At 44.0% G+C, this 71,743-nt stretch overlaps 3 protein-coding genes, 1 long non-coding RNA gene and 1 other non-coding gene across 22 annotated transcripts; 4 read left to right on the top strand and 1 right to left on the bottom strand.

Moving 5' to 3' along the window:
• The first annotated feature begins 2,061 nt into the window (after positions 1-2,061).
• On the top strand, positions 2,062-9,440 carry LOC127306722 (uncharacterized). 18 transcript variants are annotated; one of them, XR_007854829.2, is made up of 12 exons: positions 2,064-2,886; positions 3,009-3,170; positions 3,350-3,897; positions 4,534-4,682; positions 5,048-5,122; positions 5,580-6,377; positions 6,542-6,598; positions 6,784-6,859; positions 6,956-7,486; positions 7,677-8,092; positions 8,881-8,966; positions 9,172-9,440. It is a non-coding gene; the product is annotated as an uncharacterized lncRNA (long non-coding RNA). The 18 variants fall into 18 exon arrangements; XR_007854836.2 differs by having other exon boundaries at positions 7,957-8,092; XR_007854833.2 differs by having other exon boundaries at positions 3,350-3,691; positions 3,826-3,897; positions 6,956-8,092.
• A 28,798-nt stretch (positions 9,441-38,238) lies between these two features.
• LOC127306720 (uncharacterized) lies at positions 38,239-42,430 on the top strand. Its single transcript, XM_051337414.1, has 4 exons — positions 38,239-39,693; positions 39,872-40,032; positions 40,932-41,155; positions 41,449-42,430. The coding sequence occupies exons 1-4, from the start codon at positions 38,517-38,519 to the stop codon at positions 42,176-42,178; spliced, it is 2,292 nt and encodes a 763-aa protein (XP_051193374.1). The 5' UTR covers positions 38,239-38,516; the 3' UTR covers positions 42,179-42,430.
• Positions 42,431-43,696: 1,266 nt separating this feature from the next.
• Positions 43,697-46,131, bottom strand: LOC127306721 (probable serine/threonine-protein kinase PIX13). Its single transcript, XM_051337415.2, has 6 exons — positions 45,981-46,131; positions 45,375-45,802; positions 44,954-45,101; positions 44,688-44,833; positions 44,473-44,596; positions 43,697-44,407 (listed from the first exon to the last, which is right to left on the bottom strand). The coding sequence occupies exons 1-6, from the start codon at positions 46,054-46,056 to the stop codon at positions 43,938-43,940; spliced, it is 1,392 nt and encodes a 463-aa protein (XP_051193375.1). The 5' UTR covers positions 46,057-46,131; the 3' UTR covers positions 43,697-43,937.
• A 19,344-nt stretch (positions 46,132-65,475) lies between these two features.
• Positions 65,476-67,268, top strand: LOC127306718 (HMG1/2-like protein). The gene is made up of 7 exons (XM_051337413.2): positions 65,476-65,633; positions 65,737-65,829; positions 65,952-66,009; positions 66,108-66,152; positions 66,594-66,671; positions 66,753-66,851; positions 66,952-67,268. The coding sequence occupies exons 1-7, from the start codon at positions 65,593-65,595 to the stop codon at positions 66,967-66,969; spliced, it is 432 nt and encodes a 143-aa protein (XP_051193373.1). The 5' UTR covers positions 65,476-65,592; the 3' UTR covers positions 66,970-67,268.
• A 2,383-nt stretch (positions 67,269-69,651) lies between these two features.
• On the top strand, positions 69,652-69,723 carry TRNAT-CGU (transfer RNA threonine (anticodon CGU)). The gene has a single exon. It is a non-coding gene; the product is annotated as a tRNA-Thr (tRNA).
• The last annotated feature ends 2,020 nt before the right edge of the window (positions 69,724-71,743 follow it).

Below are 71,743 nucleotides of genomic sequence, written 5' to 3' on the forward strand. Positions count from 1 at the left end.
TTCTACAGACTGTTTAAGGATTTTCAAGAAGGCGCCATCTCCTAGCAATGTCTCAATGACTCGATTATAACTCTCATTCCCAAAATATCTTCTCCTGAGACACCTAATGATTACCGGCCGATTTCCCTTTTGAACTCCTGTTTAAAGCTGCTCACGAAACTCTTGGCTAACAGATTTCAGTCAAGAATTCTAGACGTGGTTCACAAATATCAGTACGGCTTTATCAAGACGCGCACGATACAAGATTGTTTAGCTTGGCCCTTTGAATATCTCCATCACTGCAAATCTGCTCCCAATGGCGCCATTGTCATGAAACTGGATTTTGAAAAAGCGTTCGACCTCATTGAACATTCAGCCATTCTTCATGTTCTCAAACAGAAAGGGTTTGATGACATTTGGATATCATGGATAGATAATATTTTAAAGACAGGTTCTTTGGGTGTTCTGTTAAATGGCATTCCTGGTAAAAAGTTTGCTTGCAAGCGTGGAGTACGCCAAGGTGATCCGCTTTCGCCACTTCTGTTTGCGTCTACTGCAGATCTTCTTCCGACTATCATCAATTCTCTCTGTGATAGTGGACATATTGATCCGCCGGTGAAATTTGAGGGGCAGGATTTTCCCATTGTGCAGTACGCCGATGATACACTGCTTTTTATGGAAGCTCGATCTGATCATCTTGATGTTCTAAAACGGGCTTTGAACAATTTCCAATTAGCCACAGGCTTGGAGGTGAACTTTCAGAAATCTTGCCTAGTAGCCGTTGACATTGATGAGACCCATGCTACTACACTTGCACATTATTTTGGGTGCTCGGTGGGCAAAATGCTTTTCACATACTTAGGTTTACTCCTGGGAACTACTCGATGGATCTTGCTCCTCTTGCAGACAGTGTCGAGAGAAGATTGAATGCATGCTCACGGTTTTTAAACTATGGAGGGAATTAAACTTCGTAAATTCACTTCTGTCAGGCGCTTCCTACTTTCTACATGTGCATGCTTAAGCTAAATAAGACAATTATTAAAACCATTGATCGAGGGAGAAGGCATTGTCTTTGGGCTAAGAAGGACAAGGAACGTCACAACTCTTTGGCGGCGTGGTAGATGGTGTGCAAGCCCAAAGACAAAGGAGGTCTAGGCGTTATCAATCTAGAAATTCAAAATGATGCTCTGCTTCTGAAACATCTTTTCAAAATTTTCAATCATGATGAAACACCGTGGGCTCAGATGACTTGGCAAGCCTATTATCAGAACATATCGCCACAGTCTGCTGGCAAGGTTGGTTCGTTTTGGTTGCGTGACGTGTGCGGACTGATCACAAACTTCCGTACTATCATGAGTTGTACCCCTGGAGCTGGGAATATTGTTCGTTTTGTGGTACCATCGAATGAATAGCAGCCATCAACTTTGGTGAATCCAAAGGACCAAAACAATTCATACTGGTGCTAGAAACGTTATCTGAAGGTATAATAGCTGCCCCCCCATGGGGGCTTCACAGCGATTTCAGCTTCTCAGCCGTCGGATCAATCCATCTGGGAAATCTCAGCCGTTTACTTTGGTCCTCCTCTCACTAGCTAACCCCATGCAATGGTGGTTTTTTACCCGCCACCGACTGCAAGTGGGTCCCACCTTCATTCGGGCCCGCATGTCAGTCACTGCGGGTAGGATTTGGTCGTCTGCCTCCCCAATCCCCACTCGCGAGCGAGTCCTCACCCAATCCCTATCCCTGCCCGTTCTCCCCCAATCCCCTCACTCTCCTTTCCAAACCCTAGCAACCACGATCCCTCACACCCATCTTCTCCCCAATCCTCTCTCGTTCTCTGGCACGGCAGCGGCGGCGGCACCGAGCACGCGTCTGAGCAACGGGGCCGAGCGCGCGGCTAAAGATGGCGGCGGCGGCGAAGGCGCGCCTGGCAACAGCGGCGGCGAGCGCCGCGCCTGGCGATGACGGCGGCGCGAGCGCGCGATTGGGCGAAGGCGACGTCGGCGCCCGCAGCGTTGCTCCATGGCGGCGCTTCTGCCCGTGAGCTTGTTTGAGGTGACCTTCTTCCCTTTTCTCCTTCCCCTCCTACAGCGAGACCTCCGTCCCTTTTCCCCTTCCCCTCAGCGAGCGGTTTGCCTGATCTCCGTGCGGGCGAATCGGTTGGCCCTCAGTTGATTTCCTGCCACATGATTCGGCCTCTTCTTGCGATTTCTTTTCCCCAAGATTTGGTTTTCTTTCCTTCTTGAGATTGCTCTTTTCTGCTCGTCCGTGGTTCCGTGGGAGGTAGCTCCCGGCGGCCAAGGTTCAGGGCGCCAGCGACTCTCCACCCTCGTCCTCTGCCAAGCAAGATGCCACCTCGTCCCTCTCACCCCTGGTGGAATTTCCATTTAAGCTCTGCCTTCTGGTTTCTTCCTACCCCTACCCTAGCTCGCTTGGCATGGTTCCTTACTTCTGCGTGAGCAATTTTACTCCATGGTGTTTGCACATCCATGGATCTAGAAATACTGGATTCTGTAGGTTGCTGCAAAAAGTTGATTGTCTCTTTTTACCAAGAAAGATGGAGAAATAGTTAGTAATAGGTTGTACGTGTTTCTGTGGCATATGCATCAGTTTTCTTTGTAATTGATTTATGTAGAAAAAGTGATTTTTTTTTGTGTGGTCTAGATCTGGTAAGGTAAGTAGGGGATATTTTCAGCTCCTGCAATTTTCTTGTGCCTTTTGGGGCCGATCAATAGCTTGGCCAGCAAGGGCAGCAATAAGAATTTTGAGCAGTGTAATACAGCTAGAATTATTTTTGCTAGGTTCTTTGAGAGGTGTGATGGGCAGAATACTTCAGCTGGCAACGCGTTTGCCCGGGGTCGGCGAGAAAATATGGGTTGGGTGCCGCAAGATATGATGTTGAATGTGGTGAGCTTCTGATAGATTGCGCTTCTCAGTTACGGATGTCCAATTCGTCATGTTTTCTTGACTTCTCACTTTTGTATTTTCTTGACAGTTTATTCAGTGACCTTGCTGTGTTCTTGCTGTAGGTGTTGCTCTGTCCGTTGGTTGCATATACAACATGCATGTTCAAGTGCTGGTGTATATACCTCAAGAGATGCTATGTGGATGGTTTCCTCATTTTCAATGGTTGGATGGCTTGAAAGGAGAGACCTAGAGCAACATCAGCGACCACATTAAACCTTACTCTGGTATATAACTATTAGCACTATGTTTATTTTTCTTTGAAAAGATCCTCAGTGTAAAATATTTGAGCTAAAAGGTATTTGATATTGGTAGTGCAACTTCAAGTGCATCTGATGCTTTAATTTGGTCTTATGTACATAACCTGCTATGAAATGGCTAAAGAAAAACATTTCGCATCTTGTAGGAATTACTGCAGGTGATGGAAGAGGAGATCGACTAGGAAGGAAATGAGCAATTATTACCACATCTCTTATTTGATGTATGGTTTTGATTTCTGAATACAGAGTAATTTGAGTGTATTTCCAGTATTTCAAGTTTTAACACTAAACATTCCATAGTAATTGTTGGCATTGTTTCTGTATTCAGGTGGCTTGAGTATTTATTGAATAGCGTTTCCAAAAATTCTCCTCTTTTGTCTACTTCACTTTTTGACTGAATAGATGGAGGTTTAAGACAGCTACTATATGTACACGTCAAGTTGTGGCTGTTTTATTTTTCTTCATTATGGTTTTGGATTTGTACAGATGTATGTACACGTTAACACATCTACCATTGGTTATTGGACTAACTTTTGTTGATTTTTACTTTCCATCTTATTCATAGGGTTCATTTCTAGACTAATTTTTAAGATTTGAAGTCAACTTTCTAAAATCTGTTTAGATTCACAGAAGACAGGCAAGCAAATAATGCCTAGGAGAGAAGCCATTGATTCATACCGTATTCTGTTTGAGGGTAAGCATCTGCTCTTGAATTAGATGTTCTGAAGGTTGTGGCCTTAACAATGCTTGGCGCAGGAGGATTCAAAGCGTGTTTTCCCCCACTTTCGTGCATACAGCAGAGCAACCTAATAATGGAATTGAGCTATAAAACATGTTGGGATTGACAATATAGTACGTAGAGGTGTTTTGTTCTTATAGCTTTCTTATGTGACTATATAGTATAAAAAGTAGCACTTCAGGTTGCGGTGTGCTTCAGGCATGTCACTTCTACTGGCATATGGATATAGACAAATTTCTGTTTTGCTTCTGAATCACGGGCTATTTAGAAAAATCAGACAATATATTTTCCAGTAGGCTGGTTTCTTTTACTAATAACAATTTTTTAGAAGGTACTGATAATTGATTTCTTCTTTATTAGTTCATATATTTATTTTCAAATGCTTTAGACTTCTTACTTCTACCTGCGTACATATAAATTTCAGTATGCTCATAAATCGTCTGCCATTATTTTTGGTAACAAAGAAGTCATCTCATATATATTTCTTATTTTATAGAATTGGTTTGCACACTGTGTTTAGTAGAAGATTTCAGGGGTTTTGGTGTACGAGCTGTGATTATTTCAAATCTTTGCACACTGGTTTTATTGCAGTGCTGAAGAGAATGGCAGATCAGGGAGGATGCATATCGATGTGGTGAGGACTGACGGTTGCGGGGCGGCGGTAGTGCAACCATAAGGATCAGCGGACGTGTGTCGCTGATTTAGTGAAGAAGATTCTGGAAAGTTTCTAACTCTTTCTGGTAAAGTTCATGTGCGAAGTTAGCTTACTAATTAATAATTTCTAACCGTTTGTGCATAAGAGCTATGTTTCTGGAAAGTTTAACATGGTGATTTGACCTGCCAATGATCTGTGTTAGCTACCAATAAACGGTCACCATTCATTTCCTTATAACTGTAAGGCCAATGATTTGTGTTAGCTACCAGTAAATATTCGTAGATTTGTTTTCATGTATGGTTGATAGTGTGTTGATTTCCTAGATTTGCTCCTTCTGTTTTCTGAATTTTCTTCTTTGCCCTGGGTACTTCTTTTTGTTCTTCCCTACGTTTTTACCTTCGCATCTTAGGCCTGATGTGGTTTTCTTTCACCTTTTTTCTTCCTTTGCAGGTCGTCGTCTAGCTGGGAGTGCCGCCTGTGGTCGAGGCGGCTGCTTCTGTTTGGTCCCTCCTCGCCTCTACTGCGGTGAGTGCCCTCTGTTCCATCCTCCTCTGTACGGTTCTTTGAGGTCGGCCGCGTACGGTTGCATCGGTAGATCCAATGAACCATGCGTGTGTGTGCTTGGTCAGATGAAAACGAAACCTCCATAATACATTGTACCAATGCTTGGTCATGCTGCGTGGAGGATACAAAGTACTATAGGGAGAGAGGGCTCGTCTCCTCTCCTTCTAGCTGGGTTTAGTTCTGTTCCGGTTGAACAAGCTGCACAGAAAATCCACACATTTAGACAATAGAAGAACCCAGCCTGTAAAAAATACCTTTATTCCTTCTTTTCCTACATTTACTAAGGCTCTTTCTCAGCATGGAGATGGCTAACCACGCATAGTATCTTATATGGTTACTGGTTTTGTAATTGTTCACCATTTAGTGTTTTCAGTACTTGGATGGTTAATGAAAGATTTTCATGCATCTGTTGTTGCAGGGATGAAGCAGGCTAACAAATGAAAAGTTCAAAGGAACTTGATTATGCCGACGAATCCAATGGCTGAATGTCCGATCTGTGGACTTTTAGATTCTTTGTTATTTGATTAAATTATCAGTATTATCTTTCTGTGCTCTTTTTGTTTTGTCCGATTATTTTGTGGGAAGACCTTAGATTTTCTTTATGATGGCACGATGTTTCGAATACTACTATTTGATCTATCTCATGTATCTGAACTCTTGAGCTATTGATTTGTTTGTATCATTATCCTAATTTACTATTGTCAACTTCAGTTATTTCACATTCTGGTGATCGGCTTGAACATACTATTATTTTTATCAGCTGGTGGATTAGACTGTAGAATGAAATATGTTCTTTGTCTTAAGAAATTATGTATGATTTTGATGTTGTTTCTTGGGCCATGATCTGGAATAAGTTCTGGTTTCATTCTCCATTTTCCTGTTTTGTTGTGACACTCAAACTACAATAATGGTCAGGCTTCCAATCTGATTTATTTTCCTTGACTTTTTTTCTCAATTTCTTGGTGTACTAATTGCACAGATGCTGGTAGAGAATTTTTCGTCGGTCTTTACCTTGATGGCCTCATATACCTAACAATGTTTATTTTGTATTTAACCCTATTTTGTAGCATTCACATGATATGTACTAATTACCTTTTTTCTATTTATGTTCCCTACTCACAGATTTCACTGGAAGCATGTATGTTTGCTGATGCTGAGCACTTTCAGGCTGCAGCCAGGTGTTGTTATAATATATTAAGAGTTTTGGAAAAATTTGGTAAGCTTGTGAAAATTTCTTAGTAGTCAGTATGGTTCAGAGGCATTGTCATATAGGTTTTATTTCATTTTCGTTGCGAATTTTATTAGTAACCAGTATGATCTCACTAGAAGGCAATTTTTGTAAACTTCAATTATTTTATTTTTGTCCCGTGCTCCTAACAGATGTCCTCCAATCAGGAATGAAAACTTTCAGCATATGTGCCTGCATCTAGGTGGCAAGTGAGTTTTCTTTCTTCATTAGCTTTTCCCCTTTGTTTCACCTACTTTATGCGAGATATGTTATAACAATATTAGCCCTTCTACTTTTCTCTTTACTTCTGCCATTTTTTGCTTCTCTGCGTACTCCTTTGCTGTTCAAGTTAAAATAGATTTGATTGAACTTCTAATATCATTCATGATCCCAGAACTATTCATACCAATCTGGGGCATCCCCTCTATTTCCCTGGAATTTACAGTGGTCACGGCAATAAGACTTCCAAAGTGAGTCTCTCAAGAACTGCGCTCATTTCTAATTAGATTTCACATCTTTGCTTCACCGCGTAGTAATTTTTTGATTTTCTTAAATCCTCTCTGCAGAAATATGCAGCCACTGCTATTTTGGTTTTTTTAGAGTGTGACAACAATACATCGCATGGTTGATGTAATCTTGTTGCAGGGAGCAATATTGTTGTGGCAATCCTTTGGAAGGCACCAATTTCATCGACTAGGCAGAAAGTATGTTTGGTATTACATTTTGCCCTTCTCTTCACAAATATGTACTATGTTATTTTTGATGTTCAATTTTGGCTTCAGTAACAAGCTCATGGGATATACTCTGTTTGTATTATATACTCATTTTGCCCTTCTCTTCACAAATATGTTTGGTATTATATACTCTGTTTGCCCTTCTCTTCACAAATAGGTGCTAGCTTGCTCTGTATACTCATTTTCTGCCTTGTAGTAGTCCGCAAGAAGGAGCAGCAGTGATGGCGAGAAATCCAAGAGATGAACCCAAATATTCGTCCACTCTGCCTTGCTTGCTATTTGCCTTCTCATGTGATTATTTTAATAAAAAGATGAGCTTTACAACATACCTGTTCGTCCATGTTTTATTATTCATCATTCCAGGTAAATTTACATTTCGACGGTATTCTGTTAAGATTGTTATTATTACACTCGAGTTTTAGTATGCTGGAAGAAAAAAATGATTTCTTTGATTTCCTGTTTATCAAGACAGTTTCCTCATTATATGCAGTCATTATTATTATTATTATTGTTGGGTTTCCTAACTTTGATACTAAAACGGCTTATATTGTAGAACAACTGAGTGATATCATTTTGGAATACTAAATATACCACACTGGAATTTTTAATCAAGCAATAATTGCTGGTGTGAGTCCACCGCCATTTATTTATTTCCTCTACCCAAAATCTTTCCCGCAGAATTCATATGCGAGAAAGTAAATTTGTGAGTCTTTTCTTTGTTCCAGTTACACGCAATATATGTCATATTTACTATATATTTTGAAGGATAAAAATCACTTGACTGCAGATTTTTTATTTTTGCACGAAAGTGGTTGATGCCATTGTTGACTCAGGATTTGTAGCTTCTGTCATTAGCGAGAGAGGATAGCTGATAATGTTGGGGTTCTATGGTGTTGCATACTGGGACAACCATCTAATTGTGGATGACAAATGAAGCATCGGGAAAATTTGTCTGCCACACAATAGAAGGTGAGTACTACATGATTTGTTGAGCGCTAAGTTTTCTATATAGTATTGAATGAGCATATGACCAATTAAGTGTAAATTATAACGTGATACTTTTAATTTCCCCTGTAGCCTCGAATGGGCATATGATCAGTTAAGTATAAATTATTAGACATCTTCTTTTCCTTTGCAGTAGTAACTCATGAATATTATTTTATCTACAACCGGTAATTCTAATAGGGGATTAGGTGGTGATGCCTTCTTCGTCTCAGGAAATGCTGGGCCTACTTTTTGATCATGAAGAAAAAAGATAAATATGTATTTTCCACTTTACTAGGTTAGATAATGTTTTCTATTTCACATAACGATGTTTTGCTTCTATAAGAAAAAAAACAGGGGTAAAGGGTAGTCATGTATTGTGATTCAGTGATGCAACACTAGAGGCTTAATTCTCCTGGCCTTTGCACTTTAGTTCAAAGCATTCGGCCGGGCAACTAGGCGACCAACTATTTCTTCAAGTTCTAAAGTTGTGCTTGAAACACTTCTTCGGGAACTTCAATTTGTCATTTTTTGCTTATTATCTTCCTTTACTCCATAACTTCAGAAAGTATAAAAGACACATGTAGCTGCCATTTGGATTTCTTTGTTCAGGGAAAGAAAGACTTCCATTTAGTTTCAGATAGCACATTTTAGAATGCCGCAAGTTGGCATTTGAGTTTTTTTGTATGGTTTGTACCAATGATGTAATGAAGCACCTATTTCACTGGATTCTTAGCTGCATAACACCTTCTGTTTTATACAAGAAAATGTAGATTTTCTCAAGAAAGGAGATGAACGCATCTTGAATTCCATCCGTTGTTCTCTATTTCTAGAGTAGCAGGATATTCGATTCCTTTCGGTAAGTACTTTGGGTTTGTTATTTCCAATATAAAATTTACGAATGCTTCAATTTTTGATATCTTCTTTTGAACCAATAAGAAAAGAGGATGTCGAGACTTTCTTTCCGTTTTGAGATAGTTCCATAGTTCCTTGATTTTTTGGCTATACAGATTTGTGGGTACATATTTAACTTCGTTAACATTTGGCTTTATGCTTCGTTGCAGCAGGTGATTTAGACGGAAAAGGATTGGGTCTAGAGGGTGTGTTTCCATAACGCTCAACTTAAAGAGCTAGAAGATAAAAACGAATACCTGATAGAACCAAGGTTGTATCTCTAAAATTGTTGTGCATTCTGTAGTACCTGTATGGTTGTTTATAGCCTATTCGATTTTGTTGTTTGATCTCTTTTGCAACACCAAGTGTTATCTGGTTGGTTGGACTAATATGTGCTATTTTGTGCTGGTCCCGGTAATCAGGTTAACGCCACTGCCTCTGTTGTTCTCTAAGAGTATTATAAAGCGTTTTACAAAATATTTATCAATGCGAAAGATGGGCTGCTATGTTTGTAATTTAATTCTACTAAAAATATTTTTATAAAACCTAAAAAATGTATTATTATATTAGCAGTTAATTTTATCATTGTTATAAAAAATACATATTTGCACGAGATCCACGGGATCGTGCGCCAAGGTGCACATCTAAATGCGCCGACCCCTCCGCTCCCTCGCCACGTCACGTGAACGAACCCTCTGTTTTCTGCGTCTGCTTTAAAAAAAACGTCGGCCTAAATGTTTTTTTTGCTTTAATTCCTCCCATCGAACCTACATAGGAACGACACAAGACAAATTATTTCAAACTTACTAAAACGCTGTGCATAAATACAGTTAAACATTACGATCACAGATAGATGTGCAAGTAACGAAATAAGAAAATCGAGAAGATATCTTTGTATAGACAATTCATACGGGGCCGTGCGCCAAGGCGCACATCAAAATCTAGTAGGTATGATTCATACCGCTCGTGTAAATCGGCACCGAAAGAAAAAATCTCGTAGACAGGCTGTAGAAGGGCCTTGACGCAAAAGGCCTCCCTGGCCCATGACAGTCTGACTAATGGTTAATGCCCACCTGCTAGCTGATAGACGGCCGGAGCCTGCCGCCACTAGAGAAGAGCTGCCTGGGCACCGTGTCCTACGCCGACATGCTCGCCTTGGCCGCACGTGACAGCATAAACCCACCGGCAGCAACATCGTCTACCAGGTCCCGGCCGACCGCCATGACGAGCGTCTGTAATGGGACCACACGTGCTTACGCCGCCAGACACGAACCTGACGGCGAACATCCTCATCAAGGAGTTCGCGGACGGCGGACAGGAACCTGAACGCTGAAGAGATGGTGGTCCTATCCGACGCCCCTTTCGGAACCGGGAGACGTTGGCGAGCGACATCATCAGCCCGGCGTACCAAACGTTGCTGGAGGCGTTGTGCCCGGCCAACACAGGCCAGCTCAGATCGACCTCAGCACGCCCATGGTGCTCGACAAAAACTACAAGCTAGTGTCGCTCAACCTGGGCCTGCACTTCTCCGACGACCAGCTCGTCCGCAACCTCGTGTTCACCGGATCGGCCAATGGGACCATCAAGGTGCGGTGGCGGCAGATGTCCGCGAAGGGCGGCGCGACCAAGCACATGTAGACGGTGCTCAAGGAGGGCGACAGCGCGGTGACCGCGATCACCGTGTCACCTGAAGGCCTCGTCGTGTACGTCGGCTCGTCAGACGGGATGGTCACCTACTGGCACTAGATATGTACATCGGTGTCCTCAAGGGCCAAAAAATGACGGTGATGTGCCTCGCGGTAGCCGGAAACTTGATCGCCAGCGGCTCAGCCGACCGGACACTCTGCATCTAGCAGCGCGACGGGAGATAGCACGTCAGTTTCGGCGCTCTTGACAGGCACACCGGACCGGTGAAGTGCACCGCTAGGGACGAGGAGGAGCCAGCCAGTTCAAGCGGCGATTCGCATTTCGTGGTATACAACGGAAGCCTCGAATCCTCGACGGGTCGGTCAAGGTGTGGCGCATGCCATACGTGGACATGCACGAGCCAACAACAGCGCTGGTGCCAGAGCAAGCCCCAGCAACACCGCCACACCGTCGGACATGTAGGGAACCCGGCCGGCAGCAATGCTACATATTGCTACATCTACGGGCATATTGCTACGGGATGCATCGTACGGGATTACGTGGAGAGTGGAGAGAAACTGCAATCCCTAGATTCACGGGAGACAAACAGATTAGCACCAACCAAATTCCTCCAGCTAATCCCGTAAGTCTTTTTCGTAAGAATCCTTCCGTAGCTCTAGGATTATTGAAAAACAATAGACCTCGAACCTTGAAATGGACGTGATAGAGGTATCTAGTATCTACGTGAAACATTCCGTGACATCTCAGGCAATTTGTGCGTGGCAATACAAATCTTTGACCGAGAGAGAGAATTTGTCCTCTGAAGAAGCTCGGCGGCAGGGGCAGGCTCCGCATTTGTTTGAGCCGTTTCCTTTCAGATGGGGCGATCGCGGGAGGCGGCACAGTTTTTCGCCGGACAAGATGTTCTGTACGCCTGATGCTCCAGTCGGATAAAACAGAATCTCCGGGAGGCCGTCGGTCAGCCACCAAAGGCTCCCCCATCATGATCTGCAGATCGGAGGAGACAAGACGGGGTGGCGGCGTCCGATTTCTGTAGGTTGTTCCATTCCAATGTGTGCCTATCTAGTTCTACAAGTGGCCTGTGGATATGGTGCAGGCCCCCCATAGATGACCAAGGAAATGCTGTCTTCGAGTTGCCTACAATGCCTACATCGGCATGGCAGGTTGGCATTTCAGCAAACGGCGCACAGCCTGCAGCCCTGCTGCCCATGATAAGACTGGCTGCCATGTCCACGACCCTGATTACATGGCTATTCCGGTGCAATGTAACCGAAGCAACAATAAAAGGGCAATTCAAAAGATTCGAGATCAAACCCCACGCTTAGAAGTCGTTTGGTATCCATCGCCCTGAAATCCTGGAATTCATTTTAAAATTCTATGGGTGGGCTGTTTGGTTGCCACAGAATTGGACCGTCATTTCATTTAGAAAATCCAGCAAAATGATGCCATGGGTAAACACAATTCTAAGCTGAGACCTGTCATTTGTGTTTCTCTATGGAAGCCATTTACAAATTCAATATTGAATTCTGCTGTCATTTGCAATTCCTGTGGCAACCAAACAAGTGTTCATTTATGGAATTACAATGTAAATGTATTCATTTCAAAATGGTACAAACGAAATGAAAGCCTGGCTTCCAAACGACTTCGTTATATATTTTGCATACTCTAGAATTTACTTTTTGGAAAATTATTCTATTTAATCATACACAATATAAAGAATCAAACACGAACATTTGTTAGCGTTAAAGATATCTGTTATAATCTCTAAGCGATATAAAGTAATCAATCATGATATGTGCATTTTGTTGTTTGTTTTTCTCTGATTTAGAATAATTGGCTCAACCAAAGATTTGGAAGAGCATCTAAAATGAAAACAAAACGCAAATTCTCTCTCAAAATATGCTATAAGTATAGTGCAAGTGCATTTCCACCATTGGCGGTAAATTAAATGAAAAAATGGTGTAACTTAATATTTAGTCCCATACATATTGTATTGTTAGTTTAGCTATGTACTACATTAGCTTCTACTAATTAAGATTATATAGTTAGAGACTAAGTTACTAAAAATTAAGAAAAATCAGTATAATTAAATTATAGTTTTGCCGTCTAATAGAGGAGCACATACTTAGTTTTCCGCGGTTCAAAAGATACAAAAGATACCGCAAGCGACAAAAGGTTGGTGAGAGGGGGTTTATTTGCAGGAAAAAAAATTGGGAGAGACCGGTCAGAGCTAACTGTCCTGTTTTGCAAGTGAAACAGGATAAAACACGTACGATGGAAGCAAACCGTGGTCAAGAGAAATGTAATTGGAAATTGCTGATTTTTTTTCCACGACTTGCCCCACACAATAAGGTTTTGACTGCACTGGGTCGATATATGATTGATTTTGTCTTGGCCAGTTTTTCTATTTATTTTTCGATCCCAAACAATTACTTCATCACATACGGGTTTGAAACTTGTATCATAATCAAGTATTAAGCGTGACATTCGCGATATTTAGATGCTACTGCCTTGAATAGTCGTTCAAAAATTCTGCGGAGCACCTAATTGACGATGAAGGAGCAGATATATTGAAACTAATCTTGACTTACATGACATAAATAGGCAAATTTGTTAAATAACTAAATGGGGAGCAGTTGTGTTGGAAGCAAACTAGTTGTTGCAAGGATTCCGGAAAATTATTTCAAATGATAAATATAATTAAAAAATCTTCAAGTGAATACAATATCGCATGTCTAAAAATAACATGTCGCCTCTTGTTATATTTTTTACCAAATATCTTTACTACTAGAAGGACCTTGCGGGCTTTGCGCCGTTCTTTTGTTGTTATCACTTATTTAAGTTTTGTGCGCGATATTAGATAGATGATGTAGGCATGGCCTCACTAGTCAGCCTATATTTGAAAATAAAACCACTCCCATTGAGAAATTATTGCACCCACTCGAAAAAAACATGGAAGTGAACTAAATCGTGAATGTATATTACTCGAAAATCGGAAGCATGAGATGAGGATATCATACTATTCGTGTGCAACAAAACCAACCCAACGCCACGAGACCTGCAACTCGGAAACAAAACAAAGAAGACATGAAATGAGGAAAAGACACCCAATTGGCCGAAGCTAAATTGTTCGATAAGCTACAAGATGGAAACTAAATCCTGAGCCGATCTGACAGCTAAAATAAAGTTGCCGTGGAAGTGACAAAAGAATTACTTGTTCTACCCAAATCACAATCTTGGAAAATTAAAGAATCTTGACAAAGCTAAACACCGCAGGTAATTCACTTCAGAATTGCTGAAAGGAAAAAAAAAGACAGCCTTGAATCTTCACGTGCCTATGATGTTGGATCCATTTACATAATATATCTTCCTCCTGTCAAATCTATGATGGATTCTTAGCATAGAAAACAAAAAAATTCCTACCGCAAGAACGAAAACACAAGCCAAGATCTAATCTAGTAGACGGTAGCAACGAGAAGATCATGAGATTAACCCTCGAAGATTTCCAAAGCCTAACGAGATTAGATCTCGTGGTGGATGTAGTCGATCACTTGCCGCTTGCAAAGGCGCGTAGAAGATCTTGACCGCTTGCAAAAGCGTGTAGAAGATCTTGACGGTGCCACAATCGGGCAGCATCTCCGTACTCGGTCACACGTACGGTGTTGATGAAGACGACGTCCTCCTCCCCGTTCCAGCGGGCAGCGGAAGTAGTAGATCCTCCTTGGAATCCCGGCTGCACGACGGCGTGGTGGCGGTGGTGGTGGAGAACTCCGGCAGGGCTTCGCCTATGCGCTGCGGGAGTAGTATGTGGAGGAGGGGCGCTAGGGTTTGGAGAGAGAGAGGGGGTAGGGCGCCGGCCATGGGGGCCCTAGGTGGTGCGGCCAAGAGTGGCTTAAGGTGGCCGGCCCCCTCCCCTTGCTCCTCATTATATAGGTGGAAATCTCCAAGTGTTGGTATCCAAGTCTTCGAATAAGACCCGAAACCAAAACTTACCATAGGTACGAAACCTACCCAAGGTGGGAGTCCTACTCAAGGTGGGACTCCCACCCTTCCTTGGAGGGGGGTTGGCCGGCCACCAAGGTGGAGCTCACCTGGGACTCCTCCCCCTTAGGGTTTGGCCGGCCATGCAAGGTCCGGGACTCCACTTTCCATGGTGATTTCTTCCGGACTTTCCTAGAACCTTCTAGAACCTTCCATAAATGCACCGGATCATTTCCAAAATTGGAAAGTGACTTCCTATATATGAATCTTATTCTCCGGACCATTCCGGAACTCCTCGTGATGTCCTGGATCCCATCCGAGACTCCGAACAAAACTTCGAACTCCATTCCATATTCCATATCTACTTAAACGACATCAAACCTTAAGTGTGTCACCCTACGGTTCGTGAACTATGCAGACATGGTTGAGACTTCTCTCCGACCAATAACCAATAGTGGGATCTGGAGATCCATAATGGCTCCCACATATTCAACGACGACTTAGTGATCGAATGAACCATTTACATACGATACCGATTCCCTTTGTCACGCGATATTTTACTTGTCCGAGGTTTGATCATCGGTATCTCTATACCTCGTTCAACCTCGTCTCCTTACAAGTACTCTTTACTCGTACCGTGGTATGTGGTCTCTTATGAACCATTCATATGCTTGCAAGCTAATTAGACGACATTCCACCGAGAGGGCCCAGAGTATATCTATCCGTCATCGGGATGGACAAATCCCACTGTTGATCCATATGCCTCAACTCATACTTTCCGAATACCTAATCCCACCTTTATAACCACCCATTTACGCAGTGGCGTTTGATGTAATCAAAGTACCCTTCCGGCATAAGTGATTTATATGATCTCATGGTCGAAAGGACTAGGTAACTATGTATCGAAAGCTTATAGCAAATGAACTTAATGACGTGATCTTATGCTATGCTTAATTGGGTGTGTCCATTACATCATTCGCATAATGACATAACCTTGTTATTAATAACATCCAATGTTCATGATCATGAAACTATGATCATCTATTAATCAACAAGCTAGTTATACAAAAGGCTTACTAGGGACTCCGTGTTGTTTACATAACACACATGTATCAATGTTTCGGTTAATACAATTATAGCATGGTATGCAAACATTATCATAAACACAAAGATATATTATAATAACCATTTTATTATTGCCTCTTGGGCATATCTCCAACAGTCTCCCACTTGCACTAGAGTCAATAATCTAGTTTATATTTGTAAAGATATAACACCTTGGCCTTCTGGTGCTTTATCATGTTTTGCTCACGGGAGAGGTTTTAGTCAACGGTTCTGGCACACTTAGAAACGTATGTATTTTGCAATTCATTTGCGTCTTCACGCATCACTCATTTTCCAAATGAGTCGGCATTAAATATGTCTGGTCTTCTGGTGGAATCTTAATTCCGCGGTCTGAAATATGTCACTAATATTGTCACACACAATATATCTTCAAAGTTCTGACACTATCAGAACTACACCAAGTTCTCAAAGAACTCCTCGACTTAAACATCCTCAATCATTGTCAAAACAATGGCATACTCTGCCTTCTATTGTAGAATCCGTCACAATATTTAGAACTCTTCTAAATCTAGCATTGTGCTACCTTTTTAATAACACTTAGCCTAATTGAGATTTGAAATTAATTCTTATATGTGACCAAACAAATATCGGTGCAACACCTTACATCGATTTGTTTGTCATTACCCCATATAAAACTATATATATATCCTTGGTTCTTCTAAAGCACACAGGGATATTCTTACTGTTTGTTCAATGATCATCACATGAATCATTCTGGTATATGCTCCTAACCTTTTAGAGCATAGGACATCTGATTTTGTACATATTATTCGTGATCTAAAATCACTCGTGTGTTTTTACTCATCGAGTGTCAAATACACTCAAGTCTTGTTAAACCTTCGCATGAAAAGAACACCTTCTTAATATTTCTATATTGAACTACTTCAATATCCATTCTATGTACTTTGACTTAAACTTATTATGTGTTTCAATCTATCTTCGTAGATATTGACACTAAATATGTTTCAGTCAATATCCTTTCATTGAAGTTAATTCTCAATGAAACCTTTTAATCAAGTATATAATTACATCATTTATAACCAACTATATGTCATCTACATAAAGTATTATAAATATGTCTCAGCGCTCCCACTTAATTTCTTCCAAATGCAAGCATCTTCATCGTTTCTGATGAAATCAAAAACTCTTTGACTATTTCATCCGGTGAAGATTCTAGCTCCGTGATACTCACTTCATCCAATTGAAGTTCGTATACCTATCTAGTATTTCACGGACTAGCAAAACTCTTGATTTGTATCTTGTATACACCTTTAATATATAGTTCTGTTAAGTAATGTATTTTGCCATCCTACTAGCATATCTCATAAAAGAAATATGCAGCGATTACTAGAATAATCCACATAGACTATAAGCATTGCTATGGAAGATCTAATCTTATCGTAGTCAACTCTTTGAACTTTGTCGTAAACAACTTTTCGACAAGTCGAGCTTATTCAAGGATATTCCATCCAAGTCCATCAATTTTATAGATCAATTTACTTTCAAAAAGTATTCACCTATCTTGGATTTCATGGCTCATAGCCATTTTAACGGAGTCAGGGCCCATCATAACTTCTTTGTTTGTAGTTGGTTTATCATTGTTCAAAATCAATCCTTTGTCCACAAATCATTTATTTGATCACAAAGTAAACCATACCTACAAGGCTCAATATGTACTTCGATCTCCATGGCTAAAAACACTTTGTAGTCATGGGAGCCATGATCGTCGTGGCCGCTTCCGGAACCAATTCCGATGCTGCGCTACTCTGATCATTATGCTCAGATTCCTAAATCTTATCAAGTTCTATTGTCCTCCCACTCAAATACTTCGCTAGAAACAATTTCTTGGAAATAAGTAAGAAACATCGACAAACACTTTTGTCTTTGTTTCCATGGTGGAAAGAATTCCCAATTAATTCTTTGGGATAACCAACAAAGACATTCATCCGATTTTGGTTGTAAACTTATTTACCTTATGCTATGCATACCAAAATTTAAGAAAGGACTATTAGGGTTCATACCCATGCCATAACTCGTATGGTGTCATTTCAACGGATCATGATGATGCTCTATTCAGTTTAAAAGCGGGAGTCTCTAAAGCATAATCCATAAAAATATAATGGCTTCAATATTTTATCTCATCATTGACCCAACAAGGTTTGGATACATCTCTCGGATACTCCATCATCATTATGGTACTCCAAGAAACGTGAGTTGTAGAACAACTTCATAACTCTCTTGGATGTTCGCTAAAATTCGTAATTCAAATATTTCCACTATGATCCAATCATAGATATTTGACTTTTCTATTATGATGATTTCCACTTCATGCTAAAATTTATTTGAATCTATTCAAATGTTTCAAACTTCTTCCTTATCGAATATATCCACATATATATACTCAATTCATTGGTGTAAGTTTTCATGAAGTAGAAGAATCTCCCGCACACAACTATGCCTAGTGAACCACATATATCATCATGTATGTCTCCACTAAGTTAGTTGCCCGTTCAAATCTTAGCCTATGAACGGTATTTCAGTCATTCTCTTTAGAAAAGATTTGCAAGCGTCAAACGATTCAAAAATCGAATGACTCCAAAAATCCATTTGCATGGAGTTCCTTCATGCGTTCCTCTCTAACATGACCTAAATGGAGGTTTCACAAATAAGTGGAATTCAAATCATTTGCCTTATGGCATTTTAGCGTCAGTGTTATATATGTGTGTTTCACCATTAAGATTTATAATAACTTATCCATCATACATGGAGTAATGTCATAATTTAAAAAACTCATTGTTTTCATTTGACCAGAGCAAAATAACAATTATTAAGTTCTTTGTTATAAATTCTAAGGGCTAGATAGAATGCCAACGATGAACATAATAACACTTTATTTTTGTTCCAGACGTGCATTCCTATCATATTCCTTGTCAGTCACTTAGGCCATTGTATTCTTGTATTGCGTTGTTTTGTATGACACTTCGTACCAACCAATATGGTACAAATACCCAAGAATTTCATTGTGTGACAAAATAGGAATACAACCATAACATGTATATCATTTATATACACCTGAGCTAGACTTTCTAGTCTTTTCTTTTCTTTCTGCCAAAATATCTTTTGTAGTTTATCTTTTAGATTTCCTCATTATTCAGAAAAACACTTCAACATCATTAACTTCTAGGTTTGTTGGTCAAATACCAATAACCTTGAGGTTCTTACTTTGAAGTTGATCATCATATGACAAGTGTTCCAGATTTCACTATTAGTAACTTTGTAATATGATGAACAATTTCACTCATAATTTTATCCATCATATCATGACGACTTACCGAGACCATGTCTGTACATGCTAGGCTCGTAAAGTTTAACCTCAGTATTCGCATGTGCAAATCTGGCTTGCACCCGTTGTATGCACACGTAGAATCTATAACACCCGATCATCACGTGATGCTTCGAAACGACGAGTCTTAGCAATGGTGCATACTAAGGACGATCACTTCATGGATATGCGAATATCGTTAGTGCCCCAATAGTTGGAGGATTGGGACGCCTGGCGTCTTCAACCTTCGTACATTCCCATAAAACTTATGAGTTTATGTAGTCTCACTAGATTATATTCTATCATCTTGCAGTAAGGTCTTAGATATCGCATATATCTCATACCTCGCTTCTTTCTGAAAACAAACTTTTCAGCTCCTTACTTTTCAAACGGATTTGAACATCAAGTTTCATGGAGACAAGATGATTTTAAGTACTAATTGAAACCATTGTTCTTTGAATCAGCAATGTGAGGTTTACTAAAAGTTTGCAATAGGATTTAATATTTTCTTGATTCTTCAACAATACGGTACTAGTCCGTAAAGTTTCTTGTCGGATTTTAACAGTATTTCTATCTCAATTACAAGACTAGCGCATGGTAGAATACGGATGCCAATACTACAAAATAAATTCAAAATACTACTCAGACTATGTTTATGATAATTAGTTCATATTTTAATCTAATTACTAATGAACTCCCACTTAATACAACATCCCTCATAGTTGTTAAGTGGTACACGATCCACATCCACTACACCAAAACCGATCATCACGTGAGATGATGTAGCTTCAATGGTGAACATCAACATGTTGATCATATCATCCATATGACTCGTGTTCAACCTTTCGGTTTCCGTTGTCCCGAGGCCATGTCTGTACATGCTAGGCTCGTCAAGCAAACCCAAGTATTCCGCGTGTGTAAACATGGCTTACACCCGTTGTATGTGAACGTAGAGTCTATCACATCCGATCATCACGAGATGCTTCGAAACGACGAACTGTAGCAACGGTGCATACGAGGGGAGAACACTTTATTATCTTGATATTAATGTGAGGGATCATCTTATAATGCTACCGTCGCGATCTAAGCAAAATAAGATGCATAAAGGATTAACATCACATGCAATTCATATGTGATACGATATGGCCCTTTAGTCTTTGCGCCTTTGATCTTCATCTCCAAAGCACGGACATGATCTCCATCATCAACGGGCATGATATCCATCATCAACGGGCATGATCTCCAAGGTCCATGGCGCCGTCTTCATGGTTGTTCACCGTGTGTAGCAACTATTACAACTACTTTGAAACAATACTACAACATGAAATATAAAGACAACCATAAGGCTCCTGCCGGTTGCCACAATACAATAATGATCATCTCATACATATTCATCATCACATCATGGCCATATCACATCACCAAACCCTGCAAAAACAAGTTAGACGCCTCTAATTTGGTTTGCATATTTTACGTGGTTTAGGGTTTTCGAGTAAGATCCAATCTACCTACGAACATGAACCACAACGGTGATACTAGTGTTGTCAATAGAAAGAGTAAATTGAATCTTCACTATGGTGGGAGAGACAGACACCCGCAAAGCCACTTATGCAATACAAGTTGCATGTCGAACGTGGAGCAAGTCTCATGAACGCGGTCATGTAAAGTTAGCCCGAGCCGCTTCATCCCACCATGCCGCAAGATGCAAAGTACACGAACTAAGGACAACAAAGCATCAACGCCCACAAAACAATTGTGTTCTACTCGTGCAACCAATCTATGCATAGACACGGCTCTGATACCACTGATGGGATTCATAGCATAGAAAACAAAAAATTTCCTACCGCAAGAACGAAAACACAAGCCAAGATCTAATCTAGTAGACGGTAGCAACGAGAAGATCATGAGACTAACCCTCGAAGATTTCCAAAGCCTAACGAGATTAGATCTCGTGGTGGATGTAGTTGATCACTTGCCGCTTGCAAAAGTGCGTAGAAGATCTTGACCGCTTGCAAAAGCGCGTAGAAGATCTTGACGGTGCCACAATCGGGCAGCACCTCCGTACTCGGTCACACGTACGGTGTTGATGAAGACGATGTCCTCCTCCCCGTTCCAGCGGGCAGCGGAAGTAGTAGATCCTCCTCGGAATCCCGGCAGCACGACGGTGTGGTGGCGGTGGTTGTGGAGAACTCCGGCAGGGCTTCGCCTATGCGCTGCGGGAGTAGTATGTGGAGGAGGGGCGTTAGGGTTTGGGGAGAGAGAGGGGGTAGGGCACCGGCCATGGGGGCCCTAGGTGGTGCGGCCAAGAGTGGCTTAAGGTGGCCGGCCCCCTCCCCTTGCTTCTCATTATATAGGTGGAAATCTCCAAGTGTTGGTATCCAAGTCTTCGAATAAGACCCGAAACCAAAACCAACCATAGGTACGAAACCTACCCAAGGTGGGAGTCCTACTCAAGGTGGGGCTCCCACCCTTCCTTGGAGGGGGGTTGGCCGGCCACCAAGGTGGAGCTCACCTGGGACTCCTCCCCCTTAGGGTTTGGCTGGCCATGCAAGGTGGAGTCCCTCCGGGACTCCACTTTCCATGGTGATTTCTTCCGGACATTTCTAGAACCTTCCATAAATGCACCGGATTATTTTCAAACTTGGAAAGTGACTTCCTATATATGAATCTTATTCTCCGGACCATTCCGGAACTCCTCGTGATGTCCTGGATCCCATCCGAGACTCCGAACAAAACTTCGAACTCCATTCCATATTCCATATCTACTTAAACGACATCAAACCTTAAGTGTGTCACCCTACGGTTCGTGAACTATGCAGACATGGTTGAGACTTCTCTCCGACCAATAACCAATAGCGAGATCTGGAGATCCATAAGGGCTCCCACATATTCAACGATGACTTAGTGATCGAATGAACCATTTACATACGATACCGATTCTCTTTGTCACGCGATATTTTACTTGTCCGAGGTTTGATCATAGGTATCTCTATACCTCGTTCAACCTCGTCTCTTGACAAGTACTCTTTACTCGTACCGTGGTATGTGGTCTCTTATGAACCATTCATATGCTTGCAAGCTAATTAGACGACATTCCACCGAGAGGGCCCAGAGTATATCTATCCGTCATCGGGATGGACAAATCCCACTGTTGATCCATATGCCTCAACTCATACTTTCCGAATACCTAATCTCACCTTTATAACCACCCATTTACGCAGTGGCGTTTGATGTAATCAATGTACCCTTCCGGCATAAGTGATTTATATGATCTCATGGTAGAAAGGACTAGGTAACTATGTATCGAAAGCTTATAGCAAATGAACTTAATGACGTGATCTTATGCTATGCTTAATTGGGTGTGTCCATTACATCATTCACATAATGACATAACCTTGTTATTAATAACATCCAATGTTCATGGTCACGAAACTATGATCATCTATTAATCAACAAGCTAGTTATACAGGAGGCTTACTAGGGACTCCTTGTTGTTTACATAACACACATGTATCAATGTTTCGGTTAATACAATTATAGCATGGTATGCAAACATTATCATAAACACAAAGATATATTATAATAACCATTTTATTATTGTCTCTTGGGCATATCTCCAACAATCTAGTCACAACAACCCATGAGACTGGGAGACACAAACTCTTCCAGAGCTGAATGGTAGTGAAGAATACCAAGCTATATGATAAATTTATTTGCTAAAAAGAGAGAGATTGTAAGGCAGGAGATAAAAAAAATACAAACCAATAAGCATTATCTTTCTATGAACACAGATCGCTGATGTAATGTGTGTACACCAGTTGACAATGGTTTCACTAAACAAGATGAGCATTGTGGACTATGAAATGGTAGAACATGCCGATAATTGTTGGGGCTTTATTTCCTATTTGGCTAGTTCACCGTTTTCTCAGATGGTCACGCAGCCTCAGAAGATCATCCAACTTGAGGTAAGAAGATCTGAAAATTAGAATATGAGTGAGCATGTGAGACAAACCTGAATGTGATGGTAGCATATAAAAAACAGACTCGGGAACCTTGAAATGGACGTGATAGAGGTATCTGCATGAAACATTTTTGTGTCATGTCAGGCAATTTGTTTGTGAAAAATAACAGATCTTTGACCGAGAGAGAGAGAGAGAGAATCTGTCCTCTGAACTCGAAGCACCAGCTCGGTGGCAGGGGGAGGTGCTATGCACCGAGCTGGTCGGTGTCAGTGGACTCACAGCAAACCCCAGACGGGAGTACTGGGCCGGCCCAGTATATTTTCTCTCCTTTCGTTTTTTTTCTTCTGCTGTTTCATTTATGTTTTGCTGAATATGAACAAATTTTGAATCTAAATTTTCTAAAAATTTGAACAAATTCAGGCGATCCCAGGTGAGCCGGCCCATTAGCTTGTTCACTAGCTGCAAAGGAACTAGTACTTTCTTGTTTTCTAGATGTACATGATGCGAGTTGTAGCCCACCGGTTCCAACCCTGTTTCGTTTCTTCGAGACCCGAGTTCGGCCACCCAACATGCTAGAATTGAAACCTTTTTCGTACTTTTCGAATCTCAGCAAAATTTTAATTTGAACAAAATCCAAATGTGAGCAAAAAATTATTTCGAACAAATTTCGAATCTGAGCAAAATTTCAAATTCCTAATATGAGCAAAATTTGAATTTAAACAAAATTTGAATCTGACCAAAAAAATAATTTTGAACAAATTTCAAATCTGAGCAAACAATAATTTAAACAAATTTCGAATCTGAGCCAAAAATAGTTTGACCAAATTTAGAATCTGAGCAAAATTTGCTCGAATTTGAAATTTACTCAAATGCAAAAATATTGAAAATAGAAAAGAAATAAACCGACAGAACAGGAAAAGAACCAACGAAATAGAAATAAAGCTAAAAAAACCGCATCGAAACTTCCTAAACCGTGTGAACCAAGCCATCCCGCGTTATTGGGCCATGGCCCGCGAGCTGCCGCACGCGTGCGGGGGTTAATACGCCCCGCAGCGGGCTGATGAATAGGATTTCCCGGCCTGATCGGTGTATAGGTTTTCCCGGTGGCAGGCCCTCATTTGTTTGAGCCGTTTCCTGGGCCCATTATGCCTGCTCGTCCTGCCTACCCTATTGGAGCGCAGTTTGTTGCACCAACGTTGTTTGGGCTCTCCAATGGCCCAAATTGTGGTCGTTTATTTGACGGGCCGGAAGCACAGGACAATGCACGAACTTGTTCTGCAAAACAACCTGTCGAGATCATGTCAAAAAAGAAAACCTGCCGAGATATTCGGGCACAATGAGTGATTCCATTACTTGAAATCTTCACACGGAAGTACTGTATATCCGATGGACCTCATGTTTCTCAAACATTTTACACGCGGGAGTATATAATTTACACCTTCACATTGGAATCTTTCCGTGCGTTTCAAACTGCTGAAAAAGTCATCAAAGCTTTGTCCTGTGAAAAATGTACAGTGCAGCCAAGCATGCCTCAAAAGGTTTACAGTCACACGCCTCTACAGCATTCCATGCATCAATGATACCAGTATGATCATAGGATGACATGAACCTCGTTGCGATCCAACGCGCGTGCAAATCTGAGCCATTCTTTTCCCTTCCGTTATTGCACGGCAACACTGTTACTACGTTCTACTAGAACATGAGTCCCAGTGTGCGTGCACCCGCATGAGCCCTCATCCCATGCGTCTACAGTTCTACTACCATCCACCTCCCGGCGATCGCAGGAGGCGGCACAGTGTTTCTGCCGGACAAGATGTTCTCCTGGCCGCTGCACGCCAGATGCTCCGGTCGGGAAGAAGAGAATCTCCGGAAGGCCGCCGGTCAGCCACCAACCTCTCCACCATCATGATCTACAGATCGGAGGAGACGAGACAAATCGGCATGGCTGCGTACGTCCAATTTCTCTAGGGCGTTCCATGTGCTTTAGCTAGTGCTACAAGTGGCTTCTGGATATGGCGCAGAGCCGCCATAGATGCACACTGAAATTCTGTCCTTGGCAGATTGGCATTTCAGCAAACGGCCGGTGCACAGCAGAAGAAACTGTCCAAACAAAAGCACAATCTATCTGCACGTTCACTCTGCTTGCTTCGTCCCAGGATCCTTGCGGATGTGCCGCTTGTGTGGAGCGTAGCGCCTGTCCTCTTCGTAAAATTTACAGCCCCTTCGTGTTCCTCCGTCCGAGGAACCGTTGGTCGGCGACTCCGGTGAGTGGCTTCGTGGTGCTCCGGTGAATTGCATCGGCCGACGTGAAAATCCTGATAACCACCACTAGCACAAATTGCACAAAGGCGCGAGAGATCCAATTGCTAGGGCCAGTTGTTAATGGTTCTGGGCATCCCAATACAACCGCGATAGCACTAGCGTAGACCCTTTAACTACAAAGTTGCTGTCGCCGGCGAGGCGAGCGTTCGATCGTGCGTGCGTGCTACTCGCTAGTGTGGTCACCGTCGCGAGCTACTCTCCTATCATGGGAAGTAAACTTTTGTTTTCGACGTCCAAGCGCCCGGAATAGCAAGCTGCCAAGGCCACCCCAAACAAAGCACACTTTCGCCACAACTTTACGGTCGAAAAAACATACAGAAAAGATAAAGAGAATCAGGTAAAAAAAAGAAAGACCACCAAGCTGGAGCCGAAAAGCGGTAAAGCCTAAAGCGCGAGGCTCAATCTGTGGTGAAAGCTGGGATAAGATTCAAGGCCAAAAGCGCAAGGGGCAAAAGGGCGCCAAAGTATATGCGCATTAGTACGTGGCCTGCACGAGGGCAGTGCCTTTTTTACGTACGGTTTTTCTTTTTTTACCTCGAGGTGAAACTTGCTTGACCAGCTGCAGCCACCTCAATGTAACTGGAAGTTAATCGCTGTAAAAGATGGAGCTGCCTAGGACATCTTTACTTTACTGCGATACAAACTGGAATGAAGTGAAGAAGGCACGGCCCTGATCAGGTAATGTTCAGACGATGACCCTCGGATGCAGTGTGGTGAGCACTATGCGCGTTGAACTTTGACTGCCTCGGCGAATCGATGGATAAACCCTTGCTAAGTAAGAACATCTTACGAAGAGGTAACAATGCTACAGCACCGTTGCGCAATTGCAGACACTGTAGTCTGTAGATGTATCATTACCCCACGTCCAAATTGTAGTGCCAAGCATAGAGTACTAGTTTACCAAGGACTGTCCTAACTTGGAGGTGCGCACCTCAGTTAATTAACGATCTCCGAGAGTACGTGTGTGCTAGTACATGGTTCATAAAAGCATGACACGGTGCAAATATAATAACACCCGTATAGAAAGATGATAGGCTATAATTTGTGTCTGCTAGTAGGTGATAGCATAGGTTGATAGACAATTGGTACTAACACGATAATATTGGATCCGTGGTGATCACTAACTAGTTGGAGTAGACAGAACCCCATGTAGTTTTTGGCGACTATGCCTGTTTGTCTTGTTTTAATTACGAATTGTAATCAGCCCAGAGGTTGAATGCCTTTATTAATTTAAAGTTGGACATTATATGCATTTAATCTAAAAAAAGGTGATGGAACATGCAAAGACCTGTCACTGGGCCAAGTTTATCTTTCTCTCCTTAAACTTACAAGTATAAAAAATTCAATTACACTCCTGAGTCACCTCAGTCAAATTCACCGGGTGAACAGAAAATAAAATATACTCATTGGAAACAAATTGAACGTGAGAGCGCGGACTTCAGATGGCGCAATTACTCATGATGAAATGACATCACTGTACTCTACGCAAAAGAAAGTTGGTGCCCCAAAAAGCTCAACAGATAGCCTTTTGAGAGCTCTAATGTTTTTCTCACCTAGCACCACGAATGTCATTTCTTCGCTAAATTTTGCGCGTGCATGCTTCTTACCAAAAAAAAACAATATTTTTCCTAAATTTTCTATTCACGTGGGTGAATGTGAGAGTCGAAACTCCGAGGAGCGGAAATTCTATATATGACACACGGTTAGTTACCATTAATTTCAGTCAAATTAGACTATGGTGGCATGATATTTATTTTACATACGAGAAAATCAGGTTAGCCCAAAAGAAATCAAAATACTATAGTAGTACAAAAATAAAGCTATTCTAGAAATCTTTAAAGCAAATAAAAAGGCTGAATTAGATACAGACAAACACACAAAAATATGACGAAATCATAATTCAGAGGAAGTCAAAACACTATTTAATATTGCAGAAAAGCTACATAACATGTAAGAATTTAGAAATAAAATTGTATAAAAGTACAAGAGTATGACATAAGTAGTCTAGAAATCATGAAATGTGTGCCTCCCTTAAAAATGACCGAATTTGTCTGGTATTGAAAATTAAGAGTCTAATAATTAGGAGAACAATATATAGTATTTGAGTTTAAACTGTAGTGCCATGTGTGCATAATCATAAGGTTCAAGGACCAAGGTACGAACCGGCATGAGAGGGTCAGGAAAAGAACAAGCGATCCTAGGTGGCTAGGGTTTCCGTCCCCTTAGCTGGCTCTGGCGCGCTGCCGGCGGTCCGTCCCGCCTATGATGGAGGTGTGCCGAACATTGGTCTCTCGTATACGGGAGGTTTCACATTTCTTGTTTTAGGCGTTTTTGGTGTCTTCTTCATGATGGTGAGGGGACGATGACATCCTAGCGGCATAATAAGGCCCCCTGCCCTATCCTTGCTCTGGCGGTGTACCTAGCATCGGCGTAGTGCGCGTGGAGTTGTCTGTCGCACGGTTCTCATGGAATCTGTCGGTTTTGGTATGGTTTCGGTCTTCGGGTCTATAGTTTTCTTCATCGGTGATGGATGTTGCTCTAGTGTGCTGGTCATTTGGGACCTTAGCGCAATAACTTACCGTATGTCTACTACAACAAGCTTTGACCGGCTTCAGTGATGGAAGGGCGAGGGGAGGCGCGCCTTCGGATTCTGTTTGTGTATGTAGTCATCTCTAGGTGGTCCACTGAAAGAAGTGAGTCAAACTCATGTGGTTAGGGAAGTTGATATAAAAGCCAACTATCTAAGTTCAAGTCCTCACCGACGCGGATTTGGTTCTCATTATTTGAAAAAACAAAATCGTTGTAGGGGCTTCCCCTACCGCATTTCTTTCATAAAAAAAGGTGGCTCAGTGAATTATTTTTACAAAAATGGTTTTGTGACCAAATTTGTTTGTTCCAAAAAAAATAGTGGCCAATTTTTTTCAGGTATAGAAAATTAAGAGTCTAATAATTTATTCGATAAAGGGAATATATTAATATTAGACGATACCAATTACACCCAACCTCTGCAACAACGCAACGCTCTAATGTTATTACGTATGCACACAGCCAAAAAAGAGAAAAAGAAAACTAAGAAATAAAAGTCTCGCTACATTATCATAGCCCTAGCAACAGTTATACATCCATAACACCTGAAATTCAGACTCTTCAAAAGCAACACCTCCAAGAAGGGAACAGTGCACTAGCGCTGTCGTCGCCCGATCAAAGATCTTAGGTTTTCACCCTGAAGATGGTCTTCGCTCTCAAAACAATGTCTTCAATAAGGACATTGCCAGACACAACCAGTTAAGGTCAGACCTTGGGTTTTCACCCTGAAAGGTAAGACTCCAAACTTCACAAGTCTTGCCTCCCCCACTTTCATACCACTGTTGCAAAGCCCGGAACACCAAGCAAGCCCCTCAACAGTGCAAAGACTTGAACCTCCATTAGCTAGTCCTCCAAATTCGGTCTTCATGATATTCTCTTCTTCTGACTTCACCATGGATCACCTATCACTTGGTGTCAACACAGAAAAGAGCTTCACGCAGCACTCTCCAAAACCAAACGGTCGAAATAAAAGCATGGGCGCGCATGACCGAATATCACCGATCTAGCAAGCTCCAGACAATAGAAGCACTGTTACATTCGCCGGCGGCGCCTTTCGAAACTCGACACTCAGGCCAAATCATAAAGAGCAGGCCTCCGGTAGGTCTTCATCTTCGCCCAAGAGAGACCCTAGGACCGCCGCCTTTATTAAGGTCGGGCCGCCACGCCGGCGACCATCCTAGGCTGACCAAGGTTGCCGGTCGGAGACGAAGTCCGGAGAGGACCTAGGGTCTGACCCCATCCAGCCCGCCCCAACCCATACATCTGCCGCCGGCCAGGCACACTGCCGGAGGCGCCCACCACCGCTTGCAAGGCCACGATGCCATACGCCCGATCCACGCGTAAGGCAACGCCCCACCAGATCCCGTCCCGATCCGCCGCCTAGGACACGAGGGAGCCGCGAGAAATGCCCGGCTGCCACCGTTGGCTGCCCAGGCTTTGCCCGGCAGCTTCCTCGGCGGCGGCGCGGGGGAGGAGAGGCCCCGGCGGCGCTAGGGTTAGGGGAGGAGGGTCGCCCCCAGGTCGCCCTTGGCGGCTGATGTTTGTTGGTCAATCCAGCATCAGTTATCACACACGAGATACTTGCAGTTGACGGTGTATCTCCCAGGTCAGAGTAAACTCTGGTCAGCTTATGGCAAATTAAGCTGCGACCAAGAGTCTAATAATTAGGAGACAGAAATATATTTTTAATCCGGAGCAGTTCAAAATCACAGCCACATCATCTTGTATTTCTGCTTTAACTAGGGTCACAGACCAAATATATCTCCCCGCGAAAAAGGGGACCAACTTTGTCATATGATATTGAAAATAAGTACTCTAATAATTCGTAGACAATTTCTTTCCAGCTGTAGCAGTTTAAAACTGAGCTATGCACGCTAGGCCTCGAAAACACGGTTCAAATTCAGAATGATCCTGTCCTTTCTTCTTATTGTACTTAGTATTTATATCTGACACAGTGTAATATAATACACCTCACCTTTTTTGAATACTACTTAACTTAACTTTAGCCTCGGAGCCGAGTATATTTAGAAGCTTCGAACACTGAACTGACCAGGGTTTAAATATTGTATTCCCTATGCTCTTAGGCACGGCACCACAGAATGTGCATTGGAGTACTAGCACATGAAGTCATGAACAAGTATTAGGCAGTTAGGGAGTAGCGTGTATTTTCTGTATAACAAAAAGCTCCAAGTAGAAGAACAAGAATCACTTCAACCATATCTGGCTAGGATTTTAGATATAATTGATTTTCGTCGGATTTCGGAGTATTAAAATCTTGGGATTTTCCCTATTTGGGGCGTTTTGACTCGGATGATTGAAATATATAGGTATTTCTCCTAAGAAATCATCTCGGGTTACATTTGGGAGAAATATTTTCATCTACTTAAACCTCCTGCAAAGTATCTTCGTTTTATTTTCGGTGGTGCAGTGAAACAAATGAAAAACCTATACTCTATTTAATTTGATATGGCACTGCAATCATGTGGTTTTCTTACGGTAGTGTTTTTTACTATCCCCGATATAAAAAGGCCCTATGAGAAGGATGTCCGTCCCTTTTCTCTTCATAAGGTAATCTCGAGGTGTTGAATAAATACTTTCATAGTCTATTTAGTAGATTTGAGTATTTGACTGCCGTTGGTTGTGTACTCTGGGACGTCTATGTCTGACAGAAGTATTCCACTGAGTATTCAGTTCATCGACAATCATGAATCGCGGCCATAATTGATGTACAGTGGGCACTGGAATGTACTAGGTTTTGTTTCGAATATTAATAGGCCTTATGATTTGCTATGGAAAGAAAGTGTGCAGTGTTTCTACCATGTACACAGGGGAAGGGAACATATAACAGTACCCCGTTGCCAGCTGTTGCAGTTTCTGTCTTGAGTATTATATATGTCTTTTTACAATCCTACGACGTCTGTACTCATTAACCCTATCCTTTGCTTTGCTTTCTGAGCTGTTGCTCTTAATTTGTCTGTCTCATTTTTTCTTTTTTCCTTTGCTGACAAATATAAAGGCCACGTCCGTCTACCGACGTCTCAAAAATCACCCGCTTGTCTTTCTGGGTATAGCCCTACTTAGCTAGGCTAATCTTCTAGCTGGTCTGCAATAGAAAGGAAAAGCAAAAGATTTCACCATTAGTGGTGAGTTCTTTTGAACGGTCTATTTGTGGCGAGTGATCTATTAGCTACCTTCTTCTTTGGCATCAAATCTTTTTATTTTTCTCACAGATCTCGTCTTCTTTTATAAAAAGTTCACCCGTGACCATGCATTTTGCCCACTAGCAGTACGTACCATGTAGATCTGATTTCGCCCAAAGTCTTTACTAGAGTGAATTAAAACTAATTAAGTACAACATTTGTCATGTGCTATTGTACTTGCGCAGTGTCTTCATCTACAATTTTTAAAGATCACGAATACCAACCCACTTTGTCTTTCTTAGACCAATATTTTAGAAACAGCAAGTGAACCAATGTTTTTTCAACTTACTTGCAAAGAAAAAATATATACTTTTGGGGAGGAAACTAACATATGCGCTACATTTTCTAGCGAAAAGTAATCTTGCATACTTGTTTATTTCTTGCTACCTTCATTTAAAACAAATATCGTGATGCAACATGAGATGTATCATGCATGATCGATGCCAAAAGATCTCGCTATGGGCTCAAGTTGGTCATGTGGATGTTATGTCTATCAGCAAGGCCATCTATGAATTGAGATCATACTTAAGATATTTTGTTTAAAAGAATGATTATATTTTATTTAGGCCAGAATATCACTTTGTTACATAGACCGCATGAGATTTAGTTCAAATTATCTATTTATTATGGCAATAGACAAGAAGGATGATTCTATCTGCTTTAACCGTAGGTCGTACGCCATTGCGTTGTTAACGGCCATTAACGGTTGTTCGAGCCGGGCGTCTCTCCACTACCATGTCACCATTAACGGTGGACATTTGCAATTGCAACAAATTCTCACAATGCCGGTGGACTTTTGTAATTTAAACGAATAGTGGTGGTTTCCCGAAGTTTGTCACTGTAATGTGGTGTTTTTAGGAATTACTCTTTCAAAACATATTTCATGATGCAAAATGAGGTGTACCATGCATGATCGATGCCAAAAGATCTCGCTATGGGCTCAAGTTGGTCATGTGGATGTTATGTCTATCAACAGTGTTTGTATTGGTCCATCTATATATTAGATCATACTTAAGATATATTTTTTTTTTAAAGAATTGTGATCTTTTCTTCAGGCTAGAATATCACTTTGTTAAATAGACCCCACGAGATTTAGCTCAAATTGTCTCTCTGTTATGGAAATAGACAAGAACGATGATTCTATCTGATTTTACCTTAGGCCATACGGCCGCGTGTCCCACAGGAAGTATCAATGATGCCCTATACAAGAACAAGGAAAATGATCCAAATAGGGTGGCTGCTTGCACGGAGAAAATCAGCCGCTCACCTCGTGAAAACAACGTTTCGCTCCCGCGCGGGCCTCCTCTCCTACATCTTTGTCTCTTTCCACCTTTGATATCTCTCACTTCTCCCAGTGGCGGAGCATGGCCAAAACAAAGGGTGGGCCAATAAGCATAACGTGGGCTATAAATAGGCTATTTTCTACTGATGGGCCAAAGTTAGGCAGAATCCTAAGGGGAAGCTGGCAGGAAAGGGTAGGCCACGGCCTAGTATGGCCCATCCGTAGCGCCGCCACTGACTTCTCCTCAACACCAGAGCACCCATGTTTCCCCTGATCTTTCTTGGGAGCTTTCCTCTGACTCTCCTCAGCGTCCCCACTCTCTCGCTTTCCTTTGCTACCTTCTCTACGAACACCCATCCTCTACTTTAAGGATGGTGCCCTACATAATTTGAACCATGATGTGCCGGCATCATTGTGGAGTCCAAATCCACGCCACCGAGCTCTTATAGACGTTGGGAAAGTTGTCTCCGACACGGCTCCAACGAGCCTGGATCAGCGAAGCGCGATGCCTGCATGTTGATGATGGAGGTCTATGATTTTTTGTATTTTTTATGTTGTGAAGATCATATTAATATGTTGCAAGTCATGGTTATTGTTACCCTTGAGCAACATGTAGGAAAAAATTTGGGTGTATTCTCAAAAAGTTTTCTTGTGTTGCCAATGAGTTTCTTCCGTGTTGTTTGCGTTGCTCGCATATGCTGCATGTGTTTGATTTTGGTGTTGGATGTTTCATGGTACACTTTTTGACATTCTTTTGCAACCAATGGAGATTTGCTTTATATATATCCATATTTTTGTGATGAGTGAGTTTTTCAAAAAGGGGAAGCCTAATCCTTTGCATCAACTGATGCATATGGCCTTTTTACTACATTATTACAGTCTAGTTTGCATGAGTATATTTCAATGTTGTGATTAACAAATGATCTTTTTTCCAAAGTACGGACAGAGATCTGTCGCAACAATGCTGCAAGCAGGAAAAAAGATACTACAAGAGGAAGTTTTATGTGCGATATTTGAAGGACTTAAATTTGCAATGTTTGTGGGCTTAGATATGCAGTTTTTAGTAAGTTAAATAGATGACGTGAAATGGAAGACGACTCATATTTTCGTGCCGCATCCGGCAAAGGGCTAATGACATTGTGTCGGGACCTTGTTTTATTTTTCTTGCAAGTTGGCTCAATAATTTCCTCGAGGACTTTGATCTAACCTTGATACTTACTGTTTCCGGTTTTCTCTGAGTAGATCAATCTTCTCTGATCTGCCGCATCAGCCTTCCCCCACCCAAATTGCATATTGTCACACACACAACCAGGAAATGCAAAGGTATGGTCCCAATGTGCTCATGCGACTTCTACTATACCGCTATACGTGCATCGCATCTCTTTTCGTACCATGAGTTGAGGGCACGAGAGGAGCGTGTCGCTTTGTTCCACGAGCATGCGGTAATCTTGGAAGATAGTGGCCTTCTTCCTATTGTCACTCTCTAGTGGGAGCCATGATTAGCTGCTTTCTAGATTCTAACCGGCACTAACTATAGCATATCTGCTAGTAGTAGATTATGGCTTCTTGGTTGTGGCCCCAAATTCGAAATTCAGAATATACATTCAACTTTGTAACTAGTGGTTAACTGTGTGCTCCCTTTTTCTCCATCTTTGGATGGCCAATGGAATCGATGGGGTACTACTGTACTCCTACATGGGAAGGGAACAGTAAGGTGCTGATCTGGGATTGCTTTTAAAAAGCTTCGGTGCAGAGGATCTATGCCTATGAAGTGTCTGACAGCTTGCACCGTTGAAAACATTATGGGAAGAAAATTAACTTGAGAGTTAAAAAACTGTTAACTTCACTGTTCTTACTGTCAGTATAACAAATGATAGAAGTGTTAACATCACACATGTGTCCTCGGTGTCACTAATTCCGCATGACTTGAACTTTGGGACACACCAGTTCAGCTGGGTACCATTTTGGTTATCTCTATTCTTGCTATTATCTTGCTTAATAGTATTATTTCTAGCTTGTTTACCTTGCAGTATATCTTATTCCTAGAGCAACCATTTGGCACATAATACTGAATCATATGGTTCCATTTCAGTGAATCTTTAATTCTGCATTTCCCTAAATCCATGAAAATTGAAATGCGTGGTCCCCTTTTCACCATCTTAATCGACAACTTTGATGTTTTCATCATGTTGTTTAGGTGATCTAAAACTTGTATCCATCGCGTAGTATTTCGAACATGTTTGAAATACTTATGTCTAACATCCTGGTGTGCGTGGATGTGCATGCGTGATTTGGGTGGGGAGACATTGATGATATTTTGGCTATACTGAAATGATGCTTTATTTTACAAAAGTAAATTCTCCTATTTGTCGCAGTTTATTTATCCGTCCACGTATTAGCCCCATTGGTTGCATATTCTCCAACGAGCGGCACATAGACAGTTCCTTATGTCGGCATGTACATGGAGTGATTGCCGTGTTATATTCGATCCAAATTCATATAAAAGGAAGGTTAACTTCTCAGATTGGAGTGAGGTTGTCGCGAGGCATGGACCGAGAAGAGTTTTGTTTGTTGACAAAGCGACACGATGATAAAGACTCAATGTATGTAAGATTAGTACTCGTGATAATCTTACTAATATGATGATAAAGCTAATTCCTATTGCCAAGTTTGAGCTTTGCTCAATCTTGGTTGGCATAAATTTATTACCCAACCGGTTGCTTGGTGTCGAAAGTGCTTTCTTTGTTGTTTAGAAGTGTGTTGTTGTTTATGCTACAAGACGAAATTTATTAGAAGGTGTAGTTTGTTATATTATGATCCAAATTCATAAAAAATAGATGCTAACTTTCAACAAGCGAAGCGAGGCTTGAGCCTAGAGGAGATGACAATCTGTACCAACATCATATTAAGAAGTTAAAGGAAGGCGGTGTGTTCTATGGGTCGACGCTCCACCACGCTAGAAGTCATTGTTTTCCTGCAAACTATATGTGAGCTAGTCTTTTTGTTATGCATTTACGCTTTTATCTAAAATGATAACATAAAAATATTTTGCAAGTCAAATCTTACTAGTATGATATTATATTGCATGTCTAATCCATATAACTCTTATAAATATTATTTTGGTCATAGTTGTAAAATATTTTTTCGATAAAGAGCATATATTAATATCGTGAAGATACCAATTGCACCCAGCGTTTGCAACAACATCATGCCCTAATGACATATAGGATCGGAAAAAAAAGAATTACAAAAAAAAGTCCCTCTACATTGATCCATTTCTTGAAACAACAACACTGACACCACTAAAACAACACCAGAAGATCAACTTCTCCATAAGCGATGCCTTCAAGAAGGAAACAGTACAGAAACGTTGTCGTCGCCCGATCATAGATCTTAGTTTTTCACCCTAAAGAAATTTCTCACTCTCAAAACAATGCCTTCAACAAAAACATTGCCATGCACAACCAATTAAGGCCAAACCTTTGATTTTCATCCCGAAAGATCAGACTCTATTCTAATGGGCAGTCGCCCCCACATACATGTCGTTGTTTCAAGTCACGAAGCACCAATCCAATTCTACATTGCCACCAAGATCCAACCACCATTGCTATTTCACCAATCTCGCCTTTCATGACCTTCTCCGTCAGTACCATCGAAAAAAACGAGCTCCATGATATTAACATCCAGCAGAGATTCGAAGCACTCCCTCTAAAACCAAACGGATAAAAAATAGTTGTAAAACATATAAGTGCTCCTTGTATTTTTTGCCGGAGCGAATACATTAAATCGGATGCAAACTCGTATAATTTGTGAATACACCATAGTGCTCCTGTTGAGAGATGGCGGTGTGATAATCATCTGCCCATGTCGCCCGATTTTGCTGTTCCCAAAGAGATGGGAGTGGTCCATGTCCCACCCTGAAATAGTGAAACCAGCAGTAAAATGGAGAAGATGGGATGCAAAGAGCGGAAAAAAGGTAAAGGGAAAGAGAGGGCCTGTCATTGCCTCATTGGCGTATGATCATTTCATGTGCCGTTCGTGGTGGCAGCGGTAACTTTTTTTCGGTTGCGTTTTATCCGGTTCAGATTTTCCAGACTCCCTCAATAATGAGAGGTGCCTGCACCAAGGCAGTGTGTCCTCCCGGCAATTGGAAATGGACCAATTTAACACTTTTACGTAACTTTAACATAAAAAATCTCAAACTGACCCCTTGGCATGACGCCCCACCAAAGGCTAAGCTATAAAAAAAATATTAATAGTGTTTTTTTTTCCAAAACCCCACTTACCTATTCATAATCCTTAACAACATTATAAGAAAACCTAAAAGTAATAAAAAAATATAAAAAAGGTCTTTGGACCACCTACGACTACAAGCACTCTAACGAGCAGAAGGCGCTTCGTTGTCCACGCCCCTCTCTCGTTTGAGCTGGACAAAGCTCGTTATAAACTACCGAAAATTCGTCGTGCCCCAAAGGACAAATGCACGAGAGTAGCAACCATTGCCGTTAAAGAGAAGCATAGATCCGCTGGAGACGAACCTCCACGACGCCCCCCGGCGATGCTAGACACATCATTGGAATGGAGGCTAGACGGGAGGACCTTATTGCATCTTCAAGAAGTCGCCACCATCAAGCTTTTCTGAGTAGGACACCAACCCTAAATGAATCGAGAAAAACAAAAACAAAAAGCGAAGCCCTACCATTCACAAGGACCAGGATCCACCGCACCTCCATGGCCCTAAGGAGGAGGCGAGTCCGGTCATCGGTGGCGTCGGTGGGAGGTAGAAAAACCTAATTGCCTCTCAGTCTCTCAAGTAACGAAGGGCTATGCTAGTCTGTTTTTTGTTTCTGAAATGTTATAAATTTTCATCAAATTTGGCTGATTCTCAGAAAAAGGCACAAAAATTTCGGAGGGCGTGTACAATTTTTTTCAAACTTGCATGGTTTGTTATTTTTTATTTTTTTATTACTGGAATTTTGCAATTCGTTTTGAAAACATCAAAATTTCATTAAATTGTAGCCGCACATTGAAAGATATTTGTTTTAGATCATCCCATATTAGTTAGTTTATTATACTTTTTTCGGTTACATGAACATTTTCATATTATTTTTAAAAGTTTGAAAAACCACGCAAGATAATGAAAAGCGGATATCAGCACTTGCCTTGTGGGGCCTGGGTGTCAGATTTATAGTTAAGCAACTTAACCACATATTTGGATATGTGTGCAACGTAACACACCAATAGTTGGTGATACGTGAAGAGAAAAAAAAAAAGTTAATGTAAGTGTGCTGTGCAACGACGGTAGCAACAGGTGTTGGTTTTTGCAATTTCGTTAGTTGTGACGATGAACGTGACGCAAAAGGTCAGATTGTGAAGAAAAAAATCAAAATTGATTTATTTTATGTTGCATTTTCAGAAAATGGTTTAAACCGATCCATTTTCAGTCTGGGCAAGGCGTGGCAGAGCAGCAGAAGAGAGCAGCAGGCTATCGCGCGCGTCGCAGTTGGTGTTGATCCGGTGACGGAGACCGGTCAATGCCGTACCGCGCTCATGATCAAGACAGGCGTCAATGCCTGCCTCGCCTACCAAAGCCTGCGCGCAACTCCAGAAGAGTACTCCCTCCCTCTCTGCATCGCCTCGCCAGCCCAGCGCAGTCTTCGTCCTCGCCTCCAAAGGGAAACAAACAAAGCAAGTAAACCCAGAGGCCGGAGAGTGATGATGGCCTCGTTTTGCCGTCGCCCGGTCCCCCTCCGTTCCCCACACTGGGCATATGATCGATAGGAGAGGAGAGGCCGTCTCGTCGCTGCGTTTCTGTCTCTCTTCTCTTCTTCCCCCACCGCAACAAAACAAGCAGCCCTGCCACATCAACCCCGGAAAGAAAAGGAAGAGCCAGCCGAGCCGAGTGCAAACAAACTTCCCACACGCTATACATCCACGCCAGATTCCTCCCTCCCCCACCGTCTTCGCTCCACTCCACTACCCCATCATGGCGGGACGGCGCGCCCAGTTATAATCCCAGCCAGCCACCCAGCGGGAACACCCCGATCATTTTCCCGATTACTCAGCACCGCCGAGCCGGCGCCCACCGATGGGCTGCAACGGGTCCAAGCTCGACGCCATTGCCTGCATGGGCTCCCGGCTCGACGACCAGGAGGCCGTCGCGCTCTGCCGCGGCCGCGCCGACCTGCTCGCGCACGCCGCGCGCCGCCGCGACGCCCTCGCCGCCGCGCACGCCGCACTCGCCGCCTCACTCGCCTCCGTCTCCTCCTCCCTCCACCTCCTCCTCCTCGCCTCCGCCTCCGCCCAGCCGGTGCTCACGCTCCCCGCCGCCGCCGCCAAAACCGTGGACGACCCTCCGCCGCCGCCTCCCGCGCACCACAAGCCCTCCTCGCCCCCGCACTCCTCCTCGCACATCGACTTCGCGTCCTCCTCCTCGGAATCCGACTCCGGCTCCGTCTCCTCCTCGCCTCCCCACCACCTCGCCGCCAGCCACCACTCCCACCACCCGCACCCGTTCCCGCATTACGGCTACGGCTACCCCTACGCCTACGCGCCCGACCATCCTCCGTACGGCTACCCGTACCCGCCCCCGCCAGGCACCCTCCACCTCCACTACGCGCGCAGCCACCCACCCCCGTCCTCCGTCGCCGTCGAGCACCCCGCGCCCACGTCCGCGCGCGTCTACGAGTTCGGCGCCGTCGACCCGCCCCGGAGCTACTACGCCTACGGGGGCGAGCCCACGCACGCCGCCACTCATCCCGCGCCGTCGCCGCCCAGGGCCAGCTCCTGGGACTTCTTCAACGTCTTCCACGGCTACGACGTGCACGACAACTACTGCTACGACCACGCCGCCGCCGGCGCCACGGGGACCGCCACGCCGTACACGTCCAGCCGGTGCTCGCGGGACGTGCGGGAGGAGGAGGGCATCCCGGACCTCGAGGACGAGGACGACGACGCGGTAGTCGTCAAGGAGGTCTCCATTGAGCGCCCCGTGCCCGGCGCCCGCAACTCGCTCGGCGCCGTGAGCAGCAGCAGCAGCGATAAGGGGGTGGTCGCCGCGGGTGGCACGGCGCGGCAGCAGGCGCCGGCGCAGCCTCCCGCGCCCCCCGCGCACCGCAAGTCTTCTGGGAGCGCGGACGTTGCCGGAGAGATCAAGGCGCAGTTCGTCCGAGCGGCGGAGGCGGTCTGGGCGCTCGCGCCGATACTGGAGGTGGAGAGGCGGAGTTACCAGCACCAGCACCATCGCCGGAGCTCAGTGTACCACGGTGAGCTATTCGTACTAGTAGTTTCAACTTTCAAGGACTTGCATATATTCTGAATTGCTTACTGCTCCGTATGTACATTAATTTTTTTTACGGTGATCTATTTGTTCCTGAAGGAACTGGCATACATTCCAGTTACTCAGTGTCACTGATCGATTTATTTATTGGTGTTTCAAAACAGTTTCGTCTGGGATGGTGTCGTCGACTGCGTTGCCGGACTCAGGGTTCAGAGGCGAAGAGTTGGATGTCGGAGGAAGGGAGAAGCTGACGGGTGGGAGAAGCTTATCTTTGACCCTGCAGAGACTCTATATCTGGGAGAAGAAACTATACAACGAGGTTAAGGTATGTATTTACAATGTGAAATATTCAGTTTGGTTTTTGTTAAGTAATGTCTGAATTTACTCTGTGCTGTAATGATACGTGACTAACTTACAACTATCTCTTGTTCGAAGACTGTATCAAGTTAATTGATTAGTTTATATGAAGGATGCAAATCTCTTGCTAGAATCCTGTTGTAAGTTTGAAACAACTGGTTACAAACCTACAGGTCTTAGCTGAGAGCATGCTGTCCTTCATTTTATATTGCAAGTTACACAAAGATACCTAGGCCTACCATGGCATAGGATAAAATGTTGATCCTAGCAGGTTTGCGCTATAACAACATTCTAATGCCTGAATTTACTCTGTGCTGCAATGATACGTGACTAACTTAGTAATTATCCCATGCTCGAATATTTAATCAAGTTAATTGATATGTAGGATGATGAAAACATCCATAAGCTGGTGCCACCAGCTAGGAAAGAATAATGTTAGTCCTAGCATGTCATTATGAAGCTATTCAGAGTAAGAAAAGGCTGTGATCAATGCAGGGCCATGTTTGCTGCTTGATCAGTAATTACAAGTTGCAAGTTACCTAAAAAGTAAAAACAGATTACGCAGATTTATGTTTTGTCTGTCATATTTCAAGAGATCTAATCAGTTGTTTAAATGTCCTGTTTAGGTGTGTTTTTGTAATGATGTTGGTTTAATTTAAGTTCCTTGATGCGGAAATATTTCAGTTAGACTAGCTTTTTGGCAAATACATGTCCATTTTAGGATGGAACTCTCTTATGTACCACGTTATAAAAATGTGGGAAGTGTGTTATTATTGTAATTGAGGAGATAATATTCCTTACATGCGCACACCCGTGGTAGCTTCTATCCTATATTTTATTACCTTTTGATATCTTTTCTTCTTCCAGTCTGAAGAGAAAATGCGCCTCCTGCTTGCCAAGAACTCCAAGCGGCTAAAGTTTTTGGATCAAAAGGGTGTTGAAGCTCACAAGATCGACGAGACTCAAAAATTGGTCAGGAAGCTGTCCACAAAAATAGGAATAGCGGTGCGAGTTATTGCTAAGGTTTCAAAAAAGATAGACAGAGTAAGGGATGAGGAACTGTGTCCACAAATTAAGGCCTTAATCCAAGGGTAAGCTCTCTTTTCTCGCAGTGACATATGTAGGTAACATTGTTTGTTTAGTAGGTTATTAAGTTCCAAAGCAGCTGTCAAGAAAACGATACATGTTGTGGTCCTGCATTTTCTATCTCGTGATTTTATTGTACTCCACTGCTAATTTATTTCTAAAAGGCTTGTTGAATGATCAAGATCCTTATATGCTTTAATTATAGATGAATAGCTTCCTTGAATATTTTCAGTTCTTACATTGCATATCCCCTGAAAACTATGTTGCATCAAAAGGCTGATGACGGCTCTCTTTTTAGGTTTGTGAAGATGTGGCAAGAAAAACTAGAGTGCTTCCAGATACAGTGTGAAGCAATATCGCTCGCCAAAAATTTGGATTCAGTTATCTCAGGTAGAATCAGTCGAGATCTGGCAATGGAGCTTGAAGTAGACTTGGTTAAATGCATTGTCAACTTCTCCTCTTGGGTGAATGCGCAAAGGAGCTTTGTAAAGGCACTGAATGGATGGCTAGCACTTTGTCTCAACTATCGCCAGGAAGAGACACCTGATGGCGCTCGTCCTTGTTCTCCTGGAAGAGTGGATGCACCACTTGTCTTTACCATCTGCAGCAGTTGGTCTGAAGCTATGGATCGGATTTCGGAGAAGGAAGTGGTTACCGCTATGCAAGCTCTTGTTTCCAGTGTTCGGAACCTGTGTGAGTACAAGAACGTTGAGCAGAGCGAGCAGATCACGATGACCCGGGAAAGAGAAAAGTGGAACAAGATTCTGGCAAGGAAGTCCGTGGAGATCAACAAGGAGGCAGATACACTTAACAGAAAGCTGGCACTAGTACCAGGCCGGCAAAACCTCCTCCCAACGGTACAAACATACCAGGCGCATTTCTTTGAAGCAGACAGTCTGCAAGTAAGTCTGAGGCGGGTTCTTCAAGCCCTTGAGAGCTTCGCATGCAGTTCCCTGCAAGCTTTCCAGGAGACTCTGAGGCATGCTGAAGGAGAAATTCTATCAAGAGAAAATGCTAAAGTTTCATAGCCTGATGTTGCATCTGATACTAGGTCGAACACGGCTTATAAAATGCAATGATCTCCTCAACTGGTGACATCAGTGCTGAATGTGCTAGACAAATGCTTCCCACAGATCATTTTTTTGTGCAAAAATTCTGACTTACTAAGTTATAGTAACTGACCGTGTTATGCTGTTGTAGTTCAGACAAAAACCTTGGCCCATCAGAGTAGCGCAGTTGTTGAAATAGCGGGTACATATAAGCAAGGTGCTAGTTTTTTTTGTGTGGCATGGGTACTGCGCACTAAGCATCTTATTGAATTCCTTAGTCTTCTTGTTGTTGCTTTTTGGCTTCCTTATAGCTGAATGCTCGAATGTGCAATAGTGGAACAATCTGTTCATTGGTAGTACTGTTTTGTCCATTCCCAGGTGGGTGTGAATCATTTCAAAAATGTGTCCCATTAGTGTGCATGGCTAATTTACAAGCTGACTTGGGATTAATGAAGAGTGGTTATGTTAGAGTTGAAACACAAGTGGCCCAAGGCAGGATGCAATGTCAATGTATCAAATTTGAACTAAAACCACGAAAACATTTATGGAACGGAGGGAGTACAAAATGAGGATGCAATGTCAATGTATGTTTGAATCCTACAGGAGTTCGTTTGACTGCACCGTAGGAAAAAAACAAACGATTGTTTGAGTCAATGTCTGATGGAAATTTTCAGCGAAAAGTACTGTAAAATAAGATCCTTCAAATTATTCTTGCATGATTCAATCCTACAGATCAAATAACTAACATAATAATTTTGTAATAAAAAATCCTTTGAAATATGCAGGCCTTGAAAGCGAAATTTGATTCAATACTGAAGTACCCTTTGCTCCTATAGGTTCACGATCCAGGACTTCGTGTGCTGCTATCTCACAACTTCCCTACCGTGTGCACAAGAGGTTTGAGAAAAAAACGCACGAGAATTGTTGCTATAAGTGTACCGAAGTGCTGCCTACGATGGTTGAACTGCTGGCAATGTGCGATGTTGCAGTGCAGCGGAAGACTATGTTGCATACTTGGATGATATATATCCACGGCGAAAACTGAAGCTACTATTTTACATTGGGATACGTCGGATTTTGAGAAACTTGGTTAAACTTTGAAAGATTTGAGTTAAGATAAAATCTGTAGGCCTGACAAACTAAGAAGGAGAGAGTGCTATGTGTTAATCTATAACTGTGAGTGAGAAGAAAAGATCATGATCTCTTATTTATCCAACGACGACATAACCATCAGATTGTCTGGTATATATATCCACAGCGAAAACTCAAGTTACTACTATATATTTACATTGTTGTTGGGATACGTCTGCTATTGGTTCACGATGTGTGAGCTGAGCTGAGTTTCGACCTGAACATTTCACCCTACAGGTAACTGCACAACCATATGTGCAGACATCAAAATTACATGTTCATGAGTCGAATGCACCGGGCGATGTTGCAGGTCGTGATGATCTCTTAATTATCCAACGGCGACATGACCATTAGATGTGTGGTATATATCCATAGCAAGAACTGAAGCTATTGTATTTACATTGGGATAAGTCTGAATTTTGTTCAGGATGCGTGAGTTGAGCTGAGTTTCGACCTGAACATTCAACCCTACATGTAACCGCACAATTACCATATTCGCACACACCAAAATTACATGGTCATAGTAAGATCAATGCAGCAACATCATTAGCACGGGGCGCTGAGATCGAACGTGCAAAGGCAAATGCAGCTCCCTACCTTGCTCGATCTAGGAGATCGGTGGCCGTCGGGGACCGGCCGGGCCAGCCCGTTCCGACCCCGACCCAAACCCTGGCCGTGGCGACTGTCCTCCGTAACCGTGGCCGCTCCGTGCGGCGGGCCGCGGGGACGCCGACCCGACGGACCCGTCCGACCTTCCGGCGGCGCCCCTGGACATGGAGTCGACCTCCCGGAGCACCGCGACGACCTCCTTCATGGAGGGGCGGTTGGTGTGCTCGGCGGCGAGGCACCGGAGGGTCAGCTGCGCCGCCCGCTGCGCGCCCCTGGAGGAGTACTGGCCCTCGAGGCGCGGGTCCATGAGCCGCGCCAGCTTCCGCCGGTCCGCCAGGTGCGGCTTGGCCCAGTCCACCAGGTTGTGCTGCCCCGCGGGCCGGTCCGTGTCCAGCGCGCGCAGGCCCGTCAGCATCTCCAGCAGCACCACGCCGAAGCCGTACACGTCGCTCTTCACGTACAGGTGCCCTGCGTCACCGACGGAATGAGCACCGGCGTCGAGGATAATACGGCGGGGTTTCGCGGGGACGTACCTGTGGCGACGTACTCCGGCGCGGCGTAGCCGTAGGTGCCCATGACCCGGGTGGTGACGTGGCTGCTGCCGCCGGCGGGGCCGTCCTTGGCGAGGCCGAAGTCGGAGAGCTTCGCGTGGAATTGCTGCAGTGAGCAACGGAGATCGAGTGAGACAGGTGCGGCGTGCGTGTGCGACTGAGATGCGACGTGCGAACGGCGGCGCCGCCGTACGTACCGTGTCTAGGAGGATGTTGGAGGCCTTGAAGTCCCTGTAGATGACGTGCTTCTCCGACGAGTGCAGAAAGGCCAGGCCACGGGCGGCGTCGATCGCCACACGCAGGCGGAGGCTCCACGACATCGCCTGGGATGCTCCTCCGCCTTCTGGGGGCACAGAACATTCCAGTTAGATTCAGTTAATTCGTCTCAACTCAGACTGCATCAATCTGTTACCATAGTCCGGTCATCAGTTTGTTGGGGGGAAGAAGAATGTGGAGAACTTACTCCGTGGCTCATTTCTGAGGAGGTGATCCTCCAGGTTGCCTTTGGCCATGTACTCGTACACAAGCAGGAGCTCCTTCTCCTCCCAGCAGTACCCAAGCAGCCTCACTAGATTGGGGTGAACGAGCCTTCCTAGAAAGTTCACCTCGGTCTGCATAGACCAATTCCGTCAGAATCAGCAATACATACTTACATAGGCAGAAGCTAAGCTATACACGTTCAGCTGTTAAAGCCAACGTGCATGGCAATCACTAAACATATATATGCATCCTGCGTAGTGCCAGATCATGGAAGGCACATTTCGGTTGGCAATGACATTATGCTATGCACCGCCCACGTGAAGAAGGGGTCGTTGATTCGGAAGATCATGGCTCGAGTTGACCAAAACCCCACGCACACAAGAAAAAAAAAGATCGTTCGTCACCTGCCATTCCTGGACGCCCTGCAGGCTCTCGGGGTTGAGCTTCTTGACGGCGACGGGCATGCCGGCGCCGCTCCTGGCGGGGCTCATGGTCTTCTCGTCGACCCAGCCCTTGTGCACCCGCCCGAACCCGCCCTCGCCGAGGAGGGTGTCCGACTTGAAGTTCCGCGTGGCGGCCTTGAGCTCCGCGAACGTGAAGATCCGGAGGTTGGGCGTCTCCAGGATCCGCCCCTCCCGGCTAGGGCTGGGGCTGGGGCTAGGGCTGCCCCGACTGGGGCTGGCTCCGGCCGCCGGCCGGTTGCTTGATCCGCTTACGCCGCCGCTGCTCGAGGTCGTGGGCGCGCTCGGCGGATTACGGGCATGCCCTGGGGAGCTCATTGCTGCGTGCGCGTTGGGGTGCGGCGCCACCATGCCGGGCCTCGCCATCGCTGCTGCAACAGATTGGCACCAAGTGCATGTCAGACTAGAGATGTCACGGGAACAACAAAACAAGAAGTGCCTTAGCTTAGATCAACCCCAAGTTCCAGAATCCAGACCCGAATGAACGAAATGTAAGATGAACCCAAGGAATAAAGGATAGCACATATTAAGGATCAACAATGGCGATACCTCGGGCATGTGCTTGATGGGTCATTGCCTTGACGGCCGCCACGTCGGCCTCGTCGGAGCCGAAGCAGTTGCCCATGGCGTGGAAGCAATCACTCTTGGCTATGGCTGTCTCTCCTAGCTCTCTTCCTCCTTCTGGGTTGATGTCGAGCTATACCCGCCCTCGCGTCGTCGTCAATCATGTCCCTCCGTTGCAGGCTCCAGCTAAGCTACGTGCTTGGCTTAAAAAATGAGATGGGCAAATGTGACTTTGGGCTTGGCGCGGAAACAGCGACGAGGTGTTGTGGTAGTGGAAGGCTGATACGGGTACGTACGGGTCGTGGAACTACTAGTGGAGCTGTCATTTGGGGAAACATGCATCAGGCGAGGAGCGCATGGCGCATATCACACAGACGCGGACAGATTGCTCCGGTGTTCAAAATTGAAAACGAGCTATGAGCTGGTCATTTTTTGATAGAAACCATGCGCTTTATTGATCACATAATCATAATGTCATTACAGATGGTCTCACGGATACACTCCGGAGGAACCCCACGCCACACGGCAGGAACAATGACCAGCTATGAGCTTGTCATTGTTCCTATTTCTGTCTCTGCTTGCATTTCGAAGATTCGCTAGCAATGCCACTCGAACTCACTCTAGCTGCTGCTAGGGTGATGATCCGAATCTGAAGTGCCTGCCCCATGCCAACAATTCTTCTCCGTCTTCATGTACAATGCGCATTGGGGGAAATGGGCAGGAGACAATAATATAGTTCTATCTTTAAGTAATGCGCAATAAAAAAAGAGTATCATTTTCATAAAAGAAATCGTTACAACTACTAATTCTAAATCATCGGGGTTAGGTTATTCTTATAACGGTTGCATCTCATATTTATGCATTATAATATATTTGTCAATCCTTTAATAATTGTTCTTACCAGCCGATGATGCTATTTCAGAATTTAGAGTTATCACATCTCAAAACTTTTGCCTGCCCAGTTAACAAAGGCAAGTTCAACACTTGCTCATGACATTTGATTATTTTTACCAATGCAAAGTACTATTCGTATCATTCCTGCATTTAAAAGCAATATTACGTTACAAGTATGACTATGTGGTGGGCGACGGAACCATGGATTGAGTTATGGTGGAGGTTCCATTGCAAATGGGTTATGTATTCACATAGGATTAACAACAAATAGCATCAAGTGATTATTGCACTGTAAAACTTATTCAAGCAAATATGCTTAAAGATTTATCCCATTCAAGCAAATAAACAAATAAGAATGAATGAGATAGCAAACTTCCATAAGAGAAAGTTTCTAACAAATAAACCAAACCCTCTACACTTTTTAGAATGACACAATGGTATCGAAAGGAAAAGGTTTATCTTCCAAAAAACGAACACTCAATATGGATCAAGAGATTTGATCAAAAAGATTTTCAAAGAGGCAAGGAAGTCACGCTGGGCATGGTTTGGTCCAAAACCGCTGAAACCATCAACCCGCACCGAACCGCACCATATCACTGGTTTGTGCCGGTGCTACTTGGTTTACGTGTTCAAACCGTCCTAGAAAATCTCGGTCTGGATTGCGACGGGTTGGATCTAGTTAAACCGACCAAACGGTCCTAAAACAAGCAGCACGCAAATCCTGCAATCCCGCATCGATTGATCGACAGCAACAGGAAATCCCCTTTCCTTTGTGTCTCTCAACTGTTCTGCTGATGTGCGAAATTGCTCGTCCATCCCATCCTATGGCACCGGCAGCCGCCATGGCACCGGAAGTCGCCATGGCGCCTAGAGGTTGGAGGAACGTCGAATCTGGGTTCGTCTTGTAGATAGGTTTTCTCCTTCCAAAACTTTTGACTCTCGTCCATTACCGGCGAGGCGAGGGCGGTGACCATGGTTGGAAAAACATCCCTCCCTCTTTGTCTCCATCACAGGGGTGTCTATGTTTGTGTTGCTATGAAGAGAGTTCTTATTTTTCCTCTCATTCTTTGGTGGTGCTTCTCCGCCAGGGATTTCCGTCGGTTGTTGGCGTTGCTTTGAGATCAGTGGAGCTTCGCCGATGGAAACGGTGTCAAATGAGTCAAACCGCATAACCAGCCCGCACCAAACCATCTTTTCACCTCAGATATAAATAGTTTAAACCAACCAAACCCAATTAAAACCGTAGCAACTAGTCTGGTTTGAGGAAACTGGAGAAACCGTCTTAAATCGGATACAAGGAAGACACAAGGGAGAGACAAAGATTTCTTGGCAAGAGAAAATAAGGCAATAAGACAATAAGAGGCAAACCAAGGTGAAGATGGTCTACAAAGTGTACCACCTACAATAATATCAATTGTCAAAAGACAAGAGATCTATTCGAATTATTTTCGGTGCCATATTGCTCGAATATTATGATCAACTTCACAAAAGGCATATGATAAAATATACCAGGATTAAGAACTATGCACATATAGAGATTTTTTATATAAACAATCATGCAAAGCAATGATTGAAATAACTTGAAGCAAATAGTTTCACAAATAAGATATAGAGATATGTATTTGAGGAAACCCGCACCAAGAATCTCTTACTCAAATAAAGACCAAAAGGATAAGAATTAAAAGTTTTTTTTGTAGAAGTGGATCTTGTTTGAGCAAACATGCCAACTAGGAACAAAATAATTAACAATATCAACTCTAAGTGGCAAAACCTCGTACTTTCACATTCTTTAGGGTTGTGATATGAAAAAAAACATATTACTCCCCCATAATGTGATACAGAATTTATTTTAAACAAGATGCAAACAAAAATCAACTAGAGAGTTAATGGACATTTAGAATTTGAATTTCTTATAAGTATGACACACTACGTAGAGACTAGATAATCTTGCAATATCAATACTAAGTGGTAGTACTCATGTACACACATTTTGAGGATTGAGAAATGTAAAAGCATAACACTCCCCTAAAATAGGATGTTCCATTGGTCACTCGAAAAGATCCAAATAAGATATCATCAAGATGCATTAGAGGCTAAAAGCAAAATACATAAGTAAATGATGTGCCAAACAACATACTTGAATACACAATATAAGCAAGTAAGATATACACCATATACAAACACATAGTTGCTACACAACCAAAATATGCAAAGTGGCAAGTAACTTACAATGTAAGGAAGTTTACGTACAATTTACCGCAAGGAGGAACATTGGATATAATATGTACTCCCTCCGGTCCTTTTTAATTGACTCGAATTTAGTACAAAGCTGTACTAAATCCGATTCAATTAAAAGAGATTGGAGGGAGTAGATGATAATCCTTATGACTTGGCTTGATCAAATATAATATATGAAGATTCCTTATTTTTTCATGAAGTAGCGAAGTATCCAATGCCCTCCTAAGCACCTATTAATCCAGTTTGAGCTTGTTGGTCCCCAAACAAGCTGGGTCCTAAGAGGTTAGTTACAATAGATTTATTCTTCAAACCACTTTGAGTTCCAACAAACTTGGCAAACACATTGGCATCCTTGTCCTTTCCAAGAGAATAGTCATCATCAATAACTAGATCATCAAAGCGCGCGCCGCGCCCGTCCATCTTTAAAAAATAATTATAAAAATATATGAGAAAGCTAACTCTTGAACATAATTCAACAATTCAAATATGGTGGTCAGGTTCTCGAGAATTCATCTCATGCAACCAAATTATTTGGTTATTTTCTCAAGTGGATAGACTATACCATCAAATTCTGAAATCAAGTTTCTGCTATATATACTATTATGAATGTAAAAGGAATACATTATAAAAGACGGTTTAGCAAGCATGTATTTGGTCAGGGATATAGCTGAAAAATGCATCAATCATCAAACCTCATGGAACACCCCTCACGAGTAAAGGACATCCCTCGGTGTAAAGGCATAAACATTTTCTGCAAAAATAAATCAATGTAATCCTTTTTTTATGACCGGGGATGTAATCCTTTAAGAACACACAAGAGGGAAATAAGCAATCATGCATTCCATTAACAAGATACCAAAACGAATTTGTCCAAGTGAAGCCCTAGCCCGCTGAAACATATGACCTTTCATACCTAAGGCCATATCCTTCATTTTTAAGGACTCGCAGAGAACATTTATACCCGTAGACTGAGCCCATCCCCTTGCGTAGCTTTTCTTCAACAGTTACCATATGAGCAAATATACACAAAGGAAATTAATGTTCCCAAGACATGTGGATTGTATCAGCATAGTTGCACCCTCTAACAACTGTAGATTAACAATAACCATGATCTGAAAAATATGAGAACAGTTGTCGTCGCTTATTTACCTGAATGTTCTTTCTTGGTTGCTAATTTTTAACCAGTATTAATATTTATGGAAGACCCTCAGAAGTCAGAACAACTGATTTTCTAAAAGTAGCACAGCCAAGCAACATTTGTTAGTAGCAGGTAATATTACAAAAATAGGGTAACAAAACGGATCTACGAGTAGAATTCTGATCTGCAGCTAATCACATACTGCTCCACACTACACATAATCATAACAGAATACACTTCATTATGTGAAAATTCTCTGCCACAATAAATCGATGAATTTCATGTAAGAAAATAGCAATACAATTGACTTTAAGTGACCATGTGAAGACAAAGCTCTGTAAGATCAAAGGAAACTTATTAAGCACTTCTGACATATTGAAGCAATAAATATATGGAAAATAGATATCAAATCTGGAGAGTCCTAGCTACGGCACTAATCATGAAATAGCTTGTTATAGCGCTGCTAAACCACGCGAAATAACATGTATAGCATCCAGAGGAGGGCGGTGCTAAATTTGATAGCACAATTTTTTTTACTTAGCAATATTAATAGCCTGATGACAAGAAAAATAACATATTTCATTTTGCTAATGGAAGTATATCGTACTGCTGGACAAAATCCTGCAGTACTCAATTAGTTCTTGGCCTCACAGGCAAAAACAACCTATTATGCTATGATATCCAAATGAGAAGAGCACCAAATTGAAAGGTCAAACAAGAACTATGTATTATGCATTACTCGCCAACTACTGCATCATTAGACAAAACAACTATGACGGTGCGTTGTTGCAGAGACTGGGTGTAATTGGTATCTTCTGATATTAATATATTCCATTTATCGAAAAAAACTGCATCATTAGACAAAACAACTACACAAGGGGCAGCCTCCACATTTCTGCCTACATTAGCAAGATGTTTAGAGTCTCGTATTGTACCTAGTAGAATTAGGCTCAGTTTTGCAAGATCAAACTCATAATGTTAAACTCAAGACAAGGAATTATTTTTCATACAACTTACTTCTGGGTTACTCTGTATCACTGTAATAAGGAAACAAATATTAAAAAAAAAAACCTCTAAATTATGCATGAACTTCCTAATTTTTTCATACAGTTCTCCTATAAATGGATTTGTTCAAATCAGTTTAAAGAACACACGTTCTACCTTAAATCCTAGGATAATCCAAAAGGACCCTGTTAACAATCGGGGAAATAGAATCATTGTGTTAGAGTACTGATAACCCACAAGTATAGGGGATCGCGGCAGTCTTCGAGGGAAGTAAAACCCAAATTTATTGATTCGACACAAGGGGAGGTAAAGAATACTTATAAGCCTTAACAACTGAGTTGTCAATTCAGCTGCACCTGGAAAAGCACTAGTAACAGGGGTGATGTGAAAGTAACAGTAATATGAGAGCAATAGTAACAGTAACTCAGCAGCAGTAATAGTAACACAGGAGCAATGGCACCAGAAAATGGTTGATACTACTTCCAATGACATGTAGAACGAGTATATAATGATGAGAGATGGACCGGGGTTCCCAGCGATCTACACTAGTGGTAACTCTCCAATAAGTGACAAGTGTTGGGTGAACAAATTACAGTTGGGCAATTGATAGGAATCAAAGTATTAAGATAGAACATCCAGATTATTAATTATGTAGGCACATTTTCCATATTTAGTCGTACGTGCTCGCAATGAGAAACTTGCACAACATCTTTTGTCCTACCAGCCGATGGCAGCCGGGCCTCAAGGGAATCTACTGGATATTAAGGTACTCCTTTTAATAGAGCACCGGAGCAAAGCATTAACACTCCGTGAAAACATGTGATCCTCACATCACCGCCATCCCCTCCGGTTGTCCCGATTTCTGTCACTTCGGGGCCTTTGGTTCCGGACAGCGACATGTGCATACAACTTATAGATACAATCTAAGCAATAAGTATAGAGCTCAAATCTAAGATCATGCCACTCGGGCCCTAGTGACAAGCATTAAGCATAACAAGATTGCAGCAACAATAACTTCACAAACTTTATAGATAGACTAATCATAATGTATCATCCATCGGATCCCAACAAACACAACACCGATTACATCAGATGGATCTCAATCATGTAAGGCAGCTCATGAGATCATTGTATTGAAGTACATGGAGGAGAGAATACCAACTAGCTACTGCTAGAACCCGTAGTCCATGGGGGAACTACTCACGGAGCATGATGGAGGCGGTGGCGTCGATGGAGATGGCTTCCGGGGGCACTTCCCCGTCCCGGCAGGGTGCCGGAACAGAGACTTCTGTCCCCCGAATTGGAGTTTCGCGATGGCGGCGGCGCCCCTGGAGTCTTTCTGGAGTTTCGTCAATTGGTACTGCGTTTTTAGGTCGAAAGGGGTTATATAGGCGAAGAGGCGGCGCAGGAGGGTCGACAGGGTGGCCTCCCCATAGGGGGGCGCGGCCAGGGTCTGGCCCGCGCGGCCCACCCCTCTGGTGGCCCCCTGGCTCTCCTCCGACTCTCCTTCGGTGTTCTGGATGCTTCCGGGAAAAAAAAGGATGTTTGGCGTTGATTTCGTCCAATTCCGAGAATATTGCCCGAACAGCCTTTCTGGAACCAAAAACAGCAGAAAACAGGAACTGGCACTGCGGCATCTTGTTAATAGGTTAGTTCCGGAAAACGCATAAAAACATTATAAAGTGCAAGCAAAACATGTAAGTATTGTCATAAAACAAGCATGGAACATCAGAAATTATGGATACGTTGGAGACGTACCAGCATCCCCAAGCTTAGTTCCTACTCGCCCTCGAGTAGGTAAACGATAAAAAGAATAATTTCTGTAGTGCCATGCTACTTACATAACCTTGATCATACTATTACAAAGCATATGAAATGAATGAAGTGACTCAAGGCAATGATCTATAGTTGCTAACAAATAGATAACATATAGCAAAACTTTTCATGAATAGTACTTTCAAGACAAGTATCAAAAGTCTTGCACAAGAGTTAACTCATAAAGCAATAAGTTCAAAGTAAAGGCATCGAAGCAACACAAAGGAAGATATAAGTTTCAGCGGTTGCTTTAAACTTTCAACATGCATATCTCATGGATAATTGTCAACATAAAGTAATATGATGTATGCAAATAAGCAAGCATGTAAGAATCAATGCACAGTTGACACAAGTGTTTGCTTCTAAGATGGAAGGAAGTAGGTAAACTGACTCAACATAAAGTAAAAGAAAGGCCCTTCGCAGAGGGAAGCATTGATTGCTATATTTGTGCTAGAGCTTTGGTTTTGAAAACATAAAGAGAGCATAAAAGTAAAGTTTTGAGAGGTGTTTGTTGTTGTCAACGAATGGTAGTGGACACTCTAACCCCCTTGCCAGACAAACCTTCAAAGAGCGGCTCCCATTTTATTTTATTTTTGGGTGGCACTCCTTCCAACCTTTCTTTCACAAACCATGGCTAACCGAATCCTCGGGTGCCTGCCAACAATCTCATACCATGAAGGAGTGCCCTTTTATTTTAGTTTTATTATGATGACACTCCTCCCCACCTTTGCTTTCTCAAGCCATGGCTAACCGAATCCTTCGGGTGCCGTCCAACAATCACATACCATGGAGGATTGTCTATTTTGGTTAATTAATTTGGGACTGGGAATCCCATTGCCAGCGCTTTTTGCAAAATTATTGGATAAGCGGATGTAGCCACTAGTCCATTGGTGAAAGTTGCCCAGCAAGATTGAAAGATAAACACCGCATACTTCCTCATGAGCTATAAAACATTGACACAAATCAGAGATGATAAATTTTGAATTGTTTAAAGGTAGCACTCAAGCAATTTACTTTGGAATGGCGGAGAAATACCATGTAGTAGGTAGGTATGGTGGACACAAATAGCATAGTGGTTGGCTCAAGGATTTTGGATGCATGAGAAGTATTCCCTCTCGATACAAGGCTTAGGCTAGCAAGGCTATTTGAAGCAAACACAAGTATGAACCGGTACAACAAAACTTACATAAGAACATATTGCAAGCATTATAATACTCTACACTGTCTTCCTTGTTGCTCAAACACTTTTACCAGAAAATATCTAGACCTTAAGAGAGACCAATCATGCAAACCAATTTTAACAAGCTCTACAGTAGTTCTCCACTAATAGGTTTAAACTACATGAAAAAACTTAATCATGATATACTTGAGAGCTCAAAACAATTGCCAAGTGTCAAATTATCCAAGACATTATGAGGCATTTTCTGTTTCCAACCAAATAACCATAAGTATTGTAGCTTCCAACTTTTACCATTGAACATTAAAAGTAACACGAAGAACAAGTGTTCATATGAAAAAGCGGAGCGTGTCTCTCTCCCAAACAAGGATTGCTAGGATCCGAATTTATTCAAACACAAACAAAATAAAAGCACACAGACGCTCCAAGTAAAGCACATATGATGTGACCGAATAAAAATATAGTTTCAATAGAAGAAACCTGATAAGTTGATGAAGAAGGGGATGCCTTGGGCATCCCCAAGATTAGACGCTTGAGTCTTCTTGAAATATGCAGGGATGAACCACGGGGGCATCCCCAAGCTTAGACTTTTCACTCTTCTTGATCATATAACATCCTCCTCTCTTGACCCTTGAAAACTTCCTTCACACCAAACTTCTCATAAACTTCATTAGAGGGGTTAGTACTCAAAAAATTTGAATCCACCTTGGTCCTGTAGTGACACATTGCAAGAACTCAATAAAACATTAGCTACAGCTCTCCACGTCTAGAAAACCTCGCTTAAAGTCCACAAGAGACAATGCAAAAAAAACAGAGACAGAATCTGCCAAAACAGAACAGCCAGTAAAGACGAATTTTAAAGAAATTCTTCCGTTGCTCAAATCAGAAAACTCAAAACTAACGAAAGTTGCGTACATATCTGAGGAACACGCACGTAAATTGGCATATTTTTCTGAGTTACCTACAGAGAAAACAGCCCAGATTCGTGACAGATAGAAATCTGTTTCTGCGCAGAAATCCAAATCTAGTATCAACCTTCGATTAGAGGCTTCACTTGGCACAACAATGCAAAAAAATAAAGATAAGGAGAGGTTGCTACAGTAGTAACAACTTCCAAGACACAACAAAACAGTAGCAAAATAAACACATGGGTTATCTCCCAAGAAGTTCTTTCTTTATAGCCATTAAGATGGGCTCAGCAGTTTTAATGATGCACTCGCAAGAAATAAGAGTTGAAGCAAAAGAGAGCATCAAAAGGCAAATCCAAAACACATTTTAAGCCTAACATGCTTCCTATGCATAGGAATCTTGTACACAAATAACTTCATGAAGAACAAAGTGACAAGCATAAGAAGATAAAACAAGAGTAACTTCAAAATTTTAAGCATATAGAGAGGTGTTTTAGTACCATGCAAATTTCCACAACCATATTTTCCTCTCTCATAATAATTTTCAGTAGCTTCATGAATAAACTCAACAATATAACTATCACAAAAAGCATTCTTTTCATGATCCATAGACACATAATTTTTATCGAGCTCAAAAATAGTGGGATTAAAACTTTCGAACACACCTTTATCAATAATATAACAAGATGATTGATCAATCTCAAGAGATATGGGACTCATAGATAAAGTCAAGAACTCTCCAATCCCATTTTCATTAGTAGTACAATTAATATTATCAAGTAACATAGGACCATCATCTAGAGCTTTATCATAAACATTCGCTAAGCAAAATTCTTTAGTACCATGCATTTCGACATCGGGCACAAACAAAGCATTATCATAAGATTTATCAAAGTAGCATGGATTATCATAGATAACAGTAGCATAATTATTATCACAAGTTTTACTCATAGGGAATATTTCAAGAGAATCCACAGGAACATAACATTCAACCTCTTTTGGTAAGCATGGAGGACAATCAAATAGTGTAAGAGATAAAGAGTTACTCTCATTAGAAGGTTGGCATGGGTAGCTAATCCATTCTTCCTCATTTTGTTCATCACCCTCCTCTTCTTTTTCATCCAATGAGCTTTCAGGTTCATCAATTTCCTCCTTTTTTTCATCCAATGAGCTTTCAGGTTCATCAATTTCTTCTTCCACAGGTTCCTGCAAATTGTGAGTGCATTCTTGTGCATTAATGAGTCTCTCTTTATAATCAATGATATAAGGATTATCACTATAACTTTCATTGCAAAAATTAAGGATAGAAGAGACATAATCTTTAAGGTCCTTACAAACAACACAAGTTTCATAATTTTTAACCATGAAGGATTCTATCTCAGAGGCTCCCATAAATATGACAAATTGTTCTACCTCTTCAAACCCAAAATGAATATAGCTGTTCCGATTATAGTTCTTAATTAAAAATTCCTCACTAAAGCCACATTGAAATTTAAGATGTTTAGTGTCCTGTTGAGAGCAGCAGTTTATATCATGGCGTTTAAGCAAGATTTTAGCAATTGCGTTCAATTTTTCTATCACAGCACTCATAACTTTACCAGTTCTTGATTCTCTATAATTATTATAATATTATATAAGCTCCAAATAGGTTGTCGGTTCTCCCATCACAACAGTTTTTAATTTTTCAGTTTTTCAAATTTTTATGGATTTTTGGGTATATGAGAAAAGTAAAACAAGACAAAAATAAACTAAGCAAAGTAATACTAGACAGAAATAAACTAAGCACAAATAAACTAGACAAAAGTAAACTAAGCAAAACAAAATAAAGTAAAATAAAAACAGAGAGAGAGGTAGAGTGTACTCCCCAGGTGAACTTATGAGTAGAGCTATGCCTCCCCGGCAACGGCGCCAGAAAACAGTCTTGATAACCCACAAGTATAGGGGATCGCGGCAGTCTTCGAGGAAAGTAAAACCCAAATTTATTGATTCGACACAAGGGGAGGTAAAGAATACTTATAAGCCTTAACAACTGAGTTGTCAATTCAGCTGCACCTGGAAAAGCACTAGTAACAGGGGTGATGTGAAAGTAACAGTAATATGAGAGCAATAGTAACAAAGAACTCAAAGAGCGATAATAGTAACACAGGAGCAATGGCACCAGAAAATAGTTGATACTACTTCCAATGACATGTAGAACGAGTATATAATGATGAGAGATGGACCGGGGTTCCCAGCGATCTACACTAGTGGTAACTCTCCAATAAGTGACAAGTGTTGGGTGAACAAATTACAGTTGGGCAATTGATAGGAATCAAAGCATTAAGATAGAACATCCAGATTATTAATTATGTAGGCATGTTTTCCATATTTAGTCGTACGTGCTCGCAATGAGAAACTTGCACAACATCTTTTTTCCTACCAGCCGGTGGCAGCCGGGCCTCAAGGGAATCTACTGGATATTAAGGTACTCCTTTTAATAGAGCACCGGAGCAAAGCATTAACACTCCGTGAAAACATGTGATCCTCACATCACCGCCATCCCCTCCGGTTGTCCCGATTTCTGTCACTTCGGGGCCTTTGGTTCCGGACAGCGACATGTGCATACAACTTATAGATACAATCTAAGCAATAAGTATAGAGCTCAAATCTAAGATCATGCCACTCGGGCCCTAGTGACAAGCATTAAGCATAACAAGATTGCAGCAACAATAACTTCACAAACTTTATAGATAGACTAATCATAATGTATCATCCATCGGATCCCAACAAACACAACACCGATTACATCAGATGGATCTCAATCATGTAAGGCAGCTCGTGAGATCATTGTATTGAAGTACATGGAGGAGAGAATACCAACTAGCTACTGCTAGAACCCGTAGTCCATGGGGGAACTACTCACGGAGCATGATGGAGGCGGTGGCGTCGATGGAGATGGCTTCCGGGGGCACTTCCCCGTCCCGGCAGGGTGCCGGAACAGAGACTTCTGTCCCCCGAATTGTAGTTTCGCGATGGCGGCGGCGCCCCTGGAGTCTTTCTGGAGTTTCGTCAATTGGTACTGCGTTTTTAGGTCGAAAGGGGTTATATAGGCGAAGAGGCGGCAGGAGGGTCGACAGGGTCGCCTCCCCATAGGGGGGCGCGGCCAGGGTCTGGCCCGCGCGGCCCACCCCTCTGGTGGCCCCCTGGCTCTCCTCCGACTCTCCTTCGGTGTTCTGGATGCTTCCGGGAAAAATAGGATGTTTGGCGTTGATTTCGTCCAATTCCGAGAATATTGCCCGAACAGCCTTTCTGGAACCAAAAACAGCAGAAAACAGGAACTGACACTGCGGCATCTTGTTAATAGGTTAGTTCCGGAAAACGCATAAAACATTATAAAGTGCAAGCAAAACATGTAAGTATTGTCATAAAACAAGCATGGAACATCAGAAATTATGGATACGTTGGAGACGTATCAAGTACGTCATGGGCCTGGGCCCGTTAGTCTTATGGTTTGCTTAGGGGTCAAGTAAGCCTTGCTTGGGAGTCAAGTAAACCTCTCTATATATGGAGAGGAGATGTATCAATCTAATCAAGCAAGAATTACGAAGGAAATCCCTTCCCTCTTGCCACCGGCCGTGGGCAAGACCCCCGGCCGGCCTTCTCGCGCCCTCGCAGCCCTCTCTCCCTCCCAAACCCTAGCAGCCACATAACACTTGGTATCAGCTTTCCCGGGTTCGATCATGTCCAGCCCTCCACTGAGTTCTTCCCACCCGCCGCCGCCGCACTCCAACGTCCCCGCCGTTCTCTCCCCGGTGGAGATCACCGCAGCCCTCCGCGATCTCACCACTGCTGTCCAGGAGATCCGCCTCTTCCTGGCCGGTCCCTACGGGCCGCCGCCGGCGGCGGCGCTGCTGCCGTGGCAACCGACGCACCAGGCGGCCTTCGCCGCGATCGCCGGGTCGCCGCTGCGACGCCGCCTTCTTGTTGTCGCTGCCACCCGACGCCGGGCTGCTGCAGTCCCCGCAGCCGCTGTCCACCATCTCCGGGCCGGGCCCTACCTCGGCGCCGTGGATCCCTCTTCTCCAGCAGCCGGCCGCCTTCTTCCCCACCGGGACGCTGCCGCCGCCACCAACGCCGCCGCTGCAGCTGCTGTCCTCACCGACGCTGTCCCTGCCGTTCGGTGGGCAGCTGCAACAACAGCATCAGCTGTCGTCGCCACCAACACCGCAGCAGCGGCTGCTACCGCCACTGACGACATCCCTGCCGTTCGGCGGTGTGGGAGCGACTTGGCCTCGGGCTCTACATCGACACCGCCCGGGATGCCCTTCCACCAGGTCCGTTTCCCTCCGTCGCCGTCGCCGCTTCCGGCTTGGATCGCTATCTGCCACGTGTCGGCGGCGGTGAGGCTGCAGGCTGCTGCGCGCGGCCTCCTAGTGTGTCGGCGTGTGCGGGAGATGCGTGATCTGCAGCTGCAGCTCCTCCAAGTTGCGCTTCGTTGCGCAACGGACCTCGATCTCGTCCGCTGCGTCGGGGATTTGGGCGTGCGGTTTCCCCCATGGGCGGCGGACATGTTGTTTCTCCCGCGGGCAGCGATCTCAAAGTCTGCGCCATCGACAGTCATCCGGCAGGGAGAAGGCATGGTGTCACCGACAGGAGCGCACCGCGTAGCACCACTGCCTTCCGCCGCCAGCCGCCGCGCGAGCTCCTTTTGTCCCGCTGGTTTCCATGGGATCCAGGTGGCTGTACAGGTGCACGTCCGACGGGCGGATGGTGTCCACTTTATGTTCAGGGTTCGACAATAAAGCGTCCCAGTCGATTTCAGGTTGAGAGTAATAAAACAAGCCGAGATGTAAAAGGCTCGTTTTTAGGTGTTAGGTTTGTGTTGCGTCGAGTCATGGTTTGTTTAGGTTGCAGCTCGAGGACGAGCTGCATGTCCAGGTGGGGTGTAGTGTTAGAGTACGTCATGGGCCTGGGCCCGTTAGTCTTATGGTTTGCTTAGGGGTCAAGTAAGCCTTGCTTGGGAGTCAAGTAAACCTCTCTATATATGGAGAGGAGATGTATCAATCTAATCAAGCAAGAATTACGAAGGAAATCCCTTCCCTCTTGCCACCGGCCGTGGGCAAGACCCCCGGCCGGCCTTCTCGCGCCCTCGCAGCCCTCTCTCCCTCCCAAACCCTAGCAGCCACATAACACTTGGTATCAGCTTTCCCGGGTTTGATCATGTCCAGCCCTCCACTGAGTTCTTCCCACCCGCCGCCGCCGCACTCCAACGTCCCCGCCGTTCTCTCCCCGGTGGAGATCACCGCAGCCCTCCGCGATCTCACCACTGCTGTCCAGGAGATCCGCCTCTTCCTGGCCGGTCCCTACGGGCCGCCGCCGGCGGCGGCACTGCTGCCGTGGCAACCGACGCACCAGGCAGCCTCCGCCGCGATCGCCGGGTCGCTGCAGCCGACGCTGCTGCTGTTGTCGCCGCCACCCGACGCCGGGCTGCTGCAGTCCCCGTAGCCGCTGTCCACCATCTCCGGGCCGGGCCCTACCTCGGCGCCGTGGATCCCTCTTCTCCAGCAGCCGGCCGCCTTCTTCCCCACCGGGACGCTGCCGCCGCCACCAACGCCGCCGCTGCAGCTGCTGTCCTCACCGACGCTATCCCTGCCGTTCGGTGGGCAGCTGCAACAACAGCATCAGCTGTCGTCGCCACCAACACCGCAGCAGCGGCTGCTACCGCCACTGACGACGTCCCTGCCGTTCGGCGGTGTGGGAGCGACTTGGCCCCGGGCTCTACATCGACACCGCCCGGGATGCCCTTCCACCAGGTCCGTTTCCCTCCGTCGCCGTCGCCGCTTCCGGCTTGGATCGCTATCCGCCACGTGTCGGCGGCGGTGAGGCTGCAGGCTGTTGCGCGCGGCCTCCTAGTGCGTCGGCGTGTGCGGGAGATGCGTGATCTGCAGCTGCAACTCCTCCAAGTTGCGCTTCGTTGCGCAACGGACCTCGATCTCGTCCGCTGCGTCGGGGATCTTGGGCGTGCGGTTTCCCCCATGGGCGGCGGACATGTTGTTTCTCCCGCGGGCAGCGATCTCAAAGTCTGCACCATCGACAGTCATCCGGCAGGGAGAAGGCATGGTGTCACCGACAGGAGCGCACCGCGTAGCACCACTGCCTTCCGCCGCCAGCCGCCGCGCGAGCTCCTTTTGTCCCGCTGGTTTCCATGGGATCCAGGTGGCTGTACAGGTGCACGTCCGACGGGCGGATGGTGTCCACTTTATGTTCAGGGTTCGACAATAAAGCGTCCCAGTCGATTTCAGGTTGAGAGTAATAAAACAAGCCGAGATGTAAAAGGCTCGTTTTTAGGTGTTAGGTTTGTGTTGCGTCGAGTCATGGTTTGTTTAGGTTGCAGCTCGAGGACGAGCTGCATGTCCAGGTGGGGTGTAGTGTTAGAGTACGTCATGGGCCTGGGCCCGTTAGTCTTATGGTTTGCTTAGGGGTCAAGTAAGCCTTGCTTGGAAGTCAAGTAAACCTCTCTATATATGGAGAGGAGATGTATCAATCTAATCAAGCAAAAATTACGAAGGAAATCCCTTCCCTCTTGCCACCGGCCGTGGGCAAGATCCCCGGCCGGCCTTCTCGCGCCCTCGCAGCCCTCTCTCCCTCCCAAACCCTAGCAGCCACATAACACATTGCAACAGAAATTCAGGGCATCATCCTTATTCTCATGGAAATTAGTTCAGTGAATCTAAGAGAAATTGGATAAGAGAACCTTGCTGGCCACTTCAGAAGTTACAGAAATCTTGCACATACAAAACCTTTCGTGATTTTCCAAGTGTGTTTGCAACAAGAAAATGGTTTGGAAGATGAAGATGAACTCAGACAGTCTGTTGTAATCCTCCGGCCAAATAACATACTTCAAAATTTGGTGGTATAAGATGCCAATGAAGTAGAGAAAAAAGAATAAACATGTACCATTAGCAGAACTTCATTTTCCTCCTTAAGCAGAACATGGCTACATCTTGCATCCTCGCGCTGACCCTCCTACCGTGCACCATACAGAGCAAAGTTACAGAGAGCGCCAGGCTCAGAGATGAAGGAGAAACGCTAGGATAAGAACTTGACTGATCTAGGTGAAGACGATCTGATCTGAACTCTTACGCCGCTCGGGACTCCTCCTTGTGCATCAGGTGACACCACTCCGTCCTATTGCATCAGAGCTGCAGACGCCCGTTGACGCCACCGCCGCCGTTGTCGCCTCCTCCTCCTCCTAATCATCGCCCTCCGTCACCGTTGCCATAAATCTGCCACCTCCATGATTCTTGTATAATCACCAAAGAAAACACGAGGAGTTAGCACCTCCGAAGTTTGAGGAAACAAGATGAGATTAAACGGGAGAAATCAACATATATGAAGTACCCTCTGGAGGGAGGAGGCCAAAAGATAGTAACACTGCATTTAATCGTATGATAATAATGGCGGCTCTGCAGGCCCCCTATGTTACCGCTCCGCCTTCCTGCATGAACGTCAGTTGAAGGAAATTTAATGAGCAGAAACTGGGCTAACTAAACCGCATAGGCCCATCCAAAATCTTTTACGCGATTTTTGTGGTTTTGGCCCAATTAACGGAAAAGCATCCAAGTCAATTTCTGGAGAAGCAGCCTAGCTACGTTTGCAGGGCCGTGACGCTAGCTGGATAGGGTCAAAACGAAGCAACGATGTTCACCATGACGAATGGATGATCTAGAACGTCCAAGACCTTGATCGGACGGTCAAGAACTCCAAAACGCTGTGGAGGCTCCTAGGTGGTTCCATTATACTGTTAACTAATGATAGGGTTATATAAGGTACCATTGAGGCATGAAGAGACAAAGTGCCCCTTCTCACGGCAAACATAGCAACATGTGGTCCCTTTATCTTCTTTGTTGAATTCCTGGCTTGGGCAGCTTTACCTTGATTCTCCTTGGAAGTGGCATATCTTCAACTTGAGGCTGAGCTTAAGCTTGACCTTGTGGCCGCTTCCCTTGTTGCTTCTCACTCATGTAATTTTTCTTCAATGGACATGATCGAACATGATGTCATTCAACCTTGCACTTGATAGTGTGGCTATCTATCGTATAACCCAGTCTCCCAACAACCACCTTGAGTCCAGTGAAAGGAAAACCTACTAAGGCCATAACTTTGTCTTGCGCATCCCGCTCGATCTTGATGGAAATACTTCAAGCTCCATTCTAGCCGGAATACCCACTTGATCATTGTTGCTTCATGAAGACTCATAATTGCTCCCTCATACACCACTTTGGGAAAACTACAATGAGACACATCTTCAAAAGTCCATTATCACCAAATGGACGACAAACTTCAACCATAAGTTCTCGAGATACCCTACCACAAGATCACATGATCAAAAGTGGTACAATTTTTATGCTTCATGTGTTGAATACAATCTTCACTCTTAGTGTTGGTAAACCTTGTATCTACTCATGCTCTATCATAATATGTTGAGGCATATAAAGAACTCTTCATCTGATTGCATGCTCTAAACTTCAGTCAACCATAGCTCAACTCATGAGACTATCATGACACACGCTTAGAGCCATATCTTGAATTCTTCTGCTGAAATTCAACACTCAAGATCTTGATCATATGTATTATTCTCGTGAAATCGATGATCTTTGATGCCAACACTAAAAGTATATCTTTATCTTCATGACATCCACACTTGAATCCAACACATGGACTATAAGAAATACCTACGAAGTATTTCTTCATATAAACTCAATAAAAACATTAGTCCATAAATACTGACATTAGTTACCAAAATCACACTTACGAGCAATGTACCCTTACAAGAGGCCATCAATTTGCTCTGACAAGGCACTTCCCATGGAGAGACGTCCCAAGTGGTCCGTCCCTAGTGGTGATGATGTTGGCTAGGTTGTCGAGCGGAGCTCATCAACGCAGTGGAGAAGGACCTGATTGATTTTCATCCATATGTTACACGGTTCTTTATGTAAAGTTGCAGCTCCTATTAGTATTTGTTTATTTTGGGACCTATTTTGTGATTTGTAACCACTAACCCATAGATGGAATGAAATGCATCTATTCGGTCCTTCGAGACCTTTCTGTCGTAAAAAAATACACCAATGCCTTGAGTTATAAGCTCCAACCTTTTTTTTACTTCCTTTGATCCATAATAAATGTCACAAATCTAGTCAATAAATCAGCAAGATACGAAGGTAGTATATTTTTTGGATTGTTTTTTGAGAAACACATTACAAATGCTACATAGACACGCACATACACTCACCCCATGAACGCACACACGCACATCCTACCTCGTGAGCACCTCCAACAAATCAGATCTTCAACCAGCCGCCGCCATTCATCTCTATGACTAGCAACACCATGAGCGTTCTCTCTTTGCCATTGGACTCCGATAGCGAGAGGAAGCCGCTGGGATGGCGACGTTGGTGGGATAGAACTTGCACGTCGAGCGGCTCTAGGTCTCCACCGACGGACGGCCTGAAGGAGAAGGGGGAGGCCATCGCCGATGACGACCATGAGAAGGAGGGGGCGCCGTCGCCGATGATGGCCATGACGAGGAGGAGGAAGATGATGATGAGATCATGTGAACACGACTGGAGGAAAATGAGGCATCCGAGGAGGCGGCAGCGGCAAAGAAGGAGGCAAGGGCCCGGGCGGAGGCGCAACCAGCGTGCACCGACGACAAGGAAGACACCAATGACTACTCGTCGGGAGAGGGGACACAAGCTCCTCGAACGCTCGAACGCCACGAGCCCTTCCAAACAGGTGACGAGCAAGAAGCGCATCCGTAAGAATGACGAGACGAGGCATTCTAAGGAAGTAACTTAGTTTAAAAATTAATTTGAACATCTTTTTTTGTGTGCGATTTTTTGAGTTTGAATAAAGCACATGGCCGGCCTCGTATACGCTTGGTTTGGCGATTATTTCGATATCCACAGGTAAACGGAAACGGACGCAGCCCGTCGATTTTAAGGTCTAACTTACGTCGACCCGTTGGAGATTCCTAAATAGCTAAAAGAATATTTCACTTAATTGTGGATGTTAAACCTGAGATTTTTTATATTATCCTTTCCACAGCGTTGGTGAAGAGGAGCCCAACATAAGTTCTTTCTAGTAGCATGACATTCGGCCCAAGCATTGTTTGGTTGTCACGCCCATGGCACGGCCTGCTTTCTGCACCCACGCGTCGCGTTTTGTGCACCCACCATCCCATCGCTGTCCCTTTCCCCTGTTTCACGCACGCACATCCACGCGGCCCCGCACCGCACAACGGCTCGCACCACAAAGCCAACAAACCCAGCAGCCAGCCCCCGCCGCTTTCCCTTCACCCCAAACCGGCCTCGCCTCCGTCCTGTCCCCTGCAAAACCCTAGCTCCCAACCTCCCAACCCGCGGCGGCACCACCACCACCACCATGAAGGGCAAGGCCGACGCCTCCACCAAGGGCGACGGCAGGTACGATCTCATCTCCGCTTCTCTTAAAACTCTGTGACAAACAGCGAGCAGGGATCTCTTCCGTGGCCGAAACCGTTCACATCTATATTCTCCTTTCCCGCAGGCTCAAGGCCGCCGGCGGCGCCAGCAAGAGGAAGAAGGCCGCCGCTGCCGCTGGCAAGCCCAAGCGCCCGCCCTCCGCCTTCTTCGTCTTCATGTCAGCCCCTTCGCCCCCACACCCGCCCACCCATCTCCCAGATCTCCAGATCTGTTCTGCATTCTCGTCCAACTTTTGCTTTCCCCTGGGTTGTCACCGTATTTTCCGTTACTGTTTTGCAGGTCTGAATTCAGGCAGGAGTACCAGGCGGAGAACCCTGGCAACAAGAGCGTCGCCAACGTGAGCCACCTTTTACTTTTTTTTCCTCTTTTTTTTTCGCTTGTATATAGTATATAATTATATATCTCAGTTTTTTTTTCTCCATGCTGAATTATTAGGTGAGCAAGGCGGCAGGGGAGAAGTGGCGCGCTATGTCCGATGAAGTGAGTGCATCCCTCAATGCTCAAACTAGTCTCTCAACACATCTTCACCATAACTAGTGCACAATAACTGTTCCTGTTTTAACGTACCTGAGTTGCACATCTATTAAGTAGAACTTCTGCTTATTTCGTTCTGTCAGTGCCTATTTGGTTGACAACGACCACTCGCAGCTAAATAGCTAAATGAAACCTACATCTTCAATTGTTTTATTTGAGAGACGCCTATGACTAGTTGTTATTAGGTTATAGGTGACAGACCATTACAATTCTGTTTATTTTGTTGTCAGTTCATCATATTTACCTGAAAAGGCTCACTTGCAACTAAATAGTTAACTGAAACTTGCACCTATTACTGTTTTATAAGCCTACGACTAATTTCTATTAGGTTAGGCAACACGATTATGTGGGGTATATTTAGTTTAATGACCCTGTTAAATTTGTTAGGACAAAGCACCTTATGTTGAGAAGGCTGGGCAGAAGAAGAAGGACTATGAGAAGACCAAAGCCACCTTCGAGAGCAAGGTAAACCTGGGATATGTAGTGACACGCTTGGTTGTAAAGTTCTAAAGTTTAGTGCTAATTTGAAATCTCTGATTCCTTCAGGAGAGCGCGAGCTCCAAAAAGGCCAAGACTGCTGATGTTGAGGAGGGCGAGGGCTCTGATAAATCCAAGTCTGAGGTCGAAGATGATGGCAGTGACGAGGTTTGTGAAACAACCAGTTTGGTTGATGTTTTGAGTGCCAATCAGAGTTACACCTTGTAGCGTTGTTCATGATAATAATTTTATAATCTCTTGTGTGCAGGAGGACGATGACGAGTAAATAGTGTATCTGAGCATGAGGTAGCAAATTGGGTCTTGGGTCCCCAGTTAGTTTACTAATTTGCTGTCCTCTGTTTTAGATGATGGAAGTCGAAGTAGAATGTTGCGTCTTTGTGTGAGGGGGACCCTCTTAGAGTTATGGACTCATGGTTTGAGAAGTTGTTTTAGTAATGTTTTAGCAGAGAAAAAGCCAAATGCTGCTGTAGCTGTTCTGTTGCTTTTCTTCTGCTAATCGCCTGTGTAAGAACTCGTTTTTCATTCGCTAATCTGATGACTACTGCCTAGCCATTGGCTCCTAGTAGTTAATTTCATGATGCATTGGCATGATATGTTTACTCTGTGTCATGTTGGTCAGTTGAATGCGCACTGCTGAATCTGTCTGCTCTGTTTGACCTTCTGAGGTTCAGTAACTCGCTAGAGCTCTTTTACTTACCACTTTACCAGCCAAGTCTGTTGGTATTTGCTAGAGTTGTTTCGTAGCTGCAGGGTAGGAAATATGTTACAGGCTTGTGATGTTAGCCCTCCTGATGAACTATTCAGAGTGGGTCGCGATCAAGTCTGATGATTAACGCTGGCGAAACTGTGCAGCATGGAAAGAAAAAATCTTCCAGATGATCGTGAAAATATTTCACGTTTGGCTGTACTGTTTGTTTAGTTTCAATATAGATCGTGTAGCATAACTGTTAGTGTGATGTTTGTGAATTGGCAGCTGTTGCTCCTTTCGCACAGCATAACATTGCTGCTTGGTGTGGTTTGTTGGTTTTCAAGCTGGTAGCATCAAGCACCGATTGCTGCGGGTTTGCATCAGGCGTCTCTATTTGGTGATCTCGACTCCAGCAGCTGATCATTTGCAAGCGCTAACTGTAGGCGTGAATAGCTGTTTTCATTTCCTGGATCGCGTTGGCCTATTGGTGTTGCGAGGAGAGAGGAGATGCCATGTTATGAAGCGTGTCTGAAACAGCCAGTCTCTTTTGTCCCAACATAGAACAGTTAAAGCACATAAGTTTGGTTCGCTTTGTAACATAAACCGTTTACAGCGGAAACATTGACATGTCACGCTGCCAACTTTGCGTTAGGCTAGCCATAATGCTAGTATTATTCACATTGATCTCACAAAAATACTGATGTGGCAACTAATTAAGGAGAAGAGAGGAGATTAGAATAACATAGGTAAATACCGTATCATAGCAAGCAACGTGAAAAGTTAATGCTAAACAAATCTTGTACACAAATTTAAACAATAAATATAGCATGACTATGATACTATTCCATGATACTACCCACTATAGAGATAGTATCAATACTTACAACTATGACCAGCCTTAGAGGGGCGTTGCCACCCAGCCGTGTTTCCGGGACGCTGTTGCTTCGTGCCGCGTTAGGGGTCATCGCTACCCAGCCGCGAACCCAAATAAAAGTGTATTATTTTTTAAATTTAATTAAAAGTAGTCGAATTCATTCAAACTTATATATTACATGGATTTGAATGAAATTCGATAAAATTTAAACCTAAAACTAATCTAGTAGTACTTGCGGCGCCCAGAGGGTCATAGTACTGGTGAAAGTTGTACTGCTTGCTGTGCTCGTTGAGGGGCTCGTCCTTCACCGCGACGCTGGGCCCAGCTTCACCGTCGTGGGTGAGGTCGACGATCGGCATGCGTCACGGATGGACATGGCAATCACCACGTTGATGTCACCTCTCCAGGCGTCCTTGTCGTTCAACGATGCCATGAACGCCGCGTTCAGCCCCGGGCAGTCCTCGGGGTCGTCACTGCTGGCAACGAGACGCTTCACTACGCCGTCTGGGAAACCCGGCAGACCATTAACGTTGCTTGACCAGAGGTAGGCAACGGGTTTTGGACTTCTGTGTCAATGACGCGTCGGAACCGCCACTCGCGATGCGGTTTCGTGCTCTATCCGCCGCGTCCGAACCATCCCTCTGAAGTGGGGACGACCTCGAGGCGCCGGACAACGTATTAAGCCACGCCGAGCGAAAAGAACTTTCGAAACGCGAGACTGAGGCCGATTAAATATCATGCCCGTTCCAGAAAGTTTTAGGAACGAATGGAGATGCTCTAAGGATGTCGACGGATAAGCCAGCGCCCAGGGCAAGCGTTATTGCAGGCCACTGGTCGTAACTTGGTTAGATCGCAACTGCTAGTCAGCGCCCTGGGCATCCTTGTCTTCCCCTCCCCTGCCCAGTGCCCACCTAGTAAAGTCCCGGGAGGCGAGGTGCGCCGCTGGCGCGCTCATATGATTTTCTCCGTTTGCAGAGAAGGAATTTGTTAACATTACAACTGCAACCAAAGAATTTTCAGTTCGCCTGATCACATTTACATTGACAGCGTAACTTGATTCTGTTAACGTTTATGTTGCCTTTGCCTTTCACGAACCAAACACTTTCTTAGCTCCTCGTGTTCAACATGCACTTGTCCACATTGCGTGAGTGCAACCACTTTTCGTGTCGAGGGTTATCAGTAACAAGTGCTGCATTATGTTCTAAACGTATTCCCGGAAAACACGGCCAAAGTATGTTCAGATAGGGGATATGGAGCAACGGGAACAGCCAAAGTTTTTCGAGTCGCGCCTGAAGAGCGAGCATAGCTGTATAGGAATTCGGAAGTGAGAGAATGGGTGCACCTTGTCACTCTATTTAGAATTAAATTTGAGAGTCACCAATCGGGCTTCCGTAGCATAGTGGTATTGCGTCCGCTTCGTAAGCGGAAGGCCGTGAGTTCGATCCTCACCGGGAGCACTTTTTTTCTTGATTTTGGCCATCGTTTTATCCTCTTCCTTGCTTTTATAAAAGACCCCGTTTCTAACCAGTTCTTCTTAATTTTGGTTTTAATACTCTATAAACTGTACCTAGCAGACATTTAGAGAAGTAGACCCCTCCCCAATTGCATCGAAATTTTGACAAAAGAGACCACCTGCCCCAATTCATTGACAAAAAGGACCACCTGTGAGCCAAATTGACAAAAAAGACCACCTTGTGTGTGGCGGCAGCGCCCCCAGGCGACACGTGGAGGGTGCCGCCGGACTGGGTGGCGGCAGGGGCCCGCCGTCGAAGTGTGTGGCGGCACGTTAACCGCCGCTGCTCGCCGTCAGGCCGCCGTCCGTCGAGGTGGGCCATGCCGCCATCGCATGGGGCGGCAGGGTGACGTGGAGGATGCCTCCACACCCGGTGGAGGCAGGTCCCGCCATGACCACGCGCAGGTCGTCGCCCGGCCGACAATCCTCACCGGGAGCACTTTTTTTCTTGATTTTGGCCATCGTTTTATCCTCTTCCTTGCTTTTATAAAAGACCCCGTTTCTAACCAGTTCTTCTTAATTTTGGTTTTAATACTCTATAAACTGTACCTAGCAGACATTTAGAGAAGTAGACCCCTCCCCAATTGCATCGAAATTTTGACAAAAGAGACCACCTGCCCCAATTCATTGACAAAAAGGATCACCTGTGAGCCAAATTGACAAAAAAGACCACCTTGTGTGTGGCGGCAGCGCCCCCAGGCGACACGTGGAGGGTGCCGCCGGACTGGGTGGCGGCAGGGGCTCGCCGTCGAAGTGTGTGGCGGCACGTTAACCGCCGCTGCTCGCCGTCAGGCCGCCGTCCGTCGAGGTGGGCCATGCCGCCATCGCATGGGGCGGCAGGGTGACGTGGAGGATGCCTCCACACCCGGTGGAGTCAGGTCCCGCCATGACCACGCGCAGGTCGTCGCCCGGCCGACAACCACGGTGGAGGCAGTGCCCGACCGACCGCGCATGCGAGGAAGCTGTGCAGCACTGATTTTTATGCTGTGATTGATCTGCTTTTTCCTGCTTTAACTGTTGCAAATTACCTGCTTTCGGTGGTCTAGCTTTTGCTGATTATGGAATCTGTCGAGGTGAGCTGATTATATAAGGCTCTTACTGTCTGCTGAGTATCTGCACTCTCACTATCAGCATACTCTTTCTCTTCGTGCACTTTAGTTTTTGCTCACGTAGTTGATGTCTTCTGCTGGCTGCCCAAGAATTCTTAGCTGATTCATTGTTTGCTCAAGTGTTTGCTCAGTCAGAGATATCAAGGTAAGGATTTAAACAAGAAAGCATGATCTATTTTATTTATGTAGTTAGAACCTAATTAGTTATGTACTATAATTAGTTTGATTAATGTATGTTCTGTAGTTGCATGCAAAATTTGCATGCATAGCTAGACGAAGGTTGTTTACACATGGATGCAATCATTGCACCATTAACTAGCTCCGTTCATACCTGCATGCAAACACACAACAAACAGCCAGCTTCCGTTCACACCTGCGTGCTTAGTTTTACACCGAAGGGACTCGCTAAGTACTAGACGAGAATTAAATGATACATGCCTAAACCAGCAGGGAGAAAAGAAACTGCATGGTGGGCAGATGGTGCCGGTTAATCTGGTCCGGAGGGAGTAGAACGACTGTAGTCATTATTGAGTAATATATTAGGACATGCAACATGTAATTAGAACGTACATAGCTAATTGAATTTGCGAACTAGAGATTATGTTTTATGTATGCAACATGCGAAAATATATAGACTGTGATTTTATGTGCGTAGAAATATATGACGTAGGAATAATCAACTTCTAATTAGATTAAGTGATGGTGCATATTCGGACGAATATTATGTAATTCTGTTAAAAATATTAAATATGGTGTTGTGTTATGATTATTTAGAAATGTTAATCACATGTTAAATATTGTTGTGTTGTAATCTAATATAATTTTAAAAATATGGTTGTGCGGTAGGTACGATGG

The sequence above is a fragment of the Lolium perenne genome, chromosome 6, assembly GCF_019359855.2.
Source record: "Lolium perenne isolate Kyuss_39 chromosome 6, Kyuss_2.0, whole genome shotgun sequence".
Classification (NCBI taxonomy): domain Eukaryota; kingdom Viridiplantae; phylum Streptophyta; class Magnoliopsida; order Poales; family Poaceae; genus Lolium; species Lolium perenne.

Coding starts and splice junctions, on each gene's coding strand:
- LOC127306720 (XM_051337414.1), top strand. CDS start 38,517: ATGGGCTGCAACGGGTCCAAGCTCGACGCCATTGCCTGCATGGGCTCC. Junction 39,694..39,871: donor CCGGAGCTCAGTGTACCACG/GTGAGCTATTCG, acceptor GTTTCAAAACAG/TTTCGTCTGGGATGGTGTCG. Junction 41,156..41,448: donor ATTAAGGCCTTAATCCAAGG/GTAAGCTCTCTT, acceptor CTCTCTTTTTAG/GTTTGTGAAGATGTGGCAAG.
- LOC127306721 (XM_051337415.2), bottom strand. CDS start 46,056: ATGGGCAACTGCTTCGGCTCCGACGAGGCCGACGTGGCGGCCGTCAAG. Junction 45,803..45,980: donor CCATCAAGCACATGCCCGAG/GTATCGCCATTG, acceptor AATCTGTTGCAG/CAGCGATGGCGAGGCCCGGC. Junction 45,102..45,374: donor AGGGCGTCCAGGAATGGCAG/GTGACGAACGAT, acceptor TGGTCTATGCAG/ACCGAGGTGAACTTTCTAGG.
- LOC127306718 (XM_051337413.2), top strand. CDS start 65,593: ATGAAGGGCAAGGCCGACGCCTCCACCAAGGGCGACGGCAG. Junction 65,830..65,951: donor TCCGCCTTCTTCGTCTTCAT/GTCAGCCCCTTC, acceptor ACTGTTTTGCAG/GTCTGAATTCAGGCAGGAGT. Junction 66,153..66,593: donor GGCGCGCTATGTCCGATGAA/GTGAGTGCATCC, acceptor TAAATTTGTTAG/GACAAAGCACCTTATGTTGA.